Source organism: Musca vetustissima, unplaced genomic scaffold, assembly GCF_032173495.1.
Source record: "Musca vetustissima isolate MV318-11 ecotype Yass unplaced genomic scaffold, APGP_CSIRO_Mvet_v1 utg14521, whole genome shotgun sequence".
Lineage (NCBI taxonomy): Eukaryota > Metazoa > Arthropoda > Insecta > Diptera > Muscidae > Musca > Musca vetustissima.
The window spans coordinates 2,237-74,325 of NW_026878878.1; the positions used below are offsets into that span (position 1 = coordinate 2,237).

Here is a 72,089-nt window from a genome sequence, read left to right on the forward strand (position 1 = left end):
AAAAAAAACAAAACCGACGTGTATGGTACACTATAAGTACAGTTCAAGTAAGTGGAACGCTACGATTTGTATTGTTCCGACCAGTGGAACACTACGATTTGTATTGTTCCGAACAGTGGAGCACTAACAATTTTAGTGTTCCGACCGGTGCACTATAGGTCAAACACACCATTTTACTGGCCAAAAGTCGAATTTCACACATTGTCTTATGACTTTTTTGCGTTACAATCTAGTAAGGAACACATCAAAACAAATAAAAATGAATTTTGTTTTTGCATAATCACATATACCATTACATAGCAAGCTGTCAAACATGAAATATTAAAATATCACAAAAATTGTCTTAATTTGGTATGTAACTTGTAAAGATTTAAAGTGGAAATAAAATAAAAGTTTATTATTAATAAGAAAGAATTCGATATTGTTTATCATAAAATGTATCTGTATATATGTGAATGTGCAAAAATAGTATTAAAACAAGCGTAACTTTAGATGGATAGCAAAAATTTCAAAACTTTGAGGTTATGAGAGCATAAAATCCATGGGCAACGTTTGGCAACTGAAGTAAAAATTGATATTTGTTTATTGAACCGTCCCTAATCTAAGTAACCTAATGTGGTTTTGCGGATTTGTGCGGGTTTTTTAATTATAACCGTTTTTGTTTGTTAAACCATTTACCAAAATACTGATTAACTTGAAATCTGGGGTGGCATAACCCAGACATTTAAAAAAAAAACATATGTTGTGTATTAATATATTACTTGTTTTATTGTTGTCGATATAATTTCCATTGCACTAGGGGTCAACTATAAAATTTTTTGGGCAAAGTCGGATTTCACACCATGCCATATCACTTCTTAATCGTTACAATCAAGTAAGCCACACACCAAAGCAAAGAAAAATTAATTTTCTTTTTGCATACACAATTATACCGTTACACGGGGAGCTGTCAAATGCAATTTAAGGGGACCCCCCATTCTCGAGGTCAATTTAATTTAATTCGATTCTACACTAATTCAAGAATGTCTCTACAAAATTTCAAGTGAAAATCTCAAGAACTCTTCAAGATACAGCCGATTTATTGTGTCAGCATCAAGTGACGGCTAAAGGGTTTCTCAAACTTTAATTGTGGTATACGTCGGGAAGGAAAGTTGCGAAACTGCGATATTTATCCACATTATAATGAGGTTGCTGCTGCCAAATTAAATATATAATAATATATATAATAATCACAGACGTAGCAAAGGGGAGGGGTGGGCTTAGTGCTCGACACTCCCGAAGTGTTTTTACATTAATTTTAATTTTTGGTATTAACAGAAGTATTTTCATTTTTTCATCAGTATTTTCATTTTTTCAAAGCACCCCCCCTTTAAAAACACTGCATACGCCCATGTATGCAATGATTTGATGTATTCACAATAATATATATATATATATATATATAGGGGAGACTGGGGCACCTTCGGCATCGGGGCAGCTTCGGCAATCGCGTTTTCGATATGAAGCTCTCACCGTACATCATTAGTTTCGATACATAGGTATCGAATATCGAAATAAATAACTGACACAAAGTTTGAAATTTCTAGCTAATAAGCTTATTTAGATACATAGGTTTTTGTATTTTTATAGATGTTTCTGTAATATTTCAATTCCATTTCGTAAGTATTTCGTGTATAAAACTTTTTAAATTAGACACTATTAGACAATATTATTAGAAAGTGGTTAACTGCGATATAATAACACAATAAAAATATTTAAAAATATGTATAATGTTTTTACAAAAAATGTTTTTGAGTTTGTCTTTAAAACTAATCCTTTAATATGGTTCGAAATTGCATATATAAGATCAAACGTGCTTGTATTGACGAAAATGCGAAAAGGTGCCCCAGTCTCCCCTATATATATATATATATATATATACAGTGGTGGTCACAGAATTAAAACATTTACTGTGGTAAATATTTTTTGATCAGCCCTCGATTCGTTTGAAGTATTTTTGAAATTTTTTTAATTCAGAACACTTCGATATACTGCACTAAAGAGATTTAGTGTGAGAATGGAAAATTATTGCATGCAATTTTTCCATAAATAACGGTTTTTATGAAAATACATCGACTTTAAAGTGGCCATATAATTAAAACATTGTGTGATTTTTTACTTTACTGCATTTTTTGAAAATATTTTTAAAAAAGCTCTTTAATTTAGTTGAATTATTAGTTTACTAAGCACTGAAAAAATCATTTACTGATAAAAATTTTTGAAAAAATGTGTAAAATCTATCAAAATTGCCAATAATTTGTACAGTACACCTTACATTCAGAAAATAACCCTTATTATAGAAAATAAAGGTCCGAATGCACCAGAAATTGCTAGAATAAGTAGAAAACAATAAATTATTCTCAAAATAAATAAATATTTGAAATAAAAACTGAAAAAAATAGTAATTAACCTAAAAGAACGACTCAATTTCGATAGCCTTTATTGAAGAAGGCCGGAATATATGTGAGGAAATATCGATTGATATTGGCATTTATTATACCAAATCGATTGTTCGAGTAGTACAGAATATATTTTATCAAAAAATATATCAGTCACACCAGAACGAACAGAGATCAACGCCTATGTTGACGAGAAAACGTTTCTGGTACACAGCAGCATGTTTGATGGTTAACTCTTGACCCTTAAAATGTATTGAACATGACAATATTTTTCCAAAATAATATTTTTTGAATATATTTTTTGATAAAATATATTCTGTATTACTCGAACAATCGATTTGGTATAATAAATGCCAATATCAATCGATATTTCCTCACATACTGCAAAAATATTCCGGCCTTCTTCAATAAAGGCTATCGAAATTGAGTCGTTCTTTTATGTTAATTGCTATTTTTTCAGTTTTTATTTCAAATATTTATTTATTTTGAGAATAATTTATTGTTTTCTACTAATTCTAGCAATTTCTGGTGCATTCGGACCTTTATTTTCTATAATAATAAAATTTTATCAGTAAATGATTTTATCGGTGCTTAGTTTACGTATTTTAACTAAATTAAAGAGCTTTTTTAAAAATATTTTCCAAAAATGAAGTAAAGTAAAATATTACACAATGTTTTAATTATATGGCCACTTCAAAGTCGACGTATTTTCATAAAAACCGTTATTTATGGAAAAATTGCATGCAATAATTTTCCATTTTCACACTAAATCTCTTAAGTGCAGTATATCGAAGTGTTCTGAATTAAAAAAATTTCAAAAATACTTCAAACGAATCGATGGCTGATCAAAAAATGTTTACCACAGTAAATGTTTTAATTCTGTGACCACCACTGTATACACTGCGTATCATAACTATAGACGCACCTTTAATTCAAATGGTATGTTAGTAGACAAATAAAATGGACCCATTAAGTTATTGTTCACAATAAAACGATCAAAAACACATATTATTCAACAAAAATAATTAATTTATTCTTTATGGTTTCGCCGAATTCTGCACTTTCAAAATTGCTGGTGTTGCATAACTATAGACGCACTTTTACAAAATTAGAAAAAACTATTTTTTAAAACTTAAATAAAATAAAACAACTTTTATAATTAATGGGTAGGGCCTCCCTTATTTTGAATAAGTTCAAAAATTTTATCCATCACACTGTTGATCGAAATTATTCGCAAGTCTTCGTCGATTGACCGCCATTCATCGTAAATCACTTCTTGGAGGTAAAATACAGTTTGGTATTGGAGGTTTTCTGCATAGACACGATGAGTCAAGATTCCACACATGTTCTCGATCGGATTCTGGTCGGAAATTTTAATATTTTTCGATTTTAACCATACTTGAGTATGGCGACTTTTATGAACTGGTGCGTTGTCCTGCTAAATAACGAGTCCTTGATTGTTGCTGCTTTCCCAAAATTGCAATATTTTGTCATCCAAGACTTGAACGTACTCCATTGAATTCATCCGACAACATGGAAATGTCAAATAAAGCATTCCGTGGCTATAAAATGCTCCCAAGGTGGCGGTTACCGAAATATCGTTATTTCTTAATACGATATTTCGGTGGCGGTTCCTTAATGGCCTTGGGAGCATTTTATAGCCACGGAATGCTTTATTTGACATTTCCATGTTGTCGGATGAATTCATTGGAGTACGTTCAAGTCTTGGAAGACAAAATATTGTAATTTTGGGAAAGCAGCAACAATCAAGGACTCGTTTTTTAGCAGGACAACGCACCAGTTCATAAAAGTCGCCATACTCAAGTATGGTTAAAATCGAAAAGTATTAAAATTTCCGACCAGAATCCGATCGAGAACATGTGTGGAATCTTGACTCATCGTGTCAATGCAGAAAACCTCCAATACCAAACTGTATTTTACCTCCAAGAAGTGATTTTCGATGAATGGCGGTCAATCGACGAAGACTTGCGAATAATTTTGATCAACAGTGTGATGGATAAAATTTTTGAACTTATTCAAAATAAGGGAGGCCCTACCCATTAATTATAAAAGTTATTTTATTTTATTTAAGTTTTAAAAATAGTTTTTTCTAATTTTGTAAAAGTGCGTCTATAGTTATGCAACACCAGCAATTTTGAAAGTGCAGAATTCGGCGAAACCATAAAGAATAAATTAATTATTTTTGTTGGATAAAATGTGTTTTTGATTGTTTTATTGTGAACAATAACTTAATGGGTCCATTTTATTTGTCAACTAACATACCAGTTGAATTAAAGGTGCGTCTATAGTTATGATACGCAGTGTATATATTATAAAATCTTATTAAATGATTTTTGCCCCCAAAGGGTTAATAATTAATAACTTAATGGGTTAATTTCTAAAAAAAATTGTTCCGTTAGTCTTCCAGACTATTAATAAAGCATTTCTAATTGAAATATAATATTGTATTCTATTTTATTTGGCCACAAAAATTGTCGGTTTGACCTATAGTGCGGTGGAACACAACGATTTTTAATGTACCGCAGTCGGTACACTACGATTTTTAGTGTAGCACTGCCGGTACACTACGACTTTTGTTGTGCTCCGGAACAGTAACGCTAAAAATATGTTTAGTGTTTGTGTACCGGTACAGTACGTTATTTTAGTGTACCTATCCACCTTGGTAGGGTACAGAACACTATGGAACGGTACCATAATGTTTATTTTCGAACGCTGCAAGTGGCCGATAATCCAAAGCTAATTGCATCTAAACATGCTGAAATCGCAGATAAGTACCTGGAAAAGAAATGTAACTCAGAAAGAATTCGAAATTTTTTTGGGTAATGGTAGAGTTGTACTGAAAAAAACCAAGCATAAACCCCATGGAGAAAAAAATGATTTTGCACTTTGGAAATCTGTCATTTTTGCCAACGAAAGCAATGCTGTATGAGTGCCGCCGGTATATAATATGTAATTTTTTCAGTCCCCGAATTTAAATCCTTTATAGAACTTATGAAGAATTTTAGAGAAAAATAATAGAAGTCTCAAGCATACCAAGTCTGAAACATGATTTACAATTAGAATGAGAGAAAATTCAGTTATCATGGATCTTACTTACTTAGATGGTTTGTGACAGAACGGTTGTTCCATAATCCGAGCTTAATAGTTCGCCTTTGGTTTGGTGTTTTACTCGTTGGTAAAATTTTCGGACTTCATTCTAACTTCTGTACATCTCGATTTGCTCACGCTCACGGGTGCGAACCTTGGCTGCCACAATGTAATGATCCGAATCGATATTCGCTCCTCGTATCGATCCAACGTCTAAAACACTGGACGAATGCCTTCCGTCTATAACAACATGGTCAATCTAATCAGATGCCTCTTCATGGAGGCTGAATTTTCCGACGGTGGTACCAAAAATATTTTCTCTTCCGATTAAAATCTCCTAGCAGAATTTTAATGTCATGGCCAGGGCATTATGCAGTTTCCATGTTTCTTCATGGAGGCTGAATTTTCCGACGGTGGGACCAAAAATATTTTCTCTTCCGAATAAAATCTCCTAGCAGAATTTTAATGTCATGGCCAGGGCATTATGCAGTTTCCAGGCGCTCGTAAAAATGTCGTTGGTCTGTTCATCTTTGTCTTCCGTCGGACTGATGTAGAACTTCTTGAATCTGGAGACGAGGTCATATATTCTCCCGTTAACCATAAATCCGCAGCCAAATACACGTCTCGTTTCATGGTAGCTATAATACAGGGCGTAATCATCTGATTTACTTACGCCAGTCCCTTTCCATCGCATTTCCTGTAAGGCAATAATATCGGCTTTGTATTTCTTGAGTACATCCGGCAAGGCGAAAACTGCGCCTGTTCTGCATAACGTGCGCTCATTCCAAGTGCAGATTCGCAGATCGTGGTCCTTTATACGTTTTCGGGGGTCGTCAACATTGGGGGGTTTTCTTTTTCGTTGCTTTTTCATAGTACGAGGGGTTTTCCGAGTGTGGGTGAACTCGTGGCACATATCAGCTCACTATTTCAATGGATGATGAAAATAGTTACCCCAGGTGACACCACGAGAGGTCAGTGTCCACAATTCAGATGAAAGAGGGACCAAGATAAGCCTGGGCTTCGCCATGTTAAAGCCAATCAGGCCGTTGCTTGATATCTATCTTCCCCTACGTCACCCTTTACTTGTATATAGTTTCTTATATAAAATACAATCATTACAATTTGTTGATTTTTTCTGATGTTGTTATCGTAATGTATAAACGATTTTCTATCCTTTTTAAAAACGTTAGACTTGCATTTCAATATTCTGTCCATTTTTATTATGAAGATCATTTGAAGCGATTTATTTGTTTTCTCCTGTATGCCAACTTCCTGTCAATAGTGTAAAGAAGCATTAATAACAACAACAACAACGCACACATGATGCAGTACTTGCTGTCTGTCGATCGTCTTAAGTTCGTTCGTTCCTTCGTTCATCGCACAACATTTTGTGCTGTGCTATTCGAACATAATAATGACCGATCGTTGGGACTGAGTCGAGTCAATGGTGTTTGGCATTTGTCGTCGTGTTGTCGTTTAATTTGAAGTGATCTATGCTTAGAGTCGTTAGTAAGCAAAACGCATTCAGCGCGACAAGTTGGTTGTCGCATTCGAAAACCGGGATTTGAGCTGACTTAAAGACGTAACTTCAAAGCGCCAAAGAAATAGAAAATAAAACGCACAGGGAAAGTTAAATGAAGTTGTAATTGATGCCTTAGGAAGGAAGAGAATAATAAACTAGACGAAAAAGAAGGAGAGAACAGAAAAATTCTAAAGTGTACTAAACCAAATTACAACAAAGTGTGAAGGGATTACAGAATTTCCTTTTTGGGGTTTAAAAAAAAATCATCTTGGCTGTGAATTGAAAATAAAAGTGGAATGGAAAGTGAAAGTGCTCTGTGATAAAAAAGTAGTAGACAATAATTGAATTCTTTTTCAATAACTTATTCTATTTGTGTTTGAATGTTAATGTCACACTTGCTCAATGTTCTTGAAATGCAACACAACTGCATAGCGTCAAACAAATGAATGCAAACAACCGACCCAGTGAAAGTCTATTAATTCCAAATTTACCCCCTACTGTTGGAATATTTTCGTTTGTGATCGATCAACAGTTCAAAGAGTGAGTTCCAAAACTTTATTTGTGTGTTAAAATAAATAAAAAAATATATAGTCAAAATATCACTCACTGACAAGTCAGTCAGTCGGCCAGTCAAACAAACGTCAGTGGTCACCACTACTTGTCTTGGACTGCTGCATCCATTACACTTTGTAAGCAATAAGTGACGACGACAATAGAACTTTTTAGTACAAAAGAAAATTGCGTGTGTGTGTGTGTCCTACTTGTTGTTGTTGCTGTTGTTATTGTGTAGTTTTTTTACACAACAAATAAATTGAGGAATTACCACTTATCCCCAAGGTGGTGGAGGTGGTGCCATTTCCATTCCGCCGCACGTAATTACATAGTGGAAAAATACAAAGTTCTGAACTAGAGCAACGGTCATCAAAAGAAAAAAATCCAAAATGACTCAGGATCAAGGTGAAAAATCCAAAATCATCATAAGTGAAGATACGTACAAAGATATTGTCACCAATGAGCTGGAACGTATTGGAACCGGCGGAATATTTGTCTGGTAATTTGAATTCTATATTTTGTTATTAACAATTATTATTTGTATATTTTTTCGGTTATTTTCAAAATGTCAGAAAGTTTATCACCTATACGAATTTATTATTTTTTTATGAAATTTAGAACACATGTTTGAGATTGCAGCGTAATTTTAGATCAGGGATGTAAAATATATTTTTGAAAATATACTTAAATCGTACTTTTCAAATTCAACATTTCAAAAATATTTGACTTGATCTATCACAATTAGTATGGGTCTAGCATTAAATAACTAGTAAAAATGTCCAAATTAGAAGATAAGAGTCAAAAAATACTAGAAAAAATCAAGTAAAAATGTCGTTATGCTCGACCGGGCCGAACACTTTATACCCTTCACCAATTCGGTATATGAATGTGTCAATGCCGAATAATGGGGGTAGTATGGTTATCTTGGAAGTAGACCTGTATCGATAACTTTGGTAGGGATATTTGCTACCCAATGGGAGCTCAAAGTATAGTCGAAATCGCTTATAACAACGGTCAAGGGACCGGGGAAATTGGGCGCTATAGGCGATATGTCCTTATAAACGATAACAGTCAGAGGACAGAATTTTTCACAGAACTTGGGATACAGTCGTTATTACCGATATATCGTTATAAATGATTTGAACATTATCAAATTACAACCAAATCGGTTAAAAAATCTCCCCAAAATACAGAATAATGGGGAACACCATTACATGGGAGTTATCGTAAAAATTGGACCGATACCGACCTTTTTTGGCAAGCAATGAAAACAAAAAATGTCAAATTATAGCCAAAAGTTGTGAAAATATGGCACATTTTGGGAGCAATGGTTCGTTCAATGGCAATATATCTTTCAGAGCATTTTTCTCTCAAACCCTCTAAGAGGTGCCTCATCTGATTGCGCAAGTGCCCATGCTTGTGATCATATACCAGCACGGGTAGTATCAGCGTTTTGTAGAGTGTCACTGTGGTCTGGCGGGATGTGGCCTTATTTCTAAACTGCTTACTTAGACCATAGTAGTATCTGTTGGCCATCATTATCCTTCTCCGAATTTCAAAACTGATGTCATTCGGTTTATTTGTGGCGGTACCAAGGTATATAAAATCGTTGACTACCTCGAAGCCGTAGTTTTAAAGTTCCACAATTGGTCCGAGTATACAGGACGTCTTGAGCATTGATACAATCAGCTTGGTCTTCTCGCCATTTACTGTCTGGCCCACTTTGGCGACTCCTTCTCAATTTGATCAAGTGCGGCTTTATAATCGACGAATAGGTGTAAGGTGTATATGTGTTCTTTTTTGTGGCTCTTTTCCAGGAATTGGCGTAGAGTGAAAATCTGGTCTGTGGTGGATTACCAGGACTGAAGCCGCATTGGAGTCTTATTCCTCTATAGTTGGCACATATCGCCTTATCTCATCTTTTTTTTTATGCACGGGACACATGATGCTGAAGTTCCAATCATTGGGCATGCATTGCTCTAGCCAAATTGTACTAATCAATTGATGCATGTTCCTGATCAGTCCATCCGCACCAGCTGCTTTATTATTCTTCAGTCGATTGTTCGATATTCTGACCTCATCTTGGTATACACTCTATACCATCAAAAAAAGTTATTAATTCATAGTGCAAACCCCATTCTTGTACTTTCAACGACTATCTGAAAGAAGGGCTTTGCGACAGTATTTCGTTACATTACTTTAGTGTTTGAGTCACCTTATTTTACCACGTACTTGTGTTATGTCAAATGAACTGCTATAATTACGCACACGCGTTACACTGTTTAGAATACCCGATTTTTTGAAAATATATTTCAAATTATTTTTATACACATACAAATTACTCAATTTACCGGCAATTAAACCAGAATTTTTACATATTTGCACGAATTACTTGTTTATGTAAATTGCAGAATTCTCGACAAGAGCAAGTGCTCTTTGTTTATTAAAAAAATGCAATAAATATACATATATCATATAAATTGTATTGGTTATTAATAAAAACGACAATTAAAATTGAAGTTACAACTGTGTCGGACTATATGTCTCCAAGTTCAGATTTAATTGTATATTTTGTTCAATCGACAAAAAAGAACAAACTGTATATGCCATTCTTAAGGACATTGCCTGGTTTTATGCAAATTATAACTTCAAACATAAATTATTTATGAATATATTTTTCATGTTTGAAATTATAACCAAATTAAAAAAAAAACGGCCATGACTTTGATCAACCATATAAAATATAAATTTATAAATATTTAGAATTTATTAAGAACCTAACCTTCACTATTAAACCAAATAAGTCCCTATTTTGTTCATATTAAGAATATATAATATTTGTCAGTTATTTTGACACAACCATTCCCCTTCCGATTCACTTACATACGACTATATTACCTACAACCAAATTTGCAAAGTTCAATTTTATCATTAATTCATTAAAAAACCAAACAAAAAAGAAAACATATTTAAATATTCAAAATCGAAAATAAACGTTGTCAGTGTGATACAATCGTATACGAGTGTAGTGTTCGCAGAACAAAAACACCCAAGGTAATCACGTGCCAATGTATTTACGAATTACGAATTACGTTTTTTTTTTTTTTTTTTTGATTCCAAAATGAAAATAAAAATGCGTTGCACACAAAAATTTATGCGGAAATTGTTTTGCTAAATATATAAATATAGGTACGTACATAAGGTTAACGAGGTAACATTACCGGCGTTACACCCCATCTGACAGACAGCCGAAAAGTGTGTGTGTGCGTGTGGACATGGAACGTGATTAGCTCGTGAACAAATTGTTTCATGCACTCTTACTCACATCAATCCATTGATAAGAAAAAATCAAAATGTAAACAAGTACATAATTTGGAATTAAAAATAAAAAACTAATAATTTTTTAATTAAAAATCTATATACATATACGTAGATGTGTGTCAATAATCATTCACTTTCAATAATCCGCATTGACTGAAATGTACTGATCCTCATCTGTGCACTTTGGATTTGTTCTCGTGTTTTGCTGCTTCTGGTATTGATTGTCTGATTACATGATGTGGGTAAATCGGGCGATCGATCGGCTACTACTTATAATCATTATCGGTCACTGGGTATATGCGCGAAGTGATAACCAATGCAATACAAATTAAATTAAATTAATTAATATTTTATTTAATTTGTAAATGAAAAAAAGAATGGAATATTACAATAATGTCTACAAGATTCCGAAAAAAAAACTTACAAACAAGACGAAAATTTCTATATATACTTAGTTTGCTATAAGAGGAAAGTATTGTATGAAAAGTATGTCTCAAAACTTAGGGATCTGAAAATGTGCTTGCTATAAAAAAAATTCATTCGCTATAGCGCACTCGACTGGATTATGGTTTGCATAGGCCTACGGAATCACTGTCTAGTGCCGATGTGTTACAATTGTTGTATTAAATTTATAATTTTTCAAATTTGAGGGAAGGAATGTGGACCAAATCACAATATATATATATATGGTGCGTCCTGCTCTTAATGAGTATAGTCTGTCGTAGGACTATATATATATATTGACTGTCGTAGAAGTCTAATTTTGATCTTTGAGGAAGCCGCATAGAATCACTTTTTGAGTCGATTTACGCATGTCGTCCGTCCATGTATTTTTGTGAACAAAATACAGGTCGCATTTATGATCCGATTTGGCTGAAATTTGGCATAGGTCACTTATTTGGCCGAAGTACGAACCCTATTGAAATTGGGGAAAAATCGGTTCAGATTTAGATATATCTCCCATATATATTTTTTCGCCCGATTTCATGTAAATGATGTACCAAAGTCCATATATATCTTTTGATTTGCACGAAATTTGGTATGGCGCACTGAATTGAATCTAGAATTACATATGTTAAGTTTCGTGAACATCGGTTCAGATTTAGATACATATACATTTTCTTTCGATTTTATGTAAATAGTGCACCAACGTCCCTATATATTCTTCGATTTTCACGAAATTTGGCACGGCGTACTAAATTAATTCCAGAATGATGTGTGTTCAGTTCCGAGAAAATCGGTTCAGATTTAGATATAGCTCCCATATATATTTTCGTCCGATTTAATGTGAATGGTGTACCAAAGTCCCTATATATCTTTCGATTTGCACGAAATTTTGTATAGCGCACTTAATTATGTCTAGAATGATGTGTGTTAGGTTTCGAGAATATCGGTTCAGATTTAGATAAAGGTCCCACATATATAATTTAGTCCGATTTTAGGTAAATGGTGTACCAAACTACTAAGTCTTGATTTAGATTAGGCGAGTTTACTTGCGGCAATTCTTATCGTTCTCTTTTGAACTTGCTTCATGCGTCTATACAAGGCAATCCGGTTTCAAAAAAAAAAAAAAAAAAATTATTTGTTTCAAATAGTTTTTTCACATTTAAATAAATATAAAATGTCAAAAAATACGAAATACACAAAACGAATTGCCAGAAAATTGTCGGTACGAGCAATTTTTTCCATTTCTATTCCCCTTGCCCCTCTCTCCTACAAACAAAGACTTGCCGCAAGTAAACTTGCCTAATCTAAATCAAGACTATTGTTTGCCCGATTGACATGAAATTTTGCAGAACGTAGGATATATATTTCGAACGGGCGTCTGATTGAGAATATATTTGGACAATGCGGCATGAGTCGCGTGTATCAAGTTTGCTATAAATCGATTTCCATAAATTTGATTGAAATTAAATTTAGCATAGGTTGTTGACACGACATGAAATTGTTAGGATACATCTGTACAATAAACGTATATTAATTCTAGAATGATATGTGTTCAGTTCCGAGAAAATCGGTTCAGATTTAGATATAACTCCCATATATATTTTCCTCCGATTTAATGTGAATGGTGTACCAAAGTCCCTATATATCTTTCGATTTGCACGAAATTTAGTATAGCGCACTCAATTAAGTCTAGAATGATGTGTGTTAGGTTTCGAGAATATCGGTTCAGATTTAGATAAAGGTAACACATATATAATTAAGTCCGATTTTAGGTAAATGGTGTACCAAACTACTAATGTTTGCCCGATTGACATGCAATTTTGCAGAACGTAGGATATATATTTCGAACGAACGTCTGATTGAGAATATATTTGGACAATGCGGCATGTGAAGCGTGTATCATGTTTGCTATAAATCGATTTCCATAAATTTGATTGAAATTAAATTTAGCATAGGTTGTTGACACGACATGAAATTGTTAGGTTACATATGTACAATAAACGTATAGTCGGTCCGACTTTACTACTTTCCTTACTGGTTTGAGTTATGTCTGTCTTGCAGCAAATGAGCGATATGTTGTCCGTAGAAACATAATAAGGATATTTAAAAAAATATATATTGTTAAAAACGATTGTTTGCGTAAAGAGAAAAATAATAAAAAAAATCTAAATTTCGGTTCGAATTGTAACCCTGAACTTGAAAAATGCTGACAAACCTTTAATATTCTATGTATGAAGGAAAGTACACATTCAACTATAACAATCACTGTTTGACACCGCTTGATTGATGCTATCACTTTGGGAAATCCCACATTTTGACCTTTAAATTCAAGTTCAACATTAAACCAGTAAGGAAAGTATTAAGGTCGGACTGGGCCGACTATATGATACCTTTCACCACTTTGGGTATATTTTACCTAAAATCATGCGAAGCTATATATGGGAGCTATATCTAAATCTGAACCGATTTTCTCCAAACTTTTCACACACCATTCTAGAATTAATTCAGTGCACTATGCCAAAATTCGTGCAAATCAAAAGATTTCCAGGGACTTTAGTGGACTATTTGCCTAAATCGGGCGAAGCTATATCTAAATCTGAACCGATTTGCTCGAACCTTTGCACATATCATTCTAGACTTAATTTAGTACGTTGTGCCAAATTTCGTGCAAATCGAAAGATATATAGGGACTTTAGTGCACCATTTACCTTAAATCGGACAAAAATTTATATTTTTTTTCGCCTGTTACAAACATATGCACAAAGACATAATACCCTGTACCACAGTGTGGTGAAGGGTATAAAAAATTACCGCAAACTATTGAGCGCGGTTAGTTGGCAATATATCCTACTCTAAAATAAAATAACAAGGTGACAATATTTTGATTACTATGTGTAACTTTCATTTGCCTTAACAATGACCTTCATTTTGTTGCACTGTGTAAACTTAGTTTTAATTAAATTAACGACATTTAATTTTTATTATGCAAATGTTCGGTGTTATTTTATAAATTTGATTGAAATCAATTTACGTCTATAAAATATGTTTAATTATTGCCCGACATTGACCTTATTGCATTACACGTTACTTTTATTTACTCCCTCCCAGAAAACAACTTTTATTTCAAATAAAAATCGAAATTGAAATAGCATAACGAAATATAACGTTGTTGCTGGTTCGTTCGATCGATCGATTGATCGGACACGCTATCTGGTATTGAGGTGGTCATGTTTTTCTTGATTGTATTAAAATTAGAATTCAGTTAATTATCTAACAAAAAACAAAAAGTTGCAACAAATTGTTGAATAATAAATTAACATAAATTATTATCATAATCGAATACAAGAATTTTTATTTGCAAATAATTAGAAAAATATTTAATACAATTGTAATTAGAAATGCATGTTTATTTCTTTATGTTTTTTTTTTATTTGATGCATAATTGAAATTATTTAATTGTATAGAATTATAAATTTTAGTAATTAACATTACTTAATGGATAATTAATGCAAAGTGGATGGATTTTAGATGATTTTTGCACTTCATATAATATTAAAAGAACGAATAATTTTGAAAATTTTAAAATAATGTCGAACTGCAAAACTTTTTAATAATTATATTTCAATTTGTTATATGTATATAGTTGAAATAAAATCTTTAATGAAGTGTGCAACTAATTAGTTCAGTGTAACGTTACTTTCTATGCACATTTTGTGTTGTATGTAAGTATGTACATAACATTGAACTTGTTGTAAGCCAATGACAACGTACACTTGTTCGAAAAATTGTATGTATGTTTGTATGCCTTTTTGCATTGCATGTCAGTAGTGGGAAATAAAATAAAAACGCATTCAACCAAACAAATTAGTCTTAGCTAATTTTTCCTTGCTAATATTCTTGACATTTAGAAGAAAAATTTTCATTTTTAATTGTTCCCTTATTAAGATGCTTTGATTTTGATTTGTATAATTACTATGTAATTGACTAACAAAATGTGTACAATGAAACAGTATATATGTGTGTATGTGATTTAGATCAAACAAAAGATAATATTGTGTTGCTAAAACGTCACAGAGGCAATACAAATGTATTATTTGGAATGGTTATTATAATTGCAAGATTACATATGCCAAAGATAACTTATCCAAAGGTATTCTTTACTCGTTGAGGCAATTCGAAGTGTTAAATAATAGTTAAATCCGTTGGAAAATATATGAATACACACTCTTATATATAGTCTGTCATACCGATTCGCAGGAAACAACCTTGACTTCATTATGAGGAACTTCCGAAAGGCAGATGCTTCATAGTAGTAACAACCTTTCGGACACACCCAACTTACTTCGAGTCCTTGACTTCATGATCTTGAATTTCGCGTACAGTATGTCAAGAATGAGTTTACATATGGGTAATTATAAAACATTTTCATATGTAAAAGTTTGAGTCAACCAAACCACCATGAGGATGACAATAAAAATATCTAAAAGTAATGGGCGCTTCTAAGAGGAAAAATTCGGGAGAAAGAGATTATTGAACTTCAATATATCTAATAGTGGGGCTACCCTTATATGGGGCTATAATAAAACGGAAATCAATATTGATATTTTGTATACCCTCAGGCTTATGGCTAAATATTGGTTTTAGACTTCATTTTTCTTTAAACCAAATACGTTTCTGACAATTTGGAGTCGATTTGCAAATGTTCGCCCGTCTGTCTGTCTGTCTGGCCGGGGGTGCGAACGATAACTCTCGAGGGCAGTATCCGATTTCATCCAAACTTTGCACATCGTAATATTTTTACCAAACTTAGTTCATGTTCGATGATGTGGGATACCGGTTTACTCTTTCTGGTACCCCCACAAAATGGTCGAAATTGTGGTAAAAATTATTTATATAATATCATGTAAATGGATTATCCGCTTTAAACAAAAACTTGCCTAGATAAAGTCTGAAAATGGGACCAATTGGTCCACTCCTTCTGGTACCTCCCCCTCAAATGTTCAAAATTTTCAAAATGTATAAATTCAATATCAGGCGATTTGAACCAAACTTTTCACAAACTTTTATTTTTACTAGACATAGATCAAGTCCGAACATGGGAGTCACTGGTCCACTCCTTCTGATACCTTCCCCACAAAGGGTCAACATTTTCAATATTTATAAATCCAATATCAGGTGAATGTGATGCCCGATTTGAACCAAACTTTAAACAACATATTATATTTACCAAGCATAGATCCTTTTCGAAGATGGGACCCATTGATCCACTCCTTCTGGTACCTCCCCCATACAAATTCAAAAATGTCAATATCAGCTGACATCATTTTACTTGTTTGTAGTGGAATTTGACAGTCAATGAGAGTAAAAATTACCAAATAACAGCCAATTCGGCTAAAGGCGTGTACAAAATTCTCAAAATGTCGACTTGGGTCATTATTAAAAATTTGTGTTTTCCAATGAGAACCCAACATACCAAATAACAGCCCAAAATACCGAATATGGGGTGGCTACCCTGAAATTTGGTGGAAATTAAGAATTTTTAGTACGGAGATGTGCTATACAATGAGAACCCAAAATACCAAATCACAGCCAATTCGTTTGGAGAACCTGTCCAAAATACGGAATATTGGGAGTACCGTTAGATGGAAACTTCGGTCAATATTAAACATTTTTTAGATCGATATCCGTTCTTCAATGATAACCAAAAATATCAAGTTTTGGGGAGTACCGTTATATGGGGCTACCCTGAATCTTGGGTTAATATAATAATTTTTCGTACGGAACTGTCCTATACCATGGAGAAACCAAAATGCCAAATTACAACCAAGTCGGTTGGAAAACGCTTCCAAAATCCCCGAAATACCGAATATTGGAGGGTATAAGTATTCTCAAGTCGTGGATATTTTAAAGAAGAGGTGTGGTTTTTAAAGAATATTTTTCAAATGCCTATACAAGACGTGGTTTTTAAAGATTATTTTTTCAAATGCCTATACGAGGCCTGGAAACTCAAAAGATACGTCATCGACAATATTCTCTTGTAGCATTCCACCAGTAAAAATTGTGGGGATATATAGGAACTATACCTAAAACGGGACCAGAAATACCAAAATGATATCAATACGGTTTGAAAACGTGTCTAAAATCTTGAACAAAAAATTTAAAAATGAGGGGTACCCTTATATTTAGGCTATACCAAAACTTAGACCGATATTTTGTAAGACCTGCAAAGGCCAAAATACTTCTTATTTGGTCGAAAAAGTGTCTAAAACGTCGAATATACATACTTAAAATCGGGGGTACAGTTATATGAGGACTATGGCAAAACATGGGCCGATTAAGTTACTTAAACTATCACTATATTAGCAAAATGTGAAAATGTATGCCAGAAATCAATTCGAGTTAACGCGTTCGCTGCCCCCACTGTTTTCTAGAAGCCTTCCTTCTCGTACTCTGCCAACTTGGTTATTTGGCCTGTCTGGTACCAATTTCGTGGACGCAAACTTGTATAATAGTTATTCTAGTTACGGGTTAGGTCCAACTACCCTTTCTGTAGTTGAACTATTGGATCTCCAACTTTTACCGGACTTCACTGGACAAAAAATGCATTTCTCCGTTTGTTCAAGTCTTAGACCTTGATTACGTATTACTATATATATTTCTTGTGCATTTTCTTTGGATGCGACCTTGGGTATCCATTTCTCTTCTTTCCATAAATAAAGTGAAATTACTTTATGTTGTAAAAAATCTATACCTTATGTACTACACAATTAAATGTACACACATATGTCTCAATGCATATGTACTAACTAGATTAAACAATGGTATTTTGTATCTTTAATTTACGGATACTTTAATTCAATTGTCTTAGGTATGTTTTGACTTTTATGTCCCATTTCCGTTGTAGTATGGGGGCTACTTTTTTATTAGTTTTTTGGAAGAAAAAATATTCATTATTAGAATTGACATGTCATCTTGGTCACAAATTTGTGCATAAACAATTCCCAAAATTTAAGCAAATTGTGGAAAAGTTCTGTTGTACCACAACAAAAATAATAATTTTCGTTTTTTTGACCTATGGAGAATATGTCCTTCAAAGTTCATAAGAAAGTTAATTTTCCCTTTCCCAAACGATGGATGTCATGTAATTTAAATTCATATTGTTATTCATAATGTTCTTAATAAAAATATCTGTAGAACTTCTCAGAAGTGTTGAAGAGAAAATAAAATGTTTGAAAATACGCTCAGTTCCACCACCTCTAATTTTAGGTTTTACGATTTGTTTTCATTTTTCGTTTACAATTTTTGAAATTTGTTTGTACAACATTTTAAATATTTTTTTTCTCCATCTTACAGGTCCTTATTTTTCCTCTGTGTCCTACCGAATATCCTCAATGGCTTCCATGTTAATTCCTATACAATGTTGGGTTATCTGCCCGATGATCAATGGTGTGAAGTCGATGAATTGCAAGCGGCCAATTGGACCGAAGAACAAAAACGTCAAATCGTTCACAAAGATCTCGATAGTAAAGGCTGTACCATATGGGATTGGGATTATAGGGAGTTGAGTAAAATGTCCTATGAGGAGGCCTATAATTATACAGCGGCAATGTCTGAAATTAGCCTACCCACAGAGATCTCGTGTAAGGCCAGAGGTTCATATCAATACTCAGCGCCGGAAGGTACTTTTGTGTCCGATTGGGATTTGGTATGTGAAAGGGCCATACAAAGGACTTCGGCCCAGGTTTTCATATCACTGGGTAAATTCTTTGGTTCATTCTCCTTTGGCATGATATCGGATAGGTAAGTTATTGTGATTTTTTCAATGTTATGATTTATTAATAAATTGATTTTCATTAGATTTGGCCGCAAGATTGCCTTTACCTTGGGTGCAGTATTCTTCATGGTTTCCAGTATTTTTTGCACATTCTCACCGTGGTATTCATTGTTTTTGGTTGGTCGCTTTGGCTTGGGTGCAGCATCATCTGGCCTCTTTTATCCTGCCTATGCTATGTGTACGTATTTAATAACTACAAATTTTTGATAAGAACAATTAAATTATTTAAGAAATATTTTTTTCTTTTTTCAGTGGTTGAAAACATTTGCCTGAAACATCGTTCCTGGATGTCATTGGCCTTTTCGGGTTCCTATCCCATTGGTATGATGCTAATGGCATTGGCTTCATATTTGATTGCAGATCATTGGAGATATTTACAGTTATCCTTAACTGTTCCAGCCATGTTGTTAATATTGAATTGCTAGTAAGTTTTGTTAAATATTTTGAATATTAGAAAAATATTATTTAATTTTTATTACAGTTTGATGCGTGAATCGCCCCGTTGGCTTATAACACAAAAACGTTACGAACGCGCCTACAAAATTGTCTTCAAACAGCCCAGCCATTATGAAATTAAGAAGGCGGACATTGATTCGTCCATGCTCAGTGATAAAAAAATTGTAAGATTTGAAAATTTGTAAATATTTTTTAATTACGTTTGTGACATCTTGAAATGTTCGCGGAAGATTTCGATTTAGCCATGTTAGTATATTTAGTATTCTACGTTTTTGTATGTGGCCAAGGTTCGGTATTTTGGAATTATTGCAATTGATGGAAATATCCTATAGAGTTTTCGTCTTGTCCAGAGAAATTAAAACACGAGGAGTTTATCTTAAGTAAAAGTTCAGTTTACATTATTGTTCGATGTTCATGAGCTGACATGAGATAGAATGAAAAGTAAATATAGTGATATCAATATTATCAAATACCAATAACTTGCATACAGCATGTAACCTGTGATGATCACTTGCATATACTTTACTACGTTCGTCATAACACATTTACCACGAATATGATAATCAAAACAAGAAGCGTATCAATATTCATGTTGGTATAAAACCTTTAATTCTAACAGCAATTTGACAATCCAGATTCGGTAAAAAGCGTTCTAGCAGAAAATTTTGAATGTTGGTCTAAGTTTTGAGATATCAATGTCCAACAAAAGCGTAAACCTCGAAATATTCACCGGTGATCAGAATAAAATTCTATGTCTTTCACGATAGGGTCGGAATATTTAAGATAGAGCTCTGAAAAATTGTACAGATATTGCTAGTACTACTCGAATATTTGGTACTACAAATGGTCGACCAACGGTCATCTTTTTGGCGAAGCCCTCATATTACGTTCCCACTCAATATTCGGTGTTTTATCGATTTTGGAAAAAAAAAATTTACCAACTAGCCTCCATATCACGGGGTCCCCCATTATTAGAAATATTTTGCACTTTTACATTTTCAGCCAAAATGGCTGTAATTTGTCAAATCTCTCTACCAAAAATTATCAATACCGGTAGCCGTTGTCGTATAGTCCTACTCTTTTTCTCGCGTCTTTTTCGGAATTAGATAGATATTTCGAAGGTCAGCCTCATGGTGCAGGGAAATAGCGATTTGACAAATAACCATTTGACAGATAAATGACGTAAAAACCAATATGTCTGAGAAGAAGACGAATATTATTATCAAGATGCTAGTAAATTCATTTTTACGCCGAAAACATCCGACCTATAAAAGTCCGCTATACTAATGCATTATGGCTTTTCAGAGGATTAAAAAAAGAAATACTATTGTTAAAAGATTATTTTTAATGGTCCAATTTTAATGTAAAGTTTTTAACGAATATTTTTTAAAGGATGTTGTTAGATTTTTTTTTTAAGATTGTATATTCGACAACAACGTGTGTAAAGCTTTCTTACGGTTTTATAATAATTTCAAAGGTCCGGTGTTGGTGTTTATCTTAGCAGGAAAATTGAAGTTTCAGTCTGTGTTTTTCTAGCCCACATATTAAAGCCCAATTAATTTTAGGTACTTAGATGCTCCTTAATACCGGAGTACAAAGTTCACATCCCTTTAAAGGGATGATGTCTTCGGAACACTTCCGGAATTTTAAGAACAAAAGTTGTAAATACAAAGTGAAATATCCTGAACGTCCATTATACAGCGTATCTATACCAAAAAATAAATTTTTTATCTTGATATACACCCTTTAGTCATTGTCCGCCTACGGATCACTGTTTTTTTTTTTTTTAAGCAGATTGCATTGCCCGCTGTGGCTCTTAAACGAACAAACCGATAGATACTTTTGTGGGATTATGAAAAACTTTATAATATTGTCATTAAGCGAAATGTAATTAAAAATATAAACTAAAACAAATGTGGAACTGTCAAGGTCAAAATTTTGATTTTAACAAAAAGAGGACAGGTTTTCGTCATAAATCCGTCTAAACATTAAAAAAATCCTCTCGCTTCATATGTTTTTCAAACACATAGTAATACGTGTATGAAAAACATATGAAGATCGGATAATGCGTTTTCGAACTACATAACTGTAATTTCGAGGAAAACCTTTGAACACTCATATTTCTCGCAATTTTAAATTAAATTCTACTTGAGCCAAAAATAATTTTACGCCAATTAACCGACCAATACCAAATTTCATACCAATACAAATATACATGAACATACTGACCTGTGCTTTAATTTTCATAATTTTCAAAAAAAAAAAAAATATTTTAATTTTGTTCTAAATTTTTTTGATAGATAATTCGTATTACATGTATAATCTAGATTAAATACACAATAGGTTATAGGTCTCCAATTAAAATTGTTTCAATTATTCACACGATTTTGACATTATGACGTAGACAGACGACCACCAGCTAGGAGATAATAAAGTTCAAAGAGATTAAATTTTGCGCAACCAAATTATAGCGATTAATTTAAAATTGTTATTGTATAATTCTTTATTAGAGAAAATCCAAGCAAATGTGTATCATTATCACTAACAAACAATAGGGGGCGATGTTTGTTTTAATGGCCAATGGAATTTGTATAATAAAACTTTATTAGTTTGAGCGTCCCGGATCTGTGTTGAAAATGAAACACCTGCCTTAAAGTTTATTAGTTGATATGTTCATAAGATTTCTTAACAATTAATATACATACATATATTTTTATATTATTCTTTTCAATTTTAACAAAATTTTTAAAGTGATGAAAATTACTACAATTTTAAATATGGATTTTGTAGCCAGAATATTTTTGACCCAAACACAAATTTAAGAGTATCCCATTTTAGCCGACTTGCTCATTGATTTATATTTGTATTTATATTCTCATTAAATATTTGTATTCTTATTTTAAAAATAAAAACAAGTATTTAACAATACCCTTATTATTAATTATAGGAAGAACCCAGCATTTCCAAATGGCAACAAATGAGAGAAGGTCCCCTGAAGCACATCATCGAATTGTTTGCCACCTCAAAAGTACGCAAATTAATATTCACTTCATATTTTATGTTCTGTGTTACATCGTTGTCGTATTATGTTACGGGTAAGTTGAACCACTCTTAAATCCACATTTTGAAAAAATATAATCTGCTACCACTCCACTCTTAAAGCACTCTTAAATCCACATTTTGAAAAAATATAATCTGCTAAAATTTATATATAATTTATTTTCTTGCAGCTTTAAATGCCTCCAACATGGATGTCAGTCGTCATGTATATGTTGCAATTACGGGCCTGGTTGATCTGCCCTCGTTACTTTTACCCGTCATTATGTTACGCTGTACCGGTCGTAGAATTACAACAATGTCGTTATTCTTTTTAACCGGCACTGCGTTGATTATGATGATGGTTGTGCCACCGGGTAAGTAAACTAAATATTAGAACTTATTTGATGTTTATACTATTTATGAGATATTTACAACCGATATTCACAAGACTACCCGAGAGTGTATTAAAAAAATAAACGAAGAATAAGGAATTTTCAAGGATTTAAAAAAAAAAACTTTCAGCCTGGATTTTTTAAAAAGATTTTTAAAGAATATTTTTTTAATATTTTTCAAAGATTTTTTAAAGAATATTTTCCCAACTGTTGATCGGAATAGATGGATTTCTAAAAAGATTTTGTTAGCATCTAACAAAGCGTCGAATTTTACAGTTTTATACCCACAACCATAAGGAGGGGTCTATTTGTCATTTAAAATTCCGTTTGCAACACCTTGAAATATTTGTTGGAATTAAATTCTCTGTTCAGTCACACATCCGTAATGCTCGCAATATTTCAGATAGAGGTTAGAAATTTTGTAGATACTACATCGGTCCACGTTTTGATATAACCACCAATATTCGGTATGTTGGCTATTTTAGACACGTTTTATACATATACGTTTTTTATACATTCTTTTATATTTGTGGATTATCTTCGTTAAAAAAATTTTAATTCCCAAATTATTATTATTATTGGCCCATGTTTCGCGGTAGACCCTATAAAACGATGTTCATCTTTTTAGAATTCAGGGCAAGTTATTCAACAGAATGGGCTATAATTTTGTATTTTAGGTTCTCAGTGGGTGTAAAATATTCCTACCAATTTTTTAATATCAGTCCAGGTAATTCTATACTTCCATACATTGAAGCCTTCAAATTATAAATAAAATTTAATGAACGTTGAAACCCCGTTTGTTGACTGCAAATATATATTTTTAGTTTTCAGTGGGTCCATCTACCAAAAATTATCAATATCGAATGTATTGGTCTCCCAATTTTCTGTATCTTGAGGTTTACGAAGTTGCTGTTATTTTGCTTTTCATGTTCTTGGAGGATATACATCTTCTACACAGAATATATTTAAGATAACTTCATATTTTTTATGTCTAACTCTCGATGAAGTTCGACCTGACCGAACATAGGACTATTATTTTTAATTTAAAAATTAATATATTTGTTTATTTCAGAAAACACTCTGTGGATTGTCGCCTTTGCTATGCTGGGTCGTTTTGGAATAAGTGCCACATACTCTGTAGTTACTCTATACACAGCCGAATTATATCCCACTGAAATTCGTGGTTCAGCCTTGGGAACATGTTCAACATGGGCTCATGTTGGTTCCATTTCAGCACCATATGCTGTCGATTTATTGGTAAGCTTGTCTAATCAATCAACCACATTTAAAATATATATTTTTTAAATGAAATTATTAAATTTAAATTATTTATTAAATATTTTAATTCTATTTTTATTTTACATTCAATCATACAGGGTCCCTTGGGTTGGTATATTCCAACGACAATTTGTGGTTGCTGCGTTCTAGTAGCTGGTCTGCTAACCCTAACATTACCTGAAACTGGTACTGGTAAACTTGTGGATCGTGTTGAGGAGGTGCCATCGGAAAACACAACAGACACCGAATGTGACGATGTGAATAAAACAAAAAATTAATATCTAGTTATTAGACAAAAAATTCTGTGTTAGTGTTTTAGTTTAACAAATTTAGTTATATAGAATTTAATGTTTTGTTTTCACACGCTCACATTTCCTATATTTTTTGTTTGTATTACTGGAATGCCCAGTAGTATTGTCTTACAAATTATATTTATAATTTAGAATAATTTATATTATATGTATTACGTAGTTAAGTGTGTAGAACGTACATTCTCCAATATTATTAATTTTTTCTTTGTAATTTATAATAGACAAACATTTATTAAATTAAATCGATTGATTTACAACAAAGTAAACTTTTTTTCATTTTTATGTAAATTTTTATTTAGTAGTGTTTTGTCTGTCATTTGAATGTTTTTTTTCATTGCAAAACTTCGAACATTAATATTTATTATCAATGTTTAATTATTTAATAACCTATCACCAAACGTATCCATTCAATATAAGGACCTGTTACGGTATAAACACTTGGTATACCACTAAGACCACAGGTTAAACCATGTGATACAATGCCATAAATATAATCAACACCATTATATTTACATATCAATGGACCTCCAGAATCACCCTGTAATGAGGATTAAAATATATAACACAATTTATTATTATTTAAAAATAAAATTGTACCAACCCACCTGACATGTATCCTGACCATAACCCACTGCACACACAGTATTGCCACCCTTTTGTGGTGACCATACATAACCCAATAAGTGGCGACATTTTTTATTGCTAATAACATAAACTTCGGCTTCTTCAAGATTATCTTGCGATAAACCAGCATGGTTTTTGGCACCAAAACCAATTATTTTACAAGGATCTGGAAATAGATTTAGTTTTTTTTTTATGAAAATGTCTTGTAAGTATTTAAAACTTACCCTTTCTATAGGCCTTCATGCCATATTGGGGTAATTTTCCATATAAATTAAATTGTGATGTACCGGGGTAGAGTGATCTATATGGGTATTTCAAACGTACCAGCGCTATGTCATTTTGTAAACTTGCTCTGAAATTATTAAAACAATTAATTAATATTTGACGAATCAGATCATCCAATATATCCAAGGCAATAATTCTAAACAACTATTAGAATATATATCCAATACTATAATATTGAATTTTAAGGCAATATTTCTAGATAAATCACGGCTTTTTGGATTTTACCTATCACGCACAGCATTAATCCTGGGTTTATTAAGCCTAAGCATGAATATAATATTTTTCCGACTATCTGTCAAAGACATGATTTTTAAAAGTTAAAGTTGTCATTCCGTTTGCAACATCTCATCAAAGGAAACCCCATTATGTATACATCATTGATCCGAATAAAATTCTATGTTGAGTTAGTCATGGCCGTCTGTCTGCCGGAATCAAGATAGAGCTTCCAGATATGTTTGATATTGCAAAATTGATATATCGTCCATATTTTGGTATTCAGTATTCTGTATCTTGAGCTTTCCAGGCAGGTTTTTCATCCTATTTCGCTCTAATATTACATTTCGGGTTCTCATTGACTGGTCTTATAAATGACGTCAACTGGCTCGTCCTTTCTTTTGGCTCAGACCACCTCTACATAATCATCTCGATAAGCAGACCGCCCGATTTCATAACCTCTGAACGCCGCGCTTTCCTTAGCCATAGAAAAACTAACTGCCAAGGATAAAGAGAGTTCACCAACCAGAGCTTCAGAAAACTTTCCATTTCTTCTGATGTACGGGTAGCAGAGAGGAAATTCCGAGACATCATATATAGCTGCAGCCGCCAGATTTATACCTGCTGGTCGAATACCCGATGAGATCTAATTTCCCAGCAGAAGCATCCAGCAAATTTTAACCGACACTTTGTGGAGCATCCTGAGAGCGACAGGGTGAAGCGAAGAGTCATATAAGATCTCTTCCCGCCAAGGAGGTACCACCACAATTTACAATGGGTGATGTTGCATGTGTCATCCGTAACGCTAAGTCATCTAAAGCATTCGGCCCTGACGGAATATCCATGTATATGCTGAAACATCTGGACGAGCCAGGAGTTGAGCACCTGACCAAAGCCCTCAAGTTGTCGATAGCCACCCACGACGTCCCCGAAGCCTGAACAATGGGCAGAGTGATCCCGCTACTGAAGCCAGGCAAGAAACCAGCAAATGGGAATCTTACAGGCTGAAATCGGCTTTTGTCACCAGTAGCGAAGACTCTTAAGGCATTTCTCCTCCCCAGTGTCAGGGAATGCTATACAGTTGCTAATCATCAACATGGGTTCTGCCAGCAACGAGCACAACAGGAAGTTCCCTAGGGTATTCCAACCTGAACCTGACTGAATAAAATAGGAAAATAACACTTGTATAAACTCCTACAACAACAACGAAAAATTATCAATATCGGTCCACGATTTAGTATAGCGCCATATAGATATTGTCAACATTTTCGGTAGTTTGACGATTTTGTCCGTACGAAGGGGCTGTAATTTGGAATTGTGGGAACTTGATGAGTAAACATGACATTGCACCCATTTTACATTTAAGGTATTTCGATAGTCCTCCTGATTGATTTTAATTAGTTCCAGCCATAATTAAAATCGCTTTTCCTTAATAAAATTGTAAAAAATAAATTTTTACTTAAAAAATATTTTCAAAAATGGGTTTATCATATAAACTTGCTCTTTTTAACTACATCGTACACTTTGGTTGTTTTACTTACGGTTGAAAAGATATAAATTCAATTTTATCCACAGGTTGTCGTTCCCACGGTTTGATATTTGTTAAGTTTTCATGACCAATAACTGCAAAAACTGTGTTCACGTTTCTGCAAATGAAGTTAAAGATAATTGAAAAAGTCGGATGTTTTGAAATATTATTAAAATAATAGTAGACAATATGGACTAAAAAGATACTAAAAGGGTACAGGAAATATAAATCTCTTTCCAATATTGCCAAGAAAAATTAATAATACTTAATAATATTGAGATACATACTTCCGCCACAAGCAGTGTCCCGCCGTTAAAATCCATTTTTCGTTTAAAAGTGTGCCACCACAAAAATGTTTGAAATACGTTTGATTTTCTGTCGCAATGATTTGTTCTTGGAGCGATACCATATAAGGATATTTCAAAATATCTGTAATAATAAAATATATATTAAACATATTTGAAATTAATTACATTTGTAAATCATTTACAATATTTACCCCATTGGTTATGTCTTGTAACTGGTTTCCCTCCCACAATTGGTATGGACTCAATTGTGCTCTGTAGGGCACTGACAATAAATATAAAACTAAGGAAAAACATTACAAACTAAATAATCGACTATTACCGTTGAAATGAATTTCTTGAACATCTTTTTGGTGTTATTTTTGTTTTTAAATAGCGGTAGTAAAAAATTAAAATGTTTTCGAAGCTAGCTTTATTATCGTATACAAGCTGTGTAAATAACAGCAATGGAACGAGGTAGGAATGAATGGTATGAAAAAATGTCAAATTATTAATTGTTAGAACTTCTTTTCTTGATTGGAGAAAGAATTAATACGTCCAGTTTTTAAATAGCGGTAGTAAAAAATTAAAATGTTTTCGAAGCTAGCTTTATTATAGTATACAAGCGGTGTAAATAACAGCAATGGAACGAGGTAGGAATGAATGGTATGAAAAAATGTCAAATTATTAATTGTTAGAACTTCTTTTCTTGATTGGGGAAAGAATTAATACGTCCTAAAATCGTTCGTGGTCTGAAGAGGATCGCCTATTAATCTGATAGGTCATACAAATATATTCTTAAAACATCCACGCCTTTTATTCTGATAGGTCATAAAAAATATTCTTAAGACATCCACGCCTATTAATCTGATAGATCATCAAAAAATATTGTTAAAACATCCACGCCTATTAATTTGATGGGTCATCACCAATATTCTTAAAAATCCAAGCAAATTCATTAGATAAAAATAAAAAACAAAAAATAATAATTTTGAATGTGTGTAAAACTTCGACACGGCAGAATTCAAACATTTTTTACATGCATTTTTGTAAATAAAACAGAATAACCTGCCCTGTAATATTATCCGATCGCCTAAAAGTATGCTACAAAAATAATTTACAAATTCATAAATTCTCATCCTTTAAAGTAAATGTTGCAATCAAAGCATAAATAAATATAACAATTTTATTTAATTTTACCAAATTTCCCTTTAAATAAAAATATTAAATGTAACGTTAAGTGATTATTTATACTCTTTCGAGTCGAGCTTAATAATCTAAGTTTTGTAATGAAAAGGTACCCACCATTATGCGACGAGTTTGGCCGTTGGTTAAGCGGCTCATCAGGCATATTGGGCTATGTGGCTTTTAACAATATCACGATTAATTGTAATATTTATTAATAACAAAAGACATTTAACCAAACCCTTAATCTAACATGTGTGCGCGATCCCTTAGCGTGCAACTGTAGAGTTGGGCAATCTAGTTCACGTAGCGGATCGATCATTCTCGTTCCTTTTTTAAAAAGGAACTAGTTCCTTAATGTAGTTCCTTTAAACTATGTAATTACTTCATAATTAATGCCATGTCCAGACGAGCGTTGTTCGCTCTCTCATTCGTTGTTCGACCCTTAATTATGAAGGAATTACTTAGTTCCCCATACAAAATTGTCTGAGCGAACACCGACTTTTGTACGTTGTTCAATTCGAATCACTCTCTGAATAACCAATAAATTTGTCCCATCCCTAACAATTGAGAGTATTTATGAAAATAAATTAATTTTGACAGTTTGAAAATATTTATGAAATTTTCAAACTTTTTCAGTAAAATTGAAAATCATGAATGAAAAGTAAAAAATTGTATAGTTTTTATATATGCAGCAGGATGTAAATTTTGTTTTCTACATAATGCAATATGCATTTCTTTTCCCTTGGTTCTAATTAGCGTACAAAACAAGAAACAAATGTGGGGCAACTCAAACAAAAAATTCTCCAAAATTTTATTTGTGACAGTATGTGACATTTGAATTGAGAAAATATAAAAATGTATTAAAAACAACAACATTTTCAGAAAAAATGGAAAACATGAATGAAAAGTAAATAGATATGGGTTCATACTATAGTCAGGAGAAAGAGAATTATTTTTTCTATTTAGATCCCTATGTAATTCACTAAAATATGTTACATATTTGGTGTAAAACAAGAAACAAAAAGTTTGAAATAAAAAACTCTGATGATATGAATTATAAATAGTGTTGTATGAACGGGTTAATTCATGTACGTAATTCTGAGAGCGAACTACGTTGTTCGGATGCCCGTCAGAACATGGCATAAGAGTCGAACCACGAATGAGAGAGGGAACAACGCTCGTCTGTACATGGCATTAGACTTTTCAATACAAAAAGTCGATTAATCGAAAGTCGATTTACTTATCCCTAATCATAATTTGCCTAAACCTCATTCGTAAACAACACGGTTTCCATTTAGTCTCTATCCCACCTCATTCGTAAACTTTCGGTTATACCATTTTGAGTTCATCTTTATCGGCCATTTTGTCTTCTCCTCCCATTCGTTAGCAGGTGGAACGTTTTTCAATTTTTTCAGTCGTCGTTTTTATTTTAGCTCCGTTCCAAAACCTAAAAGAATCTACTAATTTTACAAGTTTTGCAACTTTTTACTCGAAAACCGTTCCTGAACCCATAAAACTGGTAAAGCATTGAATCAAATTTAAGAGAGCACAAAACAAAATGGCTTTCTCTTTGTAAACTTTTTGTTATGTTGATTTTGAAGTATTGCCATCTAATTTTGGCATATTTACTAGATTTGCGTTCCCGAACTTTTCAAATTATTTTGTACTCTGAGACTTGAAATGTTTCCCTTTTACTAGCTTTACTATTAAACAAGTGAAAAAGCGTTAAGTTCGGCCGGACCGATCTTTGGATACCCTCCACCACAGGTATACTGACAGGTATTTGAAATGAAAAAGTGGACCGATATTTATAATTTTAAATAGAGATATTTGGTACCCAATATGAACCCAATGTACAAAATTGCAGCGAATTCGGTTGAAAAGCGCGCTCAAGAACCCCAAAATACCGAAATTGGGGGGTACCCTTATATGGGGGATATCCGAAAAAATTGACCTATATTTAAATTTTTTGTGGAGAGATTTGGTACCTGCTAAGAACTCAAAATACTAAATTACAGCCAATTCGGTGAAAAATACGATAAAAACCCAAAAAAATACTGAAAATTAGGACCTGAAATTTAGGACGTGGACCGATATATCCCATCTTCGAACTTGACCTGCCTGCAGACAAAAGACAACCCTATGCAAAATTTCAGCACCCTATCTCAATTCCTTCAGAAGATAGCGTGATTACAACAGACGGACGGACATGGCTAGATCGTCTTAGAATTTTACCCTGATCAAGAATGTATATACTTTATAGGGTCGGAAATGAATATTTCGATGAGTTACAAACGGAATGACAAAATTAATATACCCTCCATACTATGGTGGAGGGTATAAAAAGTACTGGAACAGACCATTTGTTGGCGAAGGTTTGCGTACGACGTCGCTTGAGTCTTGGCAGAACGACGATTAACAAGCGAATTTTATGAAGGCTGGAGTCTTGGAGGCTTCCCACTGTTCTTTTGAATCTCTCTCTCTCTCTTTTATTATTATTTTTTTTTTTCGTTTTTCCATATATAGTTCCTTTGCTCCATATAGTTCCTTTGCTCTTTATAGTTCCTTTGCTCCATACAGTTCCTTTGCTTCAAATAGTTCAAAAAAGGAACTGGATCAGAGAAAGGTATTATATTAATCATGGTATAATAATAGAAGGTAACAGCAAGTGTTGTTGTACAAAAAACGATACAACAACCACATGAAAATTTGTTTTTGTAAGTTCTACTAGTGTCAACGCATTTGACAGAAAAATGTAAATAAACAAACAAATTATCATCAAATTATTATTTTTTTGAAAATGAAATATTTTCGAATCCTCAAAATAAAAATTGGAAAACATGAATGAAAATCTATCAAATTTATATTTCTATCTATTCCACATCTTTCCTATAATTGAGCCATTGCCATATATATGTGTAACACATATGAAAATGCTGGGAATAGCGAGTTATTCCTTGAAGAAAGATTTGCTTCCTCAAACTTTCCCAGCAGCCAGATTGAGTAAATTGAATACAGGAGCACATTTAATAAAGAACAATTTTAAATTGTATGCGCTCCCAATTTTCCTGTTGGGTGATTTTTAAAAACATAATATGTCAAATTCATATTGACACTAGTATAACGTTGGAATCAAATCAGCTGGGATTTGCTGTTACCTTTTATAATTGTACCATTTATATTAATTAAAGAACTGGAACTAGTTCCGTTCGTTCCTTTCTCGGAATAGTTCCAATGAACTAGTTCGTTCCGGAACTACCCAACTCTAGGGGAAACACATTTCGATTGCGCGATCCCTTAGCGTGCACTGGAAGTACTGGAAGTTTTTGCAAAGTCAACAAAAAATGGATAGGCGCTTAGAAAAGTAATATATTTTATTTTAATGATAAATTTAAATATTAAAAAACAATAATATTAGAAATACTTATCGCAATATCATTTCAATTTTGCCGGTAATTTCAGACTTTCCATGGCCACAGCCACAAATGGAGCAAGTGATGAAAATAGTGAATTCATCAGTGAGGATTCTGAAAGAGAAGAGCCTGAACATGCCGGTGGTATACACAATGGGAATGGTATTCGGAAGTCAGGTAGCAATGACAATGGTGACAGCGGCTTAGAGATTAGCGAGACCGGTTTATGTGCATTGTGCGGTAAAACGTCCGTATGCAAATGTGAACGTTGTGGCGATTTTTATTGTTCGCCACAATGTCAGCGAAAGGATTGGCCCAATCATCGTTTTATTTGTTTTCCCATGCCGTAAGTAAATCGTGCTATCTTGTGTAAATTTCAATATATCACATTGTTTGTCTTTCTTCCAGGCGATTGGTTAAATCCGGCCAAGAAAGTGTTATAAAGGATCCCCTACCCACACTAAGGGCTGAGACAAAATCCGTTGAAAAGACAAAGGAAGAGAATCGACAAGCATACAAAGCAAGACAATTGGGTTTCATACCATCACCCACACAATTTCCCACAGACGGTAGCACTGTGGTGTTGACCGGTTTTAAATCGGCAAATCGTTGCTATATCCGTTCAGCAGATCCAACTATTACCGAGGAATATCAAAAGAATCTCAAGAAAATTGACAATTTTGGAAAACATTCAAATGACGTTACAGGCGTTCCCAAAGGCAATACATATGCTGTAGTCATGAAAAATGGTCAATGGTGTCGCGTACAAATATTGGCTGCACGTCCCGATAATCGTATACGTGTTCATTTCATTGATTACGGCACAGTGGGTGTACACTATCTTCGTGAGTTACGTCGAATATCTAGCTCAATGTCAAGTTTGCCATGTTATGTCCATATGGTACAACTGCACAATGTTACCATCTATTCCATGGAAACGAAATTTCTTGAACACATTTCACAAAATGTTGGCAAAGAGTTTAGGATGCGGGTTGTAGACACAGATTCGATGGGAGGCAATATTGAACTGTATCATATGGATAGTGAAAAATTACTAAATACGGAAATTTTGTCAATATGCCAAGAATTTAATTTAAAGGATGCCGAAAATACATCTTCTACCTCAAATGATAACAACGAGGATAAATTAAATTCCTCAGCACAAGTGAATGGCCAAAGCCAAATAACACCTCAGAAAAAGTTGGAAAGTGAATTGAAGACACCTGAAAAGAATGAAAGTGAAAATTGTTCACCTGGTAGCAGTGGTAAAAAGAAGAATTTACCTCCGCCACCAAGACAAATACCTAAACCGTGTATGGTACCTGTAAGTATATTGTAATGTGATCATCAAACACACATTAATCTGATATTCTTAAAAAATCCACTCCATTTGGTCTGTAGGTTCATTAGAAAATATTGTAATAAGATCCAAGCCTATTCATCTGATAGTTGATCAAAAAATTTTCTTAAAAAATCCACGGCTATTCATCTGATAGCTCATCAAAAAATTTTCCTAAAAATCTCTATTCATCTAATAGCTCATCAAAAAATTTTCTTAAAAAATCCACGGCTATTCATCTGATAGCTCATCAAAAAATTTTCCTAAAAAATCTCTATTCATCTGATAGCTCATCAAAAAATATTCTTAAAAAATCCACGAATATTCATCTGATAGCTCATCAACAAATATTCTTGAAAAATCCACGCCTATCCATCAAAAAAATAGTCTTGAACAATCCACGCCTATTCATCAAAAAAATAGTCTTGAAAAATCCACGCCTATTCATCAAAAAAAAAGTCTTGAAAAATCCACGCCTATTCATATGGTAGTTCATCAAAAAAATTTTTAAAAAAATCCATGTCTATTCATCTGATAGTTGATCAAAAAATATTCTTAAAAAATCGCGTATCAAAAATAATTCTTAAAATATGATCGTCTATTAATCTGACCGCTCATCGCTATTAATCTGGCAACTTTTTATTCAATAGTTCATCAAAAACATTCTTAAAAATCCTATTAATATGTTTCAATTAAATCCAATTCACTCTTATATATTTCAGCCTTTCGAAACGATACCATTCGATCCCAAAGCCAAAAATGTTAAAATTGTTGTGGTTGACAATTCCTATGTGGCTCGTGGTTATATTGGCTGTATATTAGAAAAGGACTGTGACAAATTACAAGCAATACAAAAGTTTTTACAAAACTATAATGGTTCGGGACAGCCCTACAAACCAAAGTAAGCTAAAAAAAAATGCCACAAACAATTATCGTATTACAAACAATTTATTACTTTTTTCCAGACTTGATGAATATTGCATCGCTGAATTTGAATCGGAATGGTATCGTGGCAAAGTGGTCGAAGTTCTAGACGATGATAAATTTTTGGTAGCCTATATAGATTTTACCAATGAATGTGAGCTGACCAGCACATCAATAAGACGCTATCCCATGTCCTTAAACATACCATGCTGCACGAATTTGTGTGCAATTGAAGGTATATTTTTTATAAAGTTTTCCTAAATGTTTATTTAATTAAATGATTTATTTTTTGTATTTCTTGTAGGTCTTCCTCAGGAGTTAAGTGATGATTTAATCGAGTTCTTGGAAAAAGAGCTGCACAATTTTACTAAACTAAATGTTGATAGCATCAAAATATTCGATGATGTGACATTTATTGAAAGCAAAGAATTGCTCAGAAAACTGCATGACGCAAAACTTATTTAGAACAGCTATTGCTATTTACATATTTCCTATTATGTTTTTTACTTCATTTCAATTATGTGAAAACTATACATTTCTCTGCTAAACATACCATTTAAAATACTCGGAATTATTCCAGTTGTATGACTTTTGTTTTAATTTGATGTTTTTTATTGCCAAAGCTTTGATTTTAAATTGACCCCTAATAAAGTTGCAACAGTTTATAAAAAAACATTGAAAATATATTTTGTTTTATTTCTCTACGATCATGCTTAGTATTGGTAACAGTATTTACTGTCGTCCAAAAAATGTTTAAAAAATCAATAATTAATCGTTTGACAATCCTTCAAAAAAGTTGAACATTTCCTAGCTTTTTGACTTAAGAGGCCTTTACGATGTCAATAATAAGGATATAGCACAGCCTGCACAAATTGCCTATATTGTTTTGTTAACATTTAACCACAAAATTTGTCGATTTTTTAAATATCTTTGAACTTTCACATAATGTCAATTTTCTCTTAAGTTACATAAATTAATATATGCATTGTTAATATGTAATAAATCTTTAAAATTCCCTTTAACCATATGTGCAAAATTTATAAAAATCGGTCAAGTATTCGCTGAGTTATTTGCATTTGAATTCTACCTTCTTGCGAGTCTCACTTACTGTTCGGTGCTGGGCCCCTATTACCTGAAAATGAAAAACCATACAAAAATCGGTTTTGTAAAAATTGCAATTTTTTCCTCATTCACAACGGTGCTGGTTTGTAAAGCTATTTATAGCATACTTTTAGGCACAAAATTTAATGTAACACAACTTTACATATACATACACAGTTGCTATTACTGAGAGCAATTTTTCCCCATTTTTACAAAACGGATTTTTGTATGGTTTTTCATTTTCGGGTAATAGGCGCCCAGCAGCGAATAGAAGGTGCAATTCAAAACAAGGTAGAATTCAAATGCAAATAACTCAGCGACTACTTAACCGATTTTCATAATTTTTGCACAAATATTTAGATAAAATTCTAAAGTTTTATTACATATTGGCGTTACATATATTGTATAAACATTTAAAGATATGTAAAATATCGAAAAAGTTTGTTGTTAAATATAAAGAAAAAAGTACGGCCGATTTGGGTAGCCTGTGCTATATCCTACATACATGACAGGTTAAGAGAAAAGTCCATGAAACAATAAAATGAAATACAAAAGGTATTGAAAGAATAAAATACATCCCGAAGATATTCTTAAAAAAATCCACTGCTATTAATCTGATAGGTCATCATAAAATATTCTTAAAATATCCACGCCTACTAATTTGATAAGTCATCATAAAATATTATTAAAACAACCACGCCTATTAATCTGATAAGTCATCATAAAATATTTTTAAAAAATCCACACCTATATTTCTGAAGGCCTTCGCTTCACTTTGATACCTGAGTAAAACACATTTTTCTTTGAAAAAAATAAAATCAATATTTTTTTATTAAAAAACAAAATGTAATTCAATTTGATTCGCTACAGCATACAAAAAGTAGTCAAGTAAAATAAAATAAATGATAAAACTTAAAAAAATAAAAATAAACGAAATTCAATATGTTTTAAAAACATACAAAATAAAATTGCTTATAAAATATGTGCCACCAGGGCAGGGCGAACGCTGTTTAAGCGATTATTTTCTCCAAATCATGTACCTTGGCAAGGTATGCATCACTCTCTGGAATATGAGTTACGTGGGCTTTAATAATGGGATTCGATTGCAAGGATTTTGCAAATTTCAAAGCTTGTTCCTTGGTTTTTATACCTGTAAAATAACATAAAAAACAACAAATTATAAATAAAATAATTTCCAATTTAAAGTTTTGGCATCCATTACTTACCTTCAATATAAACCATATTGGCATTTGAGGGAAACATTAGTTCCGGTATCATTGGCATGATATCTTTTTTGTTTACCTTGGATAGATTACCATAGTCAAGGAATAATACCAAACAGATGTCATTTTGTGAATCTATACACATGGCACGATACCATTGGCCATCATCAGCGAATACAGATAAACATAATTCCATTTTTCTAAAATTAAAAAAATACAAACACAAAAATACATTATTGTAAGAGCTTAATTTGTATGTATATATGCAAATTTATGCTAGGTGTAAAGAGGAGCTTAAATAATTGTTGTATTGTTGTTTAAAATATTCAAAAAACTACATTAAATTAAATATTCACTTTGGTGAATAACCACCCTTGGGAGCTTTGGGACTATTACAGTATTCAGCAACTAATGCCAGGCTGGCTTCCAATTTCCTCAAATAAGTTTTGTTATTAAAGTCAGCCGCTGTTATATAGGGTCCCTCCAAATTCACTATTGATGTGGCATCCAAGGTATACAGTTCAGCATTTTCTCCACACTGTATGGGTATAATTTCCAAATCATCAAGGGTTAGAATTTTTGGTGACATTGCTGCAGCAGCAGTTGCTGTAGGCAATTCCGTTGTAATGGGAGTATTGGGTGGGGTAAGTGTAGCGGGTGGATTTTCATTCACCACAATTCTTTTTGGAATTTCTGGTGGAGCTGGTTGTGTGGTCGGATTATTATAGAGTGGTACTGTGCATGGCACTTCGGCTGCATCAAATACAAGTGGTAATAATTTTTTACAAAGCGATTGTCTTTCTTTTGTGCGGAATAACAAATCAATTCCAGTATTTTCCTTATCAGCAAAAACTTCAAATTCTGCCGAATTTTCCATACATTTCTCCAGCGACGTTAATGCTTTGTTATAGGCAATTGGAGTTGGTACCGTTGATAAATACATGAGTTTAATTAGTGCGCAGCGAACAGGAAGATAACGGATTAGATTTGTTGGCTTATAGAGGCATTTAAGATCGACACTATATTCTCCACCTTTGTCAACGTTTTTAATTCGATAGTTATTGTTTTCGCAGTCGATTATCTAAAATTTTAAAGATTTATTTATTTTATTTTTTATTTGTCCGAAGTAGGGGTAAAACGATATTTCGAAACATTTATTACAAAAAAGATTGACCATTGGTTTAAGTGAATTTCCCCTTCCAAAATAAAATGAATGAAAATTCCCAGACCATAAATTTGGGAAGAGCATTCCCTTTTCAAAACTTGTCCATGTATTAAACGAAGACTTTCAAAATGTGTACCATTTCTAAGGGAGGTGCTAGAGGCAGTATACCGATAGGGCCAATTTTCGAACTCCATTTAGATTTAAGCATTCTCTTTTGAAAACATTTCAAATGTGTTAAACGAAGACTTCCAAAATGTTGACTCCTTGTAAGGAAGATACCAGAAGTACACCGATAGGACCTTTTTTTGAACGCGAGCTGGGATCGGTAATAAAAATGCTCAACTACATTTTGGCCGAATTTATTTTGAGGTGGTGATAAGAGGAGTGGAACGATATGGCCTATCTTCGGACATGATTTATGTTAGGAAGAAATAAGACGATGTAAAAATTTGAATCAGGACCGTACGGATATTTCCAAATCGATGCCAATTGAAACGAAGTTGGACCAACGATTATTGTTGTCTAAAAAGCGATCTATCCTTGAGGCGTATTTTCGTCATTAGCTTTAGGGTTAAGGTTATAATGAGAAATAAGTCTGGTAGTTTGAGGTATTTTCGCCTTCGAGAACCTAAAATATCAATATTGTTTGGCAAAAGCGTCTAGCAGCCTTAAGATATTGCTGACAATATATATGAAGGCGGTATTTTATCCACGAATAATCCGATCAAAAGAACTCTACCATAAATAAACCTTAGTTTAATTCATTATACCCTCAGCCTTGTGGCTAATGAGGGTATGTACACTTTGATACGGTGAAAATGTACCTCATCGAAATATTGATTTTAGACCCCATGTTTCTTTGGATCAAATCCGTTTCAGACAACTTGGAGTAGAATTACAAATGTCCGGCTGGTGCACACGATAACTCTCGAAAAGAGCTACCGATCAATGATTAACAAACCTCAATGATTAACAAACCTTATTGTTAAAATATTTTTTCTAATAAATTGTGGACTTTCAAACTTACCTGACCACGATAGTTATTTCCCTGTTGATCGCGAATAAAAACAACTGTGCCCTTTTTCAATTCATCCCCATTATCGAATGGAACACATTTCAGCTGTTCGGTATCAAATATTTTCTCGTAATCTCTACTTTCCAATGCGGCTATATAGACCTCTTTAAATGTGATAACATGGCTGACAGTTACAAATGAGCCAGGACCGGGTATATCATACCACAAATCAATGTCCAATTCCTTAATACACCCCGTGAAAACTGAAGCGATGACAACATCGACAATTTTTCGTGCATCCTCAAATAGAGCACACGACAAATGGGTCTTGGAATCTTTTCCCGCAGTTACCGAAGTCGCCGGCAATAATTGAATCGACAATTTCTTAACTGTAGACAACATTGTTTCGGATAGCATATAATCTGCCGAACTTGTGGAGACGGCAAATACTTGCATTGGATGACATAAGAAGGCGGTGGGTATGCGTTTGATTTGTGGTGAACGTGCTATGAAACCCTCATCAATTGAGTAAATTAAGAACTCATGGCCCTTTTCCCAGTAGGCCAAGAGACGGGCACGTTTCCAACCATGTTTAGTGCGGGCGGCCACAAATGTCCCCTCACTGGGAACTTTATCAAATTCATATTGTATTGTTTGTTCTGAATTTAAAACTTCATCCAAGGAAGCAAGTTCCGCAATACCACTTAGACGTAACAGGGCATGTCGGCCATCAACAAAGTATTTAACAACAGTCAATGATTTCTCCTTTGTTAGCAGTTCCACCGGCAATTCCATGGGTATGGTCTTCTCTTTACATTCCACATTGTAATAGCCATCGGAATGTTTTTGCCCAACTACTTTAATCGTCAATACCGTCTCTAAATCCAATGGACCACAATCACCACGCAAGCAAACACGAAAAGCGTAGGCATTCAGATTTATCATTATCGGTATGGGAGCAAATAGTTGATTGTACGGAACTCGCAATTCATTTCCATAATCGATTAGACGTACATCTGCCTTCTGGGCCTGGGCGGAACAATCTAAAACTTCTGCTCGGTATAGAATTTTTCCCAATGGAGCTGCCACCAATGCTCCCGGGCATATGAACTCAGCCTTACAGGGTTCTTGTTGATTGATATTTCGATTTATTTCGGCCAAGAGTTTCCGCAAGGGTCCGTCATATTTAATGTCGGTTACCCATAAGAAGCGTTTGTTAGCATGTTCGACTTCTTCAACAAATTGGACAATGGCATCGAAGTAACCATTGGGTGGGATAAAATGCATACGCCAATTAGCTGGTTTCTCTACATTAACTGCTGCTGCTGGGGGATTTGAGATTGCCAAATTGGCAATGTTGCCAAGTGGGGTTGGTGTTACATCTACAGATGTAGGGATTGGTGTTGAAGTAGCAGCAGCCGATTTTGTTACCAGAGTAAAATCTCCATCTTGTAAAAGTTTTTTGGGTTTTGCCCCAGTGCAGTTTTCACCACATTCTATCGGATTGCGTGCCTTCGAGCCGCCAAAGCTTGTGCTATTGTTGCTACGCCTTGTATCATTTATATTCTCCTTGGACCCGCCATACGAACGTCGAAATGAGGTATCGCTTCTAAGGCTCAGAGTACTGGTGGCCTTTACAATGGGTATGAGATTGCTGCAAAGGGAATTTAAAGTTACTATATGTATGTACCAATGGGTATGTGGGTAGTTTGCTCCCAAGCATGTTACTTACGGAATTTTAAAGCATTTCGTTTTATGTTCCTGCCAATCACCAATTTGACAATCCGAACTGCAGTAGGGCTCCAAACAACGCTCACAATAAAATTTGCCGGGTTGATGGCATTTGGAGCATGGTAATTCCGACATATCGTATATTTTCCGCAATACTATTCGAATCTTTTAAAGCTTAGACGCGAATTTTCGTAGTAAAAAATTACTCGTGGAACACACAAAAATGAATGGCGATGAAAATGTGAGCGTCGAATAACGGAACTTTTGTTACACTTTATACCGTTTGCTTCTTCAGCGCTGCATTTGGGCATAGAGTAATGTGTGATCAAAGAGTTGTATTGCAGATTGGCGGGACGCTTTTAGGCTTATTAAAATGCAAGCAATTTGTTCCCAACGTGTATATTTTAATAAATATTTCTCCTTGATATAAGTCGCCTACCTATTTCAAATAGAATTATATTAACAATTTTTTTATATTACGAATATATACAAAAATTGAAGTTATAAATAGGCAGAGCTGCATTGGTGCTAAGGAATTGACTAGTCGATAGCAAATTCATGTAAACGTTGATACTTTCCGTCAGATGTCGCCCTGTCGATGCAAAGATGGACAGTTTATAATGATAATAATGGCAAGCATTTTATATGGAATATATTTTATTTATTTTATATTTCACATTGCCCAGTCTTTTCCTTTTACATTTAATTATGCACTTAGTAATTGAATGTAAAAGGGAGGGATACTAAAAAATATACCAAGGGAATTAAAAAAAAAGGTTTTGATTAACTGGATTAAGGGTTATTATTAAAAAAATGGTTTTGATTAATTGAATTATGACACAACTCCAGATAATTTGTTCATAATGCACTTAGTAATTTATTTTGAGACAATTTAAATTCCATATTTAGACATAGTTATTACATACATATTCTGGAAGTCAATTCGATCGGAGACCAATTAGGTGGTTTCTGTGGCAAAGGTTTAAATGATGTTGCGATCCTACTTCAGAGATGAAGTTTTGGGTGTATAATTCTGTTAAACATTAGATGTATTCTACTACGAAGCATGCGACATCGACGATGTAGATGTTCGTTCATCCATTTTCCTATACCTCTTAACGTAGATATCAGCTTAGCTGGCTTGTGACAAAACTTTCGTTCCATAAGACGAGCTTAAAAAAGATTTCTAGGCGCAGTTTTTCCAATTTGAATGACTATTTTCGGCAATGTTGCCTTCCACTTAATCTTTCCATCTTATTCGTGGCCTTCCTCTTCTGCGTGAACCATCAGCTGGTTCGCTTTTATATGCCTTTTGGGCTGGGGCATCTTCATCCATTCTCAAAAGAGGATGAAGAGTGTGAGTTTGGCCTGACCTTGCTTTTGAGTTGCTTACTCAGACCATAGCAGCAACACTATCCTTCTCCGAATTTTAAAACTGATGTCATTAGTTGTATTTATGGCGGTACCAAGGTATATAAAGTCTTTGACTACCTCGAAGCTGTAGTTTTCAAGTTCCACAGTTGGTTTGAGTCAACTGGACGTCTTGCGCGTTGATACCATCAGCTTGCTCTTCTCGCCGTTTACTGTCAGACCCACTTTGGCAGACTCCTTCTCAATTTGTTCAAAGGTGGCTGTTACCGCTCACAATGTTCGCCCTAATATGTCGATGTTATCGGCGTAGGCGAGTAACATGTGTTGTTTGCAGTACAGGGTCCCATTTCTGTTCATCTTTGCCTCTCGTACGACTTTTTCCAGCAGGATGTTAAAAAGGTCACACAACAAACTGTCACCTTGTCTGAATCCTCGTTCGGTATTAAAGCGCTCCGAGAGGTCCTTTCCGACTTTAACTGCTGATCCTGTGCCAGTTAAAGTTATCCTGCATAGCCGAATTAATTTTGGAGGAATGCCAAATTCAGACATGGCTTTAAACACCTCTGAACGGATAGGACTGTCGAATGCGGTTTTATAGTCGACGAATAGGTGGAATGTCTCGATGTGTTTTTCGTGGGTCTTTTCTAGGATTTGGCGCGACTTAATCAACACGTTCATTAAATAAGCTATTCAAATTCTTTAAATAAAATTTGTATACAAACCATTTTAAAATATGCAAATACCGTTCTCTATAATAAAACTCTTTTTAAATTACATTTTTTTTAAATAATTTTATTTTTACTATTCCCACATTTTATGTAGAATATGAGTATTTCGAATACAAAAACATAAAGAAATCATAAATAAAAATTAAAAGTGAAATCCTAAAAAAATATACATGTTCATGGATATATATAATAATCCATCAATCAATTTGGAGATGGTCCTATATAATTGCTAAATAAAAAATATGAATTAGAAAATAAAATCACAGTTTTGTTTTTGAAAATAAATACAAAAAAAGATACAAAAAATATATGTCCCCGCGACAAGTGTGATTTCTTTTAAAAGTAAATTGTTAATTTAATACGATTACAACTACGCTTATTATAATATGCATTTTGAAAAATAATTACAATAAAATCGAAAAAATAATTGGAAATTAAAATTTCATTCTCATAACTAATTGAAAATATAGAAATTTAAAATTATTTTAATTTACTGTAAATAAGTTATTTTTTAATTTTTTTTTCAAATTTAATTAAAATTCATTTTAATTTTCAAGAGTTTTTTATGAGAAACATGAATTTATTATTTGAAATATTTAAAACAATTATCTATTTATTATTAGACAATGTTTTGTAGATACTGAAGAATTTTCAATTTAATTTAAATAATTTTAAAAACATTTATTTTTTTATTTTTAAAAATTGTTTCCCATTTGTTTTTAAATGCTGGTATGTTTCAATTTTAAAATAGTAGAATAAAAAAGACAATTGTTTTATATTTCATAACATTTTTTTATTATTTTTTTTTGTGGTTTTTTGTAATTTCTTTTCGACGATTTTTGTTTAATTTCTTATATTGCATTTTTTGATACAAAAAAGCTTTGCTTTAAATAAAAATAAATCATTAAAATTAAATAAAAATAGAATTAACATAAAAAATAAGCGTAATTGTGCGTAAAAAGTTTTCAACTTTACGAAAGATTTGTTAAAATTAAAATTTTAAGCTTCTTTGTGTTTTTTTGGGATTAATGTTTTTTTTGGGGCGGGGCAGATGATGAGAGGTGGGGTTGATGATTCTAATGCACACAATTTGAATGAATTGGAATTGGGAAAATTTTAAACTATACACAAATTCAACTAAAAATGTGGTATCTAAAAAAAGACGACTAAAAAATAAATGCAAATTCTATAAATTAACTAAAATTATATAAAATAAATAATAATTCTTATAAAATACTAGAGAGGTGGGTGGGGATGGGTTGGGGAGGTTCTTAATTGAGCTTCCTACAATTTTTTGAGGATTTTTTACAAATACAATCAATCATAAATTGCAGCAAATAAAATTTAATACAAAATAAAAAAATTAGGAAATTGTCTCAAAAGATCGTTGGTGGTTGAGGGGGGTCAAGAAATAAAAATCAACAAAACGAACTAATAATCAAATAATAACTAAAACTGACAATAACAATGACAAATATTTTTTACATAGATTAGCGTTTGTTTGTGGGCGGGTGTTGTTCAAGTAGTCAGGCTGTTGGTGCGATGGCACACCATTTACAGCATCAAACGGGAACGAGACTTCTTCATGCGGGTTGTGCCGGCACCCAAATCACCATTCCATGACTTTGACTTGGCACGGAAGATGCGGTATTCTTCGTTGTAGGCGGGTTCCAACATGGGGCGGTAGGCATGGGGTTCGCAGAGCTCAATGTGGTTTTCAAAGAACTCTTTGTAGCCATTGTGCAACAAGTATACCTCGGGGTAATCCAAAGCGGGGTAGGCATTGGTGTTGCGTGCGCGATCGTAGTTGCGCAAGAAACGGGATAGTTTGGGACCACGCTCGGAGGAGAACTCACAGTGGAAGATGATGATATTGCGCTTGTTGCCGGAGGCTTCGTTGCGGGCTTGTTGCATTTCAGTCATTTGTTGGGACAAGAATTCTTCGATGATTTGTTCTTGGGTGTAGAGGTTCTTGGCGCCACGGATGTGACCACCCTCGTATTCGTATGGGTAACGGCAATCGATGATTCTGTAGTTGGCTACTTTATCGTCGAATTCACCACGCAAGAGACGAGCTACGGTTTCACTGCTAATCGATTTGAGATCACGATGACGGCCTGGGATCAAGGGCAAGACATAGGGTTTGCTGAAATCGCCGATTAAATCGGGTTCGTCATTGTTTTCCGAACGGTTGAGGGCAGACATGATTTCGGCATCGTTCATTGACATGCATTTGCGGAGGCTGGGGCGGGGAGCGGCTGTGGAGCTGGGGGAGGTGTTCTTTTGCAGACCAGTGAATGAACCATCCAAATTCTCTTTCTCATCGCCACGGTAGCGTTTGCTTTGGATGGGTGAGCAGGTGGTGGATGGTGGTTCGGGACGCTTGAAGCTGCCATTCAGACGGGAGGCTGAGTTGTTGTTGTTGGCGGCAGCATTTAGGCTACTTTCGGGGGTCTTGGTGTATTGGTTGTTTTCAGTCATGCTCAAGCAACGTCTCACTGAGGGGCGGCGCATTTCTGGAGTTTTGACGGGGGAATTCTTGATGATTTGGCCACTGATCAGTGAGCTCAAATCGCTGGGGAAGTTTTGTTGTTGTTGGGGTTCAAGATTTTCCATATCGAAAAATTCCATGTATTCATCATCCATAGATGATTCCATGGAACCGGTGGAGGACATGCTTTGGAAAACGCGGAAGCTGCCTTTTGAGGGAGTGTTTGAGCTGGTGACTGTGTTCTTGGCATTTTGCGAGGCCAATGATTTCAAGTTCAAGGCTTTGCGGCTGTGCAAGAATTTGCTGGATTTGTCGACAATTTGGAAGCGTTCAGGTGAGCCTTCAGGCGACAAGAGACCCATCAATTGTGGACTGGCGGTGAAGTGACGATCTTGAGAGGAGTGATCCTCACCATAGAAAGACAGTTCATCCATGGTCATGTCTGGCATGGAAGCATCCAAGTTCAAGCGGCGCGACAAAGGATTGCGGGTATTTCTTTGGATTTGGAAGCTAAAAATAGAAGAAAAAGAAAAAAATAAATTAGTAAAATATTTCTTTGAAATATATTTTGAAAATGTTTTCAAAGCAGAATAATATGTACATGAAGCAAATTTCCAAAGGACGACTATGAGGAGTGAGGCAGCGTTTGCTGCTACAATCGGCAGACAAAATTAAAAACTGTACGATCATGTTGAGGGTAGAAATGCAACTGAGCTGTGCCGAGTTGACTACAAATGCTGAGGCCAAACTCAGAGGAGGGTTCATTAAACTCGAGGGTTGTAAATTGTTGTTGCTGCTGCTGCTTTGCTGGTGTTTTGTTGGCGTATTACACACACCATGTGCGGCGGCTGTCCCATAATTTCGATGAGGGAAGAGGAATTGGAATTTTTGTAAATTAGAAAAACTGAGGGGTTTTTGAGGAAACCAACGGTGCAGATGTTTAACACATCACATTAAGGCCAATGAAACAGCCAAGCGACAAAAAAATGTAAACAAAATATTTGCCGTGAAGTCAGTTCAGTCACTTATTCTTGAGATAGTTTTTTAGTGCAGCAGTGCCACCACCACCAAAAAACTTTTGTGGAGTGCAACAAAGCATGAAATAATAGGCAGATGTTCCGCCTTTGCCAAGAAATTGTGTTTATGGCCAGGCCAAGACAATTATTGGGTCAGGTCGAGAACATAGTTGGTTTTTTGTGTTATTACACCGGTTGTTTTATGAATGAATGAGTGGTGTGTGAGTGGGGCCGGCCAGTTAGCCAACCCCAAGAAGTAACACAACCATGAGTAAAGCTCCACAATTTGGAGAGAGAGCTTTAAAAAACTTTTGATTTCATTTGAAGGTTGAAGTTGGGAAATCTTTTTTTTGCTTCAGAACACAGAGGCGTATTTTGTTAAATTTTGCAGGTAATCCACAGTTTTGCAAAATAAAACACTTTTGTTTTTTGGCTTGTTGTTGTTGATATTTACCTTTGGTAATCCATGGCAATATCTCCGGATTCTTCAATGATTGATTCCCACAACATTGTGTGTTTGTGTGTGTTGGTTTTTAATGTGTGTTGATGAAAATGTTTAAATTGGTTTTTGTAAAATTGTTAAAACACAATTTTCACTTGCGATTGTTTTTGTTTTTTGTTAAATGTTTATAATAATGCACAATTTTTTTATTTTTTGTTAAGAGTAGTGTATGTCTCTTTGTATGTGTGGCGGTGTGTTAAGAATAGTTCATATTGCAAATTTATTTGATATTTGTGTTATCAAATGTTTTTAAGCATAATTTTTTGTGTTTGTTTAGTTAATCCAAATAATTTTATGTTTAATGATTTTTTGTTTCAAATGCAGTAGTAAGTCAGATCTAATGCTGCTTTACTGCTGCTGAACGTTGCTGAAGAGAAGACAAACTCGAATGACTGACTTTGCTGAGGCAACGGCGGTTTATATACACGACGTCAACGCAGCCAATGCAATGCAAAACCTCTGCTCCTGCTCAACAATCGATAAACCCACCACCGTTGTGCATACACACAACAACACACATACACTGTGTATGGCTCTCGCAGTGCGGCGGCAACAACAAATAACTCTGCCACTGAGCTCAGTGAGTTGGCAATCAGCTGTGTGTTGTTCTCACATACCATACACAGAGACAGAGAGGGAAGAGTGTGTGGCTCAACAGAAAAATAATACTGCTATCAAAGAGAGCATAACAACAATTGCAATGGGAAAGAAAAAGAAAGGGCATTCCATTCTAAGGATTGCTCGACAGAATATTTTGTTGTAGTAGAAAATAAAAAAAAAGAAAACAAAAACAACACCAATAGATGTTGTTGTTGTTGGAAAAAAGGGAATATAGAAGGCTAAAGCAAGTATTGTTGCCACCGCCACCGCTCTTCAGTCAGATACCCAGCCAGCCAAGGAAGATGAAAAAAAAATACAAGAAGAATTTTTTACTTGAAGCAGCAGCGGCAAAGAGATGAGATGATGAGCTGAGAAAAACGAAGACAACGAAAATGAATATAACAACAAAAACCATATGATTTTTGTTTTTGTTACGAGTGAAATGAAAGGAATTGAAAAAGATTCCATGGTCCAACAACAACAATGAATGAGCCAACAGGACAGACCAGAGGATCGTCTATGGAACAAGTGTAATGGATTTTAAGCTTACACCGAGGAAAAAGGGGAATATGGGTATACACAAAAATGGTATTGAAAAAAAAGAATAAATCTCAGATTTTAACACTAGAATTAAATTGATATTGAAGGATCCCAATTTTTTCTTTTCACTTTGATTTTTATTAGAACTTCTGCTTGTTCTTGGTACATACAATAGCAATTTGTCTGGCTATAAGAAATCCACTTTATCCTTGAACACAAAAAAGAAACCCCCAACTAGAAGACGAGTTGTTTTTTGCTTTGCTGTAATCACTTGGAGGCTGCGGCTTTGGGAATGCCAAACAATTTTTGGCGCGCAAGCTTTTATACCGGCAATCCAGTGAAGCCCAGTGCTCACATACACACACATTTGCAAATTGGGGGGAGAAAAATAAGGCTCCCCAACACCATACACACACTTTTGCACACACACAATACACGAAAACAAACAAATCACGAATCAATGAACCGAATGCGACAAGCAAATAAGTTGGGGACAGTAAAGCCAACGAAGAACAAGATGATGATGATCATGAGAATCGGGACCATGATTTCTTGGTTGATTGGTGGAGCTAAAGAAACATACTCAGGTAACTGGCAAAACTTTGGAATTTCTTGAGAAATATATTGCCGGGCAATGTGGCTGTTTGTTGTTGGTTGTCCTCAACCTCAAAGAAAAAAAGTTAGAGTATTATTTGTTGTTATTAGCTGTCGCGGTGGCGGCGGCTGCTGCCGCAACTGCCGTGGTGGGCTGTTTGTGTTTTTGTTTTGCTGTGCTTTTTATTTCTCAATGATCATTGTTGGTGGTTTATGGCTTTTGCCAGTCTGCGCGCAAACAAAGAAATTCTTCGTCTTCTTTGGCAAATCATACAATGGAGCAGCTCCTTCTTGGTGTTCTCTCAACATACACACACATACGTTTAACTCCCCTCAAGCCCAAAAGTTTATGGGTGTCCTCCATACAAATGTATTTATATTTTGTTTAGTTAAATCTCTGCAGCATGAGAGAAATATATAGAGAGGAGAGGATTTTTGCGCGCTTTTTGTTTGTTTTTTTTGCAATGTAGTTATGTAGTAGAAGAAGAAAAAAAGCGGCAAACTTTATAGAACATCGAGCACAAAAGGATTTTGCTTTGCAAAAAAAGCACAACACATACACACACCAACAGCATACTTAAAAGACGAGACGACACGACACATTATCAATGGGGAGGTGGTACGGATAATAATGAGAAGAAGAAGAAAAAAATACTTTTAACTAAAACAAGTTTGTGTGAACAAGTATATACATGTATACATTGTGCCTGATGGGGGTCTCCTCTTCTCTACTAGTTGTAGTTGTTGTTATTGCTGTTATGCTCTTATACTATATAATAAATTTAATTGTGTATGCACTTGGTTGTTGAGATTAGCATTCTATGTAAATGTGTGATTTGTATAGAAGAAATAATGGCCTAAGTATAAGAAAAAAAAATATGCAAAAAAGCGCCAAAATGATGATAAGGAATGTTAGGCATTTGCAAAAAAAGAATAATTAAATAAATTAAATAAAATTGTTCAAAACTATGAGCAAATAAAATTATTTAAAACAAGAAAATTAAAACAATTGTTCCATTTTTAAACATTAAAAATTAAAGGGAAAACGAAAAATTTAAAGAAATATCATATCATGGGCAAAAATTAATAAAATAAATCAGTAATACTCAACACATTTTTACCTTTTAACCATATTTTTCTCTTAATTCTTTGCACTTTTTAAGGACATGGGGGACAAATTCAATGCATTATTTTTTATTTTTCTAGAAAATTTTTTCCGAAATTCGAAAAATTTTAAATATTTTCAGTATTAAAAGACCACTTTGATTAACCGAATTGCTGTTAATTTATTCTTTGGACTTCTGTAAGCCATTGTGGGCTATTTCCACACAATGCTTTTGATCTTGGGATATTAATTTTTCTTAAATCCATTATAATTTTTGTCATCCTCCAAATAAAATATTTCAAATGCAATTTTTTGTTTATGTGCCAGGCTGCCATGCTGACGAATGTTGTGTGTCACATATGTTTTTTATTACTTTTCTGAAGGGTTAAAAACTAAATGATCATAAAAATATTGAATAATTAAAACAAATTAATGGTTGGGATTAGTTTGTAAGGCGTACATTATGTTCCTTAATATTTATATGCATGTACATATGTACGATGGTGTCCCATAAATATGTAAAATAACCCCAAATGGCAGCCAGAAACAAGAGAGGCACACCAAGTTTTATAGCAAAGTCCAAGTTTTGTCGTCATATTTCTTTTTTTTCTTGCTGCTGAAGCACCATAAATGCCGGATGACAGAACAAACATACGTACATCCATATTAACAACACATTGAACTACATTTGTAAAAAAATTGGAATTTGATTTTAAGCCTGAAGGAGGGTTATACAACTACTTCACGAATTATATTAAAAATTTTTAATACATAGAAGTTAGGGCGGGCCATAATATTAAATCAACCTCACCTATTTATCACAATCACGAATGTAAGTATTATTAAAATAATCCTAAAAAACTACAAAATTCGCTTCTCCCACATTTCAAAAAATCATCGTCATATTATCTTTTATAGGTGTATATGGGTGTTTTTTGGAGTCGACAAATTCATTTATCTTTATTTTTACCTATAATAAAAATAAATTTCTTAAATTACAAATATTTTAAAATAAAACCTAGTCATTCAACAATTTGTCTACATAACCTCACTTTTTCAACTTATCCCTATTTTATTTTAAACTGATGATATTCTGTCTGGTCAAAAAAGCTTCTAAAATATTTTATAATAAAAATTAATTTCTTAAATTCCAAATATTTTTAAATTGTCTACATAACCTTATTTTTTCAACATAACCATATTTTATTTTTAAGTCAGAATATTCTGTCTGATCCAAAAAGTCTCTGAAATATATAGTTTCTGAACTAAAAAATATATATATGAAATATATGAAATTCATTTACTGTTTTTTAAGGAGACTTTCAAAAAATATTCTAAATAATCTCTCATTATTTGCATAACCCTACTTTCTAAATAATTTAGAGAATCTTGTCTGGGTCCTGCAAATTTATATTACTTTAATAAAAATCTTCTTAATTCATAACTTTTATTTAAAATAGAGTTTACAATTATTTTCCTTAGTTCCTATGCTTCATTATATCCCCACTTTATTTTTAACCGAGAAAATGAGGCGGATAAAAACTTGAGAGAAAAGGAGAGAATAAAATGAGAGAACTTTAAAAATCATTTCTTTTTTTAATTTTAATTTAATATAAAATAAGAAATAATATAAAATCTTTTGAATACATATAAAATTACTCAAAAAGTAGAAAGATAATTTGTAGGAGCTAAAGGGGAAATCGAGAGGGGTCAAAAGATAGTCTTGGCCAGTTTAACACATAATACATGAAAACTATTATCCAATAATCGGAATCATGTGAAATGACGAAAAGAAAATAAATACTTATCAGATAGGAGAATTAATGAAAATAGGAGAAATTAATCACAGATAATAGCATTAAAAAGAAAATGAGTACATAATAGGTATAAACCACACCAAAGATAGTTAAAACATAACTAGAAAAGAAACTGAACAACAGATACATTCCCAGAGTAGATAAACTCAAAGGAGGAGAGAGATGAACACAAAAACGAACAATAACAACAACAATTACCCACCAACAAACAAAAAGGACAACCTTGAATCAGCTGATTGGGAAAGAATATCATCGGCAAGAAAAAACAATAATAACAACAAAACACTCTCCTCGTGGCATGATTTGTACAAGGACTAACTGTTTAAGACAGCAAAAAATACAAAAAACAATAACAATGCAATCAGAAGCACAACAACAATACGACGAACAGACACAAGAGTTGAGTTAAAGTGTGCCTCTCTTGGGTAGATGACACGAGGACATGTACAAGAAACGAAACAATGCACACACACACTTTTACGCACATGCACTGGACACGACAAGGAAGAGCGAACGAAAGAAAGATTCATAACAGGACCAAGAGGAACAAAAAAAATAACGCGCGCAAAATCAGTTGGAAATCAGGACTACAATAACAACAACAACAATGGTGTATCTTAGGGACACACACAAGTAAACCACCAGACACACAGTCCAAAAACGAAAACGGAGGAAAAACGGCTCAGGGAGGGGTGTGTAAAATCACTGTAGGCTACCAACTACAATATACCAAGTGCAACAACACGAGTTAAATTTGCAGCAGCAACAACAACACGCACACAATTTAGCAACAACAGGAAACACACAGGACAAATCTTAGTTAAAGAAGAAAAAACAACAATAAAACGAAGTGTGAAAGGATCGATATAAAGGAAGAAATACCAGAGCCCATTTAAGGAAGAGGCAGAGAGTGAGAAGAGTAGTCAAGGAAAGAAAAATTGCGCCAAAATCTGGTCAAAGAAGAACAAACGACCATAGAGATAAAAAAACAACCAAACTCTCTGGGCATGTGATTTTCTCTTGTTTTTTTTTGCTCAAAAGAAAATTTGAAAATTTTCTTTTACATACAAACTCATTACAGGATGAGCAGTGGCTCAGGAAACACCTTACAGTTCTGAGGAAACAGAAACAAATTTTAATTTTTTTATTAATTTTAAAAAATTGCCACACAAAAAAATTGAATTTATTTTGGCATAGATTGCTTTCTTATTTAATTTATTTTGATAAATTTCATTTGAAAGCGCTCTGCCATAAATGTCAAAACAAACGACATTGACAATATCAATATTGGTCTGGGACCACAGACCAAGGCAATAACATAAATGTTTGAATGGGGGTCCGCTGGCTGGCTCTCCCCTAGTTTTAGAATCTGTGAAAGTGAAAAAAAAACTCTTAGCAATGACCACGACGACAAGTCACTAAATGTTTGATAAAAAATGAATTAATGAACACAGACGACAACGGAAACCCATGACAATAGCCTCAAACGTTATTAAACAAAAAATCAATTGCCTTTTGCCAAAGGTCAGCAGCATACAACACATAAGATTCCATAGAATCTTACTATGCTGAATACGCTGCTGTTGTACAATATTAATAAAAAACTATTAAAATTAAAAAAAAAAAAAATCATAAACTTTTCAAAAGGGGGAATACTCTTATCAATAAACCCAAATAGTGGGTGAAAGAGAATGAGGGTGAAAAGGCATCATTTACATATCACAGTGGGAGAGAAACCATTCAATGGGGAATTGAGAACAATTAAAAAATTAAAGGAAAGCAGGAATTGATAGTAATTAGAAAAAAATGGATGGGTTTTGAAATATTTCTTTTTAGTTTAGTTTTCAGTATCTTATTAAATGAATTTTATTATTATTATTAATACCCGAACTATAGTTATTTTATTTTGAAGTTAGAGAGTTAGGTAGTCATTTTAGCTATTCAGTTTGTTCTCACTCTCTTGTACTCTTTAGGATTTACATGGAGAGCAATGAAGGGTCATTGCTGAGCGGTCTTAACTAAATATGAATTTATAGATTGTCACTAATTCTAGTCACTAAAACGGGATGTGGTTGTATAACCCACGTTAATGTTTTAAACCCACACACTGATAGCAAAACAGGTAGATGAAAAGTCGGATGTCATCACCGTTAGATGGCGTTACTGGTATTAAAATACAAAATAAAAACACATGTCATGAATTTACTTGACGATCTCATTTGGTTTTAATTTTGTTTTTCACAATTTTAAACGAATTTTCATGGACTTAGAGCGTTTAAAAATTGGACTTAAATATAAATATAAGAAAAGTAATTTTTAATAAAGATGTAGAATATCGTATGATAAAATTAAGAGACATTTAATATAGATTTTAAAATGTGTACAGTATATTATTATAAGTAAAATAATGTATTTAAATGTGCAATACCTATTTGATATTAAAATAAAAATTATGGGTTTGTCTCCTGGTGTATAAGAGTATAAGAGACATCATAATTAGAGCAATTCGTTTTTGAAATAAGTAAATGACATATTTAAGGGTTTTGGGGACGTTGATTATGATTCTGCAAGAAAAAAGTACAAAATCAATAGGTTGTGTAGAAAATGGCAGATTACAAAACTGAAATCAAAACATAAACAATAAAGAAAGCTCAAAAGTCGTACGGGCAAGAATTTATGCTGGGCGAACAAGCATAGGCTCCTCGGTGCACTATTTGTATAAAATTTGCCGGAAATATAAATGAGAGCTTTATCAAAATCTAAACCGATTTTAACACAAAGATTAAGAATATGTGCTAGACAATTTGAAATACCAAATTGGTTGCCAATTTGGTTAAAGGTGAGACAATACCTTCAGGTTTTATCATCAGCATGCTATGTTAGGGAAAGTCAAAGTAATTTTTTTTATTAAATTTTTAAATTAAATTTTCAACGACAATTGTTATATTATCGGCAATTACTCTTAAGTTTACGAATGGTCGCAAAATTCTGCACAAGGCATCGATTGGAGTCATAACCATTAACATATCATCTGGCTTGGCACTAGTTTTTGTAACTCATTTTTTTTTTCTTGAAAAAAAAAACTTAGTTATGATTCTATATACAAAAATTTTGATGATTTTCTTCAAATTACTAGTAATTTTCACCTTCATTGTAATAACCATTTTTTATTTAAAAAATTGGATTACTGGACCATAGTGAATCGTCTATATTATATCGGGAGCTTTTTTCACAAATTGAACCATTGTGGGCCAGGAGGTATAAGAATAAGCGGTCAAAGAGATCCGATTTAGAAAGAGATGGATGGAGTCGGATGCTAAGAAGGCGCGAGGAAGAACTCTTCCCATAGAAAATTTAGTGAAGTCCTACTGTGTATAGATTATGTGTCTCCCTTTTAGGTTTGAGACCCGAGAAAGGACCTCATACTTCACATAGGACCTGAAGAATGAAAGGCCTTGTGTTTATAGGACACGAATTGTGTCTATAAAAGATTTGATCAAGATTTCGAATATGTACACCAGAAGCAGTGGACATATAACCTATAATCCTTCGTGAATTATTATGCACACCAGTATTGCTGGCTGAAACAAGATTAAATCCGATATTGTATTAGTCTATATACATACCCTCATTAGGCTGGGCCAATACAAATTGTATCGACAAATTTAGCAAAAAGATTGAATGGGATTACCCAATACTTTACATTGGCCCATATTGGATTAGAACATTATTATAATATAATTTGAACACCTTAAAATATCCGTCAGATGTCCCATACAAAATATATAGACTTGATCAACATAAATTGAGCCGAATTAACCTTGTCAATTTGTGGGTTGGCCCTATGTAAAGGACCCAACCTATTTGAAGTATTTTAGAAGTCCTGTAGTTTTTAAAATCTTCAGGTTTTTATTTTTTTGTACTTTCTTGACTTAAGTTCACAGAAAGTTCCAGAAAAAAAATAATAATAATCTGTACGGAGGTAATGTAAAATTATATACAGCCTTCATTACTCACAGCGTCATATCCGAATATAAAGGTACGATTGGGAATATAGGTTTACATTTGTATACACATAGTCTTATGGCTAATGATTTTTGATACCGCAAAAATGTGGGTGGGTACGATAGCTTTCGATTTCATCGAAACTTTGAATATTGTAATATTTTTTCCAAACTTTGTTAATGTTCGCAAAAAAAAAAATTTATAATTTCATGCGAATGGACTATTTGGTTTGAATCAAACTTTGTACAACCCATTATCTTTACCAAGACTAAATCAAGTCCGAACATGGGACTCATTGGTCCACTGCTTCTGGATCAAGTCCGAAAGTGTGACCCATTGAGACCTATCCTTCTGGTACCTCCCCCCAGCGAATTGAATAAACGATTTGATAAAAATTAAGTCCGAAACCTCTCTGATAAAAACATATAACTTACGTAAAGCGAATCGTAAAACATGTGTGTAATTCCAAAGACCTCCGCAAGCCATAGGCTGAAAGTATATATCTGTTGGCTACATTAACTGACTTTTTTTATTTGTTAAAAACTGAAAAGTTCGAAGACAAAATTTTAATTTCTAAACATGAAAAAAACGTAAAGTTCGGTGGGCCCAAACTTTGTGTATCCTCCGCCATGAGGTAGTGTAAAATCTTGTTGAACTTTTACATGGGGCTAAAATGATAAGTTGTTATTAAGAAAATTTGATGCTAAAAAGCAAACTATAGCCAATTCGGTTGAAAAACGTGTTTTAATTTCTAAACATGAAAAAAAAACGTAAAGTTCGGTGGGCCCAAAATTTGTGTATCCTCCGCCATGAGGTAGGGTAAAATCTTGTTGGACTTTTACATGGGGACTAAAATGATAAGTTGTTATTAAGAAAATTTGATGCAAAAAAGCAAACTATGGCCAATTCGGTTGAAAAACGTGTCCAAAATAATGAAAATGCCGAGTAATGGTCGATACCCTTACATGAGACATATCCCCAAACATATGTCAAGTAGGAAGATTGTCTGTCTAATTATAATAAAGTCTCCCCAATATACCAAAATTGGGGGGTTACCGTTTTATGGGGTCTACCCTAAAAATTTGACCTATTTCTTATAATTTATGGTTGGGAGACAATTCACAGACCAATGTGTACACTTTATATTATTATCATATTAATTTTGTATGAAAGAAAACTTCGCCCATTGTGCAGTACTTCTGTAAATATGTTGAATACAAAAAAAATTAAAATGCATTTTTATTTACCCATTGTTATTGTAATCCATTTACAAGTGAATTGAATTGCTGCAGCAAATTAACAAAGGGAAATAAAGAACGCATTCAATCTTGTAAAGAACCCGCTTATTTCAACTCCCCCTTCATCTTTTCATGTACCACATTACACCCTCCCTCATGTGAATAGTTGACAAAGATAAAAAATCCTCACTCCCTCACATAATTATCCAAAAGAAATTAAGGCATTTTCATGTTCATTTCAGAAAAAATGTAAAACAACGTTTTTGTTGTAAAATGGGATTAACAAAAGAGGAATTTGTTTTCTTTTGTTGTAAAAAGTTGTGAATATTGCAGTTCTTTTAAGTGGCTTAGAAATTGCTTTTGTTGGAAATACTTAAAAAGTTTTGTTTGGATGACTTTATTACCAAGTCTTTATATTGTAGACTTATACCCTGTGTGACATTCTCCCCAGTTATCTGTGATATTTTTGTATTCTTCTTCTTTTTCTGGGAAAATGCAACATTGTCATATCTAAAATAAAAAAAATAATAATGGAATAAAACTAATACCTTTAGCTTGGCTCAAATTCTTTTACTCCACCATCTCGAGTTACGATCGCTTTATGAAAAACACATCACGTATTCCATTTCCTCCACAGAACAACAACAACAACAGAAATAATAAAAAAGGTTCAAGATTTTGGAAATAAAAATTCAGTTTTTTTGTGGACAGTAAAACAAAATCTAAGGTTTGTTTGCATTTTTCAGCTCTCTGTTTGTCGGGAATACAATTTTTTACTGTTGTTGTAAGGCCGTTTTTTGGGATATGATTTCCCCCTCGCTCTACGATTGCTGCACAATCGTGCGTCCATTCGTTGTTAGTTTAGTTTGTTATCAGTTATACTTCAAATATATCGAGGAACAAAAAAAGAATACCCGAAAAACGATCCAATGAATGTACAAATATAAATACCTTCATACATTAAAACAAAAACGGATATAATATATGCCGCTTCTGCTATATACAATTCAAATGTTTGTCCATCTAATAAAAAAAAAAAATAAAACAAGAAGAAATATCTCTTTTTTTTTAGATTGCACGGCGTACCTACAAATGCATACCCACACATAACTGCTTATAAGAGAAGATAGTATAGAAATGTGGGAACCTAGCTATCTGATCCAGGAGGATATCACCACGTAGAACGTCGTCCCCAAGGTTTCGTTTTCGGATACAGTTTTTTTTAGGTTGTTAGTTCTATTTTTGTTTTGTATTAATATTTGCTGAGAAAATATATTTGCCATTGTCATAAAAATTACAAAAAAGTGAAAAAGAAAACAACAATTCAAATTAGGAAGACAACAACAAATATCTAAAACTAACAACCTGTCCTCGTTTTTTTAATTCATAACATTTACAAATATGACCAATTGTCAAGTATCTAAAACCAACAACCTGTCCTAGATTTTTAATTTTAAAAATGTTAAATTTTAGAACCAGAAGTTAATCAGAGGTTAGGTAAATATTTTGCCATTTTTTGTCGGAATTGGTTTTCCGGGTACATGATTGACATGTCTGTAAACTAAAAATTTTATAAAAAAATAATTGTTTGAAATATTTGTTGCTTTTCATTAAGTCCTTGGACAAACGACGCCAACTTCATGTCAACATTTTCGAAATTAAATATTTCAATATTCCCAATTATGATTTTGGGAGATATATAAAATCCTAATATGAAGAACTATACAGGATACAAAAACGTGTATTAGCACCACTGGATCTAGCATATAAATCGATCTTCAGAAAACATTTCACTATTCTTGACCGGAACTAAATCCACCATACAAACCTAAATACAATCTCTCCAATTTATAATAATAAAAGGACAGACTGGCGGACACGCATAGCTAGATTGATAAAGTTCAACGATATATAAATATTGGTATATTAACAGTTGGATCTAGAACCAAATTTCTAAAAAAGGATAATTCTTAGATAGCATTTTTGCGAAGAAACCCCGTATAGGACCATTATAATATCCAAAATGGATCGATCCTTTTTGAGGTCCCTGTCAAATCACTGACCCCCAATATTATTTTTATTGTGAGGAACAGGGAACCAGGACCTTTAGAATACCTCAAATCGGACGATATCTGAATACATTATGTACCCTATACTCTGAGAACCATAAATGATGAACTTCAAAAAATTTTGATGACGAAAATGAGGTTAGGTTTTTAATAAAAATAGTAAAATGGTTGTGTTAAAATTGTGAGAATTTCACCATTTAGCATCCTAAATGAAAAATTTCAGCCACTTCGATTAAGAAATGTTGTGAGGATCCATAAAATACCAAAAAATCAGAAGATGTCGTTTTATGGGGTTATGCCCAAACTTGGGCCTATATTGAATATTTTCTGTCTGAATGATTTACCTTCTGAGAAACCTAAATAACAAACAAGTAAAAAGTGCCCTTGGCCTATGGTTTGCGGAGGTCTTCAGAATTACACGCAGGTTCTATTATTCGCTTTATATAAGGTATATGTTTTTATCAAAGAAGTTTCCGATTTAATTTAAATAAATTGCGTTATTCAATTCTCTTCAAATCTAATTTTCAAGTTTATGAAATATTGACCCGTTGTGAGGGAGGTACCAGAAGGAAAGAGCTTGATCTAGGCTTGATAGAAATATGTTGATCTAGGCATGGTACAGATAATATGTTGTGCAAAGCTTGGTTCAAATCGGACATTCGATTCGCCTTATTTTGTATTTATAAATATTGATACTTTGTGGAGTAGGTACCAGAAGGATTGGACCAAAGTGTTCCATCTTCGGACTTGATCTAGGCTTGGTAAAGATAATAGGTTGTACACAGTTTGGTTCAAATTGGATAGTTCGTTCGACTGATATTGAAAATGTTGACCGTTTGTGGGGAGGTATCTGAAGAAGTTCGTTGTGCAAAGTTTGGTTTAAATTGGACTTTATATTCGCCTAATGTTGGATTTGGAAATATTGACAATTAATGGGGAGGCACTAAAAGCAGTGGACCAATGGCTCCCATCTTCGTTCATGATCTGGACTTAGTAAAACCAATATGTTGTACAAAATTTGGTTCAAATCGCATGATATTATAAAATTAATTTTAGAACCATTTTGATCATTTTGTGATGAATCGATATTCCCCATCTTCGAACTTTAACTAAATTTGGAAGAAATGTTATGATGTACAGCCGGCCAGACAGACAGACAGACGGACATTTGTAAATCGACTCAAAATTGTTTAAAACGGGTTAGGTCCAAAGAAACATGGGATCTAAAACCAATATATATATATACCCTCATTAGTCACAAATCAAAAGGTATAAAAATCGCTTGGAAATACCAAACATCACGACGAGTCTTTATAGGGAAGTCATGACAAAATCTGGACCATAGAGACATTGTTCCCAAATTGGGATCCCAAAAGACAAATTACGCTAACAACAATAAATATGTAAATTCCCGCGGTAGTTTTATATGAGGACTATGAAAACTTGGACCCATATTTATTTATGGTTTGAGAAAAAATTCGACTACGACCTTAAACGGCTATATGTAATGGAAAGTGCGGTCAGGACCTATAAATATTTGAAATTGGGCGAGACCGTTATATGGGGTTGTGCCCAAGCGGGTTTTATATTATAAATTTTCTGTTTGGCGATTTTTATCAAGTTATACATACTTTTATAGGCTCGAGCCGTATTTTTCTAGGATTTTCCTGGCGTGTATTTTTTAAAAATATTTTCAAGGACTCGAAATATGCGTGGATTTTGTTAAAAATATTTTTTCATGGACAATAAAAGAAAAAGGTCACAAATGTGTCAAGTTGGGTTTAAACATCTTCAGTTGTGCATTATATGAACACATCCTACATATACCGAACTTTTCTATAATGGAGGAAGGATTCATCCTTACTGTTTTTCATATTAAAAATATGAATATCTATATACACCAAGTTCCTTTCTACACTTTCCCACGCAATTTTCCAAGTGGCCTACATTATTTCTTTTCAATGTCTAATTAAAACTAGAATCATTCAATTTAAAGATCTTAACCTCAATACCACCAACGCCATTATAACAAATATAGTAATTATATGTCTTAGTCATTTTCCGACGAATCTAAGAGGCATTAATCCTAATACCACTAACTGACTTCTTTTGAAGTCTACAGACTTCACTCGCAAAGGAAATTCCACTAATTATTACTTGTGGTTTGGTTTGTCTTTTGGAAATAAGGCTAAGGGCAACTCCTATGAGAAGACGGAGAGGAGCACCATGAAGATGAAGATTTACAGGATGATATCAACCCACATTTGGATAAATCCAAACAAGTGTGGGTTTTATTTCTTATTTTTGCAATTTTTCAATTCACAATTGTTTGCCTCAGTTTGGAAGGCGTTTTTCGTGGGTTTTTTTTTGATAGCAATCCCTGAAACAATGACCGGTCGACCTGTCTACATCATTTTCATTCGGCTAGTGCAGCGTCCATAAATTTTACAATTGTGTGGGTTTCTTTTTGCATTACAGGTTGGATTGGCCGTAAAATATTACAATATTTATGCTGGCAAACCAAAACATTGGTTTGAAAAGTCAATAATAAGAATACGTGGAAGCCGAAGATTAAAAATTATTAAAAGAAAATCCTCTTTGTTTGGCTTCTTGGCATTATACTCCGCTACGTCGTCTTCTTCTTCTTCGGCTGTTTGTGGTCGACAGGTAAAAATGAGTATCGTTAAAAAATGTACGTGATTCCTGTTTCATAGGAGCCTTGAGAAAAATTGTTATTGTCTAAATATTTAATTATGGGCTATAAACATATAGGAAAAAGGAAAAGAAGAAGCAGCAGCACCATCGACTAGTTCTAGCATTTGAAGAAAATCTGATTATCTTGGGTCATCGATCACTGCTCGATAGTAGTTTGAATAGAATATTACTCCTCGAATTTTCTATACAAGAAAAGGCGTGTATATGGGAGTGTGTGTGTGCGTATGCATGCGTGTTGGAATGTGTATAGAGCAGAATAATGTAACAATCATCACAAATATCGACAGCAGCAACTGCATTATTATGAATATATGATTAGTTGGAAAATTGAGTTGTAATTCCCATTGATGAATTAGTTCCTATTGTTGTGTGGGGATAATGAATACATTTATTTTCGACTTATATTTGTGAAATGAACTGATATCCTAGCTATTTTCATGAAAGATAAATTATTTAATTTGTAAGGATTATTTGGAAGGATAATGGGTGATTTTAGTCAGATATGCGTGTGGAAGTGCGAAGGTGGATTTTGGAATTATCAATCTGATATTAAATATATTTTCAATCCCATATTAAAATGAATGACAAATATTTTTTCAAGGACTACAAATAGGCGAGGATTTTTTAAAAATATTTTTTCAAGGACTAGAAATGGGCGTCGATTTTTAAAGATGTTTTTTCAAGGACTAGAAATGGGCGTGGATTTTTAAAGATATTTTTTTAAGGACTAGAAATAGGCGTGGATTTTTAAAGATATTTGTTCAAGGACTAGAAATAGGCGTGCATTTTTAAAGATATTTTTTCAAGGACTAGAAATGGGCGTGGATTTTTAAAGATATTTTTTTAAGGACTAGAAATAGGCGTGGATTTTTAAAAATATTTTTTCAAGGACCAGAAATGGGCGTGGATTTTTAAAGATATTTTTCAAGGATTCGAAATATACGTGGATTTTTAAAGATATTTTTTTCAATGAATATAATTGAGTATTTCTAGTAAATACATTTTTAGTGCAGGGTATATACAAAAATTTCGCATCCCACAGCATGCCTATGTTGACATCTGTGTCTCATCTGCCCTCTGTTAAAAAAATATATATGCAAATTAAATTAAGGAAACAAAATTAAAAAAATTATCCCGCTGAAAGCAGTTGCATGTTTCTTGTCAACTCTTGACAAAAAGTAGATCCTTCACAATTTCATTATGGGAATTTTGATCTCCATTTAATATTCCAAATTAAAAAAAGAGGTAAAACAAAAACATACAGGACAATCCCCATGTAGTTTCGAACGAAGGATGCAATAAACATGTCTTATCAATTTAATTTCATAGACAACCAACATCCCCATGATGTCCCTTCGAAGGATGATGGTGAGAAAATAGCTCAAATAACCAAATTAAAACTAAATGGCAGGCCCGAACAGGCGGCATAGCCAAAGGACACTTTTACCTCAACATCTAATTTTTGTTGTTGTTCAAATCCTTTTTTGTTGATCTTCCAAAAAATGAATTTCCTTAAGGAACATTAAGACTGACAGTTGATATTTCGGCCATTGCGTGATGTGGTAGTTTTCCCCTTTTCCCAGTCGTCTTCTTCATCGTCCTGTTTTAGTTGTTGTTTCAAATCAAAGTTATGACATGACTTTGTCTCAAAGACAGGGGTAAGGAGGGAGGGAGGGAGTCATTTAAGGCTACAAGAATTGGGTGATGGGTAAGTTGAGCCAAGCGGCAGTCGTGTGTGTGTATGTTTGTCAGGATCAGAATAGGTAGGCAGTCCGGACAGGGGGATAGTTGAATGTTGTTCATTTTTTTTTTCATTCTTTAAGTAAAAACCGTAGGTGATTCAATTACAAATTTATGTGACAAGGGTTCACAACAACATTTTTGCATTTAAACGCCTAAACAACAAAAATGCAAAGCTTCAAATGTGAGGCTGGCTGTATGTATGCGCATGGGATAGTAAACTGGAATGTTGGACATTCAGGTAATATGGGAATCAACTAAAGATGCTGTCTGCCATCTTCATGATGATATTAAAGATGAGATGAAATGTAAATCAAACATCTTGCGTTTATTTTTGTACTTCTATCCTATCCTGAGGTAAGATTTACAAAATACCAAACGAAAACTTCTTTCTGCCTTGTTACCTTCTTTCTTCTGTGTGAGAAAGTGGTAATAAAATCCATCAATGGGACTAATAAGCGGATTATGAAAAAAATTAGAAAAAAAGGACATTTGAGCGTATTAGAGGATAAACATTAGTAAACATTGACAAATATTAAATCGTAAGAATGCAAGTTTTGATGCTGAGGAGGAAGAAGAAACGAGTATATTGGGAGCTATGGTTTCAAAAGTTATTGGCATCATAAAAATTATATAATAGAGGATTATAATTTAGTTGGGAAAACATGTTTGTATAGTTGGTCTGATGTTTCCTTAATTAGCTGGGATTTTCAAAATATTAAAACAAAAATTGGTTCAAGTTTTTGTAGTGGACTTCTATATGGACCATAAAAACTTAAAGGAATAAACCAATTGGAGGAGTTAACTTAGGGATGACTGTAACAACTTTGAAACTGGGAAGCAGTATTGCGAGAAAAAAATGTACATTAGATGATTAATTGAATCCATTATAAATTAAATTAAATTAAAAAAAAAATAAATAAAACAACTTTGAAGAATATTGACATCTAAATAATCATTGGTAGGACGAATTCTTTAAAAATATATGACGATATATGGTTTCTACTTAATTGGTGCCATAATTGTCCTGAAAGGAATATCACAAAACTTGGGATCGAAAAGAATTCAAATTTTAAGGATTTTCATTTCAGATGGCGCAGATCTTGTCGTTATGGAGTATGTCCAAGATTTCCTAAAAATGCCAAAGTCCTTTGTAAAGCCACATTACCCAATATACCTGATGAACCGCTTAACCAATGGCGATATGCACCGACGAATGGTGGGCATGTATTATCTCTCTCTATGCATTATCGATTATGTAGCTCATATCGAAAGATAAGATATATAGAAAAATTTCCGTTGAGACCGGACGATATCGTTATTGAATTGTATGCTCTATTTTGGATAGTTTTTTCCAGGTCGTTACTGTTCGCATGATATTTAAATATTATTCGATTCAAGTTTGATTTCCTTTTTAACATTCTTCAGCACGAACTTATTTTGAACTTTATTCAAGTTAGGAAGGAATATTACGATGTGCAGAGTTTGGATAAAATTGACAAGCCAATTAGAAGGGCGAACGACGATTTTTAAATCGAATCGGAAATTTCTGAATCGGATTTGGTTAAAGAAACAGATATTTAGATGAGGCACATATTAAGCCGACCCTAAAAAAGATTTCCAGGCGCGTCGATCTTGTGCACAGCTTTTTCAATTTGATAGACCATGCTCCGAGATGTTGTCTTCCACTTGATCTTTCCATCGTATTCGTAGCCTTCCCCTTCTACGTGATCCATTAGTTGAATCGCATTTATATGCTATTTGAGCTGAGGGCATCCTCATCCATTCTCACAACATGACCTAGCAGCTCGATACGTCTGACTATGTCGATGTCCAATAAAAGATGGTACAACTCATGGTTCATTCGACGGCGATATTCACCGTCGACGCAGATCGGCCCATGGATCTTTCGGAGAATTTTTCTCTCAAACACTTCAAGAGCTACATTATCTGCTTGTGCATACAACTGCACGGGTAATATCAGCGTCTTGTAGAGTGTGTGTTTGTTCTGGCGAGAGGGGGCCTTGTTTCTTAATTGCTTACATAGACCAACACTATTCTTCTCCGAATTTCAAAACTGATGTCATTAGATTTATTTATGGCGGATTCACAGTTGGTCCGAGTCTACTGGACGTCTTGCGCGTTAATACCATCAGCTTGGTCTTCTCGTCATTTACTGCCAGACCCACTTTGGCAGACTCCTTCTCAATTTGTTCAATGGTGGCTGTAACCGCTCGCAGGAATGTCGAACGCAGACTTGGCTCTAAACACCTCTGAACGGATAGGGCTGCCGAATGCGGCTTTTTAGCCGATGAATTGGTGGATTGTGTCAATGTGTTTTTCGTGGGTCTTTTCCAGGACCAGGCGCAGAGTGAAAATCTGGTCACGGTTGAATTTTCCAGGCCTGAAGCCGCATTAGTATGGCCCAATAATGTCATTGACCATTGGATTCACTCGTTCACACAGTACGCTGGATAGTACTTTATATGTAAAAGGCACATATATACACTCATTATAATTTTCCAGGCAATTATTTATCATTTGCAACTCCAAAATATCGGAAGTGGATTTAGTTCAAAGATCGGTTAATAAGCCCATAGTCTTAAATCCAATTTGAGTGAACATTTTTAATATTATTTATACCCTTTACCAAGAAATCACGGTGGAAATGTCCTTTAATTGTTGAGCTTTTTCGTCCATTCTGTTATTAATCATTAATCTTCTACTTCTCACATTTTCTAAAAAACGATTCCTTATAATTTAGGCAAATCCCCTATCACTTAGAGAATCTCTAAGAAAACTCCGCATTCGGTCTATAAAAATAAAAATAGAGATTCCGGTATAAGGACTACGTTAATCCGAAAGTTCTTTCAAAATCTGCAATTTATACGAAATTTATTAGTGTTCGTAGACATTTATTTAGTGTTCGATGAAAACTAACCAATATTGATTTCTTGTCTTTGATGATCCTATTGCGTATTACGGTCCAGCCATTCAGCCCCTTGCAACTAGTACTAATAGATACACGTGCCACAAGTCATTTATTTATAAATGACCATCGATAAAATGACATCTATTAAATGATCCTCACAACAAGAAATCCTTTTTTCCGCACAACAATTTTTTAAAGGGTTACATTTTCCTGGCAAAAATACAAAGGATTTTCCAGGTAGCAAATTGCCACCTATTTTAATGTAATCAAATCATCGATAACAAACTGACCATTAATTAAATATACAAAGGACCCAACCCGAAAGAGGAGAAGCAACAAATGAATTAATTAACCCCTTTGGCAAAGGATTGAGAAAAATGCAACAAAATTAGTGGAAATATTTTATTAATTTTGAGATGTGTGGAAAAAGAGGGGTGGTAGGTACTTTAAATTTGATTAATTAGATTTTGGGCTTGATAAGATGAAGGATGCAGGGAAGGGAAAAGGAGAAAAAATTTCTCATAAATGAATGTTTATAATTAATTTAAAAGAGAAAAATGTCCTTTAGGAGTGATTGTGAAGAGTGGATGTTTCAAAAAGGAGTGAGTGTAAAGACTGGACACTGGCCAGGCACGCGATTTTCATACTTCAACAAGATTCGACCAAAATGTCAATGTAAATGCCATTGAATGGTTTTTCATTTTCGTTTATTTTTTCAATTGCATTTGAGTTTTTTCTCTTTTGCCTATTTTGAATGCGAGGGCATTGTATGTCACAGCTTGATTTTGATTTAATTCATTTGAAAATGTTCATTCTTTAAAGGACATTGAATGAAGTGTTAGTCACAATGAAATGGTTTCGGGACAATGAATTAATCCCGCCAAATTTCAAGTATCTATGAATGTTTTAAATGTCACACAAAAAAGGAAACAGCGAGCAAAAGACAATAGCGGGATGTGAACGAACCAGCAATGCAAGTACCTGCTGTGTGGGAATCGACAACTAACCAGGACATTGTATATTCAAGGATATTTAAACTCACTATCATGGTTGCTTTTTAAATATCACAACGTGTGACAAAGGAGTGTGTGTTGTTGTTGTTTTTCTTTCTGTTGGCTGAAATGAACACTTGTGGAACATGCTGATCCTCTGTATGTCCTGCAACCATTGCTGTGCTATTTGTGTGTGGGTGTATTTGCAATGCTCGATATTGTCCTTTAATTATTGGCTGAGCTATACACAAATGACTGAAGAATAGAAACTATCATTGCAGCCCGTCGAGTTGTTAGCTGACCACTTGACTATTTTTAGATTTCCACATATAATAGCTCTGCAATGGAACTTCGTTTTGTTGTGCCACCCCCCTTTGAGCCCAACCACTTGAGAGTCTCTTCAGTCTGAAAAACTTCGATCCTATATTGATTGCATTTTTATTTGCAACAAAACAACTTCGAATGGCCAACACTTGAGTGAACAAAAGTCCCACTCTTCAGTACTCAGTTGGTTACCAAAAAAAAAAAAAAAAGAAAGCAAAATAGAAGAATATGCAAAAAATCTGCTTGACATATTGTTGGCATTTGACGTTTCTCATTCTTCCATTTCATTATATTTATTTCCAGAACAAAGACGACCTCACTTGACGGTTTGCCATCATTGTAGTCATTGTTAAAGTTTAACGCAGTAGGTCAGTTAAATTCTCTAACTTTCTTTTCACACGGAGTTTAAAACTATTTTTAGTCACAAGTGTTCAAATTTGTTGCGATTGCTAAGAAGAAGGTTATTTGTTTGTCTTAAAATATTAACTAAGTTCTTGTTAATGAATGGTTCTGAAGTACCATGAATTAAACCATGTCATTCATTCTGTTAACAATTCATGAATAGAAGAGGACAAATTCTTTCAATGCCATAGAATTGATTCTCGATTTGTCAACGAAAACTCAACATGATTTTGAATACCCTTCTATTTCTATGTCTAATAGTCATCCATTGCTTATTTTTTTACTTTCAAAAGAACATATTATATATGTTACGCCCTTGGATTTCCAAAAAATGGTCTTGAATATTCTTCAATACTTGCTTATACATTTCTTCATTTATTTTGGAACTGTAGCGAAATATTTTTTTTTTTTGCAAAACATTTCAACACCGAAAAAATTATTTTAGGCTAAATATCGACTTCTACCAACCACGTGTTCTATGCGAAATATAATCGGGAGAAGAGCATGAAACTAAAACCGATACAATTATTTTACAAATAGTCGAATTCGACTATAGCCTTGTAATGACAGGATCCAACAAAAGGACATTTCTATTTCTGCAGAATTAAACATTTTCTTCAAATATGCTTACTTTATAAATTTATATTTAAGATTTCAAAGTCGGTCAAATATACTGGTGTCGGAATCTGAGACAAATAAAAACCAGTGAGCGGAGCAGTATAGTCGGGCGGGCCGACCATATGATACTCTACACATATTTCAGGCTCTAAAATTCTGCGAGTTCCATCTTTTCTGCATGGGCAATATTTCCTGATATTTACCCCTTCTTGACCGATTGGAGATCAACAGTTCCTTTTTCTTACCCTGAGATATTTTCCGAATCTTGTTTTCTTGGAGTAAAAGTTTACAACATAAGCATAAAAAAATTGGTATTTTACACAAAAAAAATCTTGGCGCATTTGATCTTTAAACATAGACCGATCATTATTACAAACATCAATTCTAATTAGTTGGTCAGACCCCTTTCCCGTGTAAAATTTGTGATGTTCGGAGTATAATATATGCCTCTGGAGCGACTAGAAAACCTGACGAAATTAAGGTTTTCGTTCCAGGAATGATCCTTAAATATCGTCTGATCGTCACCAAAAATTATAGGCGTCGTCCGTGACCATGGCCGGAACTTCATATACAATTTCAAAGTGATGAGGGCGCCGTTTCCGACCTGTAATACTAAACAATTTCAGAAAAGGTAGACCCCTGTAAGTATTGACGTATAACTCACACATCCGAGTACACAAATACTACACCTCTTGGATATACTATCGAATTCTCCAGTCTATGTCCTTCGGGAGTAAATATATATGTGCCATAAAATAAAAATTTTGTAATTTTTCACACAGAAGTCTGGGTCTAATTGACCCGCTATAAATTGACCGATCTTCATCAAAATGGTCATCGTTATTCTTTAGCCAGATTCCCTTCATTGTGTAAAATTTCATAATGGTGGATTTATAATTGAAGTCTCTAGAGCGATCATTAACATAAATAGAGACCTTCTGGATGGGTGTAGTTCTACTACCAAAATTTTCCGACGTTGCAAATTATTGCTATAATTATTACTATCTGCAATCTGCCACAAAATCGAGCTCATGGTCTGGGCGATGGAAAATTGCTTATGATAATGGAAAACCTTGATGAGTATATTAAGACCCCAGAAGGACAAATTCGCCATAGGTCAAGATTTTATATTATGGCGTAATTAAGTTTTTGTTGAACCGTAATATAAATACCAAAATATGAGATTTTTTACCTCGAAATATTTTACAAAAAGGTCGCTCAGGAGATTTTAGATAGAGTCCCAAAAGACTAGAAATCATCGTCTTTTTCCACTTTTATCCGATCCTTGCTTAGAGAAACTTATATTTATGAAAACTAATACATTTTGAAAAAAATAAAACTAATGACATCAGTTTTGAAATCCGGAGATGAATATTGTTGGCCAACAGATGCTACTAGGGTCCGAGTAAGCAAGTTTGCCAGACCAAACTCACACTCTGCAAGACGCTGATGCTACCGGTGCTGATGTATAGATCTAAAGCATAGGCTATAACGTAGCAATATATATTCCAATTTTTTCTCCAGAAAACGATTAATAGGTCTTTCTGCTATATTTATAATACAGACCATCATTTAAAGCCTACAAAATTTACAGTCGAAAATTGGGAATTTTTCAAAAATTGATTTTTTAGATTCACCATTTAGCTAATATTCGAGTGGAGTCAAAAATCTTAGATCATACCAGAACCAGATATGTACTATTTCTAATTGCGTTGGAATTTTGAGATTCGGACAGAAGGACTTTTTTTTGTAACAAAAGACAAATACAAGACAATAAAATTTTGATGATCTATTTTCTTCATTAGGTCTTCAAATATATGTATGCCAAGTCTATAACATGTGCCAGCCGGTTGAAATTCGTCGAAATTTAAAATCAAGAATGGGTGTCCCCATTAAATAAGATTGGATGGTACGCACGATAACTCTCGAAAGGAGTTGCCGACCTAATCCACATCGCAAATCGTAATATTTCGAACATAGAAAATATCAGACCACTCCATCAGGTATCTCCCTGTATAATATCTTGCCAATGGATTATAATTTTTTAACAAAACTTAACGTAAGCCAATATTTTTACTAAAACAATATCGTGTTCGAATGTGATAATTATTGGCTGGTTTCTTCTGGGACCTCACCTTCAAAGGATCCATTTTTTTGAAAATATTTAAATATCTTATGACGCCAATGGAGAATCCAATACCATTGTCAAACTTTCTTTGAATCCGAAAATGGGATTTAGAGGTTAACTCCTTATGGTACCTCCCTCAAAATTGTGTGTAGATCTTATACGAACCTAATTGAGTATCCGATTTGACCAAAACTTCGAACAAATCAATATTTTCCAAGTCTAGATCATATTAATGACCCAGTCACTCGTTCTGGAAACGCACCTAAAAGTTTAAAACTTTCATTATACCCTCAGCCTTATGGTTAATGAGGGTATATACACTTTTGGTTTTGGAACCCATGTTTCTTTGGACCAAATCCAAATCCGTTTCAGAAAATTTGTAGTCGATTTACGCATGTCCGTTCGTGTGTTGTCCGTCTGTCTGTCTGGCTGGTGCGCACGATAACTCTTGAATGGAATAACCGATTTCATCCAAACTTTGCACCTCTTATTAGTTCTTCCAAACTTTGTTTAAGTTCGAAGATGGAGATTATCGGTCCACTCTATCTGGTATATCCCCAAACATCTTTAAATAAGCATATACCTTATATAAAACGAATAATAAAACCTGTGAATAACTCCGAATACCACCTCCACATACCGACTGTCACTTTTTACTTATTTTAAATCTAGATCGATTCCGAAAAAAGGATCATATGGATCCTTCCACAAATCGTCAACATCTCGACTTCTCTATTTTTTGTTTCTTAATAGTCTCATAGCAAATGCGAATCAAGTAGACTAGCCTAACGAACTAGTCAAAAAAAAAAAAAAAAAAAAAAAAAAATTTCATAATTTCGTTAGAATGTCTTCATATTTAGAAAGATTTCCGATTAAATTATTTTGTCTTAGATTATCCTTCGAAGATATTCTACTTATATAAAGAGTTCTTTCTATAGAGAATTTCCCTGAACATGGTCTCCTACAACTTTAAATGTATTTGACATATAAGACCTCTAGAAAATGCTATGAGTTCTGCCAATAGAAGCCGTTTAGTCCTTCTATCTAAATAAGGTCATTAGTAGATTTTCTTCTGGCCTTCTGTCTTAAGAAAACCTCTCATGTTAAAATACATATTTCTCCCAGATCGTAAATTAATCTTAAACCTTTCAAAATATATATATATATATATATATATAGAAGGCTCTTAATATAAATTCGATGTATTTACTATCTGAAGGGCCTTATAATTATGAAAATAAATTAAAAGGGATCTATATGTGACCTTTATGAAACGTATATTTATAGAAGACCCTCAGAAAGTTGATACTTGCATTTGACTATTGGAAGATTTTTTTTATCAAATTCCCTTGGTACATTCTGGTTACTTGTCTTTAATACCGATTCTATATTTAATTTTCATAAAACGATCTGTTCTCAGTGTCTTACATA

At 33.7% G+C, this 72,089-nt stretch overlaps 4 protein-coding genes across 4 annotated transcripts; 1 reads left to right on the forward strand and 3 right to left on the reverse strand.

Annotated features, from left to right (window-relative positions):
- The first annotated feature begins 8,009 nt into the window (after positions 1-8,009).
- On the forward strand, positions 8,010-24,665 carry LOC133323651 (organic cation transporter protein). The gene is made up of 9 exons (XM_061532574.1): positions 8,010-8,119; positions 18,742-19,188; positions 19,246-19,400; positions 19,475-19,646; positions 19,704-19,842; positions 22,626-22,773; positions 22,909-23,091; positions 24,182-24,366; positions 24,486-24,665. The coding sequence occupies exons 1-9, from the start codon at positions 8,010-8,012 to the stop codon at positions 24,663-24,665; spliced, it is 1,719 nt and encodes a 572-aa protein (XP_061388558.1).
- Positions 24,666-25,077: 412 nt separating this feature from the next.
- On the reverse strand, positions 25,078-25,596 carry LOC133323644 (testisin). The gene is made up of 3 exons (XM_061532566.1): positions 25,547-25,596; positions 25,304-25,488; positions 25,078-25,236 (listed from the first exon to the last, which is right to left on the reverse strand). The coding sequence occupies exons 1-3, from the start codon at positions 25,563-25,565 to the stop codon at positions 25,078-25,080; spliced, it is 363 nt and encodes a 120-aa protein (XP_061388550.1). The 5' UTR covers positions 25,566-25,596.
- Positions 25,597-36,607: 11,011 nt separating this feature from the next.
- Positions 36,608-40,866, reverse strand: LOC133323645 (uncharacterized). Its single transcript, XM_061532568.1, has 5 exons — positions 40,730-40,866; positions 39,013-40,654; positions 37,177-37,901; positions 36,824-37,020; positions 36,608-36,747 (listed from the first exon to the last, which is right to left on the reverse strand). Exons 1-5 carry the CDS (start codon positions 40,864-40,866, stop codon positions 36,608-36,610), a joined length of 2,841 nt encoding a protein of 946 aa, XP_061388552.1.
- A 3,468-nt stretch (positions 40,867-44,334) lies between these two features.
- Positions 44,335-46,940, reverse strand: LOC133323643 (M-phase inducer phosphatase). Its single transcript, XM_061532565.1, has 2 exons — positions 46,792-46,940; positions 44,335-45,831 (listed from the first exon to the last, which is right to left on the reverse strand). Exons 1-2 carry the CDS (start codon positions 46,845-46,847, stop codon positions 44,385-44,387), a joined length of 1,503 nt encoding a protein of 500 aa, XP_061388549.1. The 5' UTR covers positions 46,848-46,940; the 3' UTR covers positions 44,335-44,384.
- Positions 46,941-72,089: the final 25,149 nt, after the last annotated feature.

Excerpts from the sequence above, each read along its gene's own strand:
- LOC133323651 (XM_061532574.1), top strand. The coding sequence starts at position 8,010 with ATGACTCAGGATCAAGGTGAAAAATCCAAAATCATCATAAGTGAAGAT. Across the intron at positions 19,189-19,245 it reads TTTGGCATGATATCGGATAG|ATTTGGCCGCAAGATTGCCT; the intron begins GTAAGTTATTGT and ends GATTTTCATTAG. Across the intron at positions 23,092-24,181 it reads GATGATGGTTGTGCCACCGG|AAAACACTCTGTGGATTGTC; the intron begins GTAAGTAAACTA and ends TGTTTATTTCAG.
- LOC133323644 (XM_061532566.1), bottom strand. Across the intron at positions 25,237-25,303 it reads ATGGTCAGGATACATGTCAG|GGTGATTCTGGAGGTCCATT; the intron begins GTGGGTTGGTAC and ends TCCTCATTACAG.
- LOC133323645 (XM_061532568.1), bottom strand. The coding sequence starts at position 40,866 with ATGTCGGAATTACCATGCTCCAAATGCCATCAACCCGGCAAATTTTAT. Across the intron at positions 37,021-37,176 it reads AAGGGTGGTTATTCACCAAA|AAAAATGGAATTATGTTTAT; the intron begins GTGAATATTTAA and ends TTTTAATTTTAG. Across the intron at positions 36,748-36,823 it reads CAATATGGTTTATATTGAAG|GTATAAAAACCAAGGAACAA; the intron begins GTAAGTAATGGA and ends GTTATTTTACAG.
- LOC133323643 (XM_061532565.1), bottom strand. The coding sequence starts at position 46,847 with ATGTTGTGGGAATCAATCATTGAAGAATCCGGAGATATTGCCATGGAT. Across the intron at positions 45,832-46,791 it reads ATTGCCATGGATTACCAAAG|CTTCCAAATCCAAAGAAATA; the intron begins GTAAATATCAAC and ends TTCTATTTTTAG.